Source organism: Aethalodelphis obliquidens, unplaced genomic scaffold (assembly GCF_003676395.1).
Source record: "Aethalodelphis obliquidens isolate GAN/ISIS:26980383/991018 unplaced genomic scaffold, ASM367639v1 scaffold69, whole genome shotgun sequence".
Taxonomy (NCBI): Eukaryota; Metazoa; Chordata; class Mammalia; order Artiodactyla; family Delphinidae; genus Aethalodelphis; species Aethalodelphis obliquidens.
This window is the reverse complement of record NW_020838013.1, coordinates 3,032,757-3,102,863: the sequence shown is the minus strand read 5'-3', so window position 1 is coordinate 3,102,863 and position 70,107 is coordinate 3,032,757. Positions and strand designations below refer to the sequence as shown.

At 53.8% G+C, this 70,107-nt stretch overlaps 2 protein-coding genes and 1 long non-coding RNA gene across 7 annotated transcripts in view; 1 reads left to right on the top strand and 2 right to left on the bottom strand.

The window, feature by feature from the left end:
- Positions 1–23,533: 23,533 nt before the first annotated feature.
- LOC113611579 (uncharacterized) lies at positions 23,534–27,050 on the bottom strand. The gene is made up of 2 exons (XR_003429507.1): positions 26,371–27,050; positions 23,534–26,176 (listed from the first exon to the last, which is right to left on the bottom strand). It is a non-coding gene; the product is annotated as an uncharacterized LOC113611579 (long non-coding RNA).
- Positions 27,051–39,482: 12,432 nt separating this feature from the next.
- On the bottom strand, positions 39,483–61,495 carry FRMD8 (FERM domain containing 8). Of its 5 annotated transcripts, none has more exons than XM_027090880.1 (12): positions 61,360–61,495; positions 60,971–61,055; positions 59,796–59,963; positions 56,998–57,099; positions 56,595–56,653; positions 56,299–56,465; positions 53,611–53,835; positions 51,155–51,278; positions 50,092–50,235; positions 45,549–45,590; positions 43,855–44,059; positions 39,483–41,229 (listed from the first exon to the last, which is right to left on the bottom strand). In XM_027090880.1, the coding sequence occupies exons 2-12, from the start codon at positions 61,053–61,055 to the stop codon at positions 41,111–41,113; spliced, it is 1,440 nt and encodes a 479-aa protein (XP_026946681.1). In that variant the 5' UTR covers positions 61,360–61,495; the 3' UTR covers positions 39,483–41,110. The 5 variants fall into 5 exon arrangements, with proteins under 5 accessions (XP_026946681.1, XP_026946682.1, XP_026946684.1 ...); XM_027090881.1 differs by having other exon boundaries at positions 59,796–59,960; XM_027090883.1 differs by lacking the exon at positions 45,549–45,590.
- Positions 61,496–67,821: 6,326 nt separating this feature from the next.
- The window catches only part of SLC25A45 (solute carrier family 25 member 45), a 5,146-nt gene continuing 2,860 nt past the window's right edge, over positions 67,822–70,107 (top strand). Inside the window, 4 exon segments of the mRNA XM_027090803.1 lie at positions 67,822–67,852; positions 69,236–69,279; positions 69,467–69,538; positions 69,861–70,046. Coding sequence (XP_026946604.1) covers positions 69,512–69,538; positions 69,861–70,046 — 213 coding nt within the window. The 5' untranslated portion in view covers positions 67,822–67,852; positions 69,236–69,279; positions 69,467–69,511.

Below are 70,107 nucleotides of genomic sequence, written 5' to 3'. Positions count from 1 at the left end.
TCATCACCAAACACCTTGGTCAGGTCCAAACCAGAAGAGGCTCTGCCTTCTCTGGGTTAAGGAAGTGGAGGTGTGGTGGTGGTGGGGAAGGCTGGGAACTATTAGAGCAAAGAAGAGGGGCTTAACTCAGAGGGTAGAGCTAGGAGGGCTTCCAGGGGGAAGTGATCCACACACTCAGAAGAATCCTGGAACATTGACCAAAAGGGTTGGTTTTGTCACAGCTAAATCCTCATTATCTAAACCAGTGCCCAGTCTCTGCCACATAGTAAGTGCCTGGTAAACATCTGTTGAATAAATGAATGAGCCAGGGGGTGTTAAGATCGTTCTTAGTAGCGAGCTCCTTATTACTGGGAGGAACCAAGGACCTGCTGGATGGCCACTGGTCTGGGGTCCTGCCTTAAGGCGTGGTGAGGGCCTAGGGGAGCCTTCCATCCCAGGGCGGTGTGAGGCTAGCTCTGAATACCCTGGAGCGGGGAGGTCAAGTCCAAACAAAGCAACTGACACTCCTTGACACTGTCTGCTTAACTGCTTTGAACCCTGGGCCCCTCTGCGCCTCCGCAACCGTCAGCCTTGTCCACGCACTCATGCCTCCTAGAACCCCAGACCTGAGGAGGGCCTCCCCTGCGCCTACCGCTCGCGGGGCTCAGGCCGGAGAAGACAGGCGTCGGGGCTGACGCAGCTGCGAGCGTGCTCTGCCGGCTCCGGTTCCGGGAGGCGAGGCGGGGCCGCGGGGGCCGCAATTGCAGCTAGCGAGTCACTGCAGCCGAGTGAGTTCAGCCCGCGGCCACCGCCCGCGCCCGGGCGGCTGGGGGAGGAGGGGAAGGGAGGGGGCGTGGGCACCAGCATGGTACGCAGTTCCGGACAACCCCTCCCAACCTGGGGCTGGGAGAGCCCTGAAGCACCACACCACTCCTTCCTTCCGAAGCTGTCCCCACTGCACCCCGCCCAGCGTCCCTTGACACCTGATTCCCATAGAGGCCGAGTTACCTGCTCACTACTCTCTCAGCCATGTGCAGTTCCCCAGCCTCAAAGCGCTTTCACTGCAAGTGACAGGCCCCGCGCACACGCTTTGGCCCCTGGTCTGAGGGAGGCCGAAAAGTGGGGCTGAGTGGAGCTGGTGGTCGACGCTCCTAGACAAGGCATTCCAGAAGGGACTACTCTGTAGCTCGATATGGTGGATATGGGGTCTGGCTCCGGAGTTCACCAGTGAGAGAAGAGGGGTTGTGGGACAGGGCAGTCCGGGTGCAGGGAACAGCATGTGCAAAGGCACAGAGGCGTGTAAGAGTGCCCCTGTCGGAACAGGCAAGCGAGCGCGCAGAGCAGAAGGTAGGGCCTGAGAGCGCATTGGCTGGGATGTGAAAGAGCCTGATGCCACGCGGTGGATGGAGCAGGGTGCCAGGGGAGGCTGCTGGCCCTGTAGGTGTATGGGACGGGAGGAGGACCACGTGGGAGAGGCCGAGGCCTGAGTCCCCTGAGGCACAGCAAGAGCTTGAAAGCTGCTCGGAGTGGGTGGGAAGGTAGAGTGTATAGATGCACATTCCCCCTTCTCCACCTCTCCGGCGCATGATCCTGGGTCTTTCCCAGAGTGTTCTTCCCAAGATGCTACCCCCACCCTTTCTCCAAACCTGGGACACTCTTCTCCCTCCACTGACTCCTGACGACCCCCCAAACCTGTCCTGCACCCCGGCTATGAGGGGCGTGGTCTGACAACTCCAGGCTCCTTCTAGATACCCTTTCTGCCCCCAGATTCCCCTCCCCAGCCTGGAACTCCTGGGGTTTCCCAAAAATGTAAGGCCAAGGCAGAGACCCTGGGAAGAGGAGAACCGGACCTGGGCTCCCCCCCACCCCACCCCGCACTGGGGCCGCTGGGCCGGGAGAGACGGTCCTTAGGTTGGCCAGGCTCGGAGGCCGGCGCCCCGCCAGATCCTTCCGGGTGCCTCAGTAAGCCAGGCGCCTCACGTGACTGTCCTAGTAAACAGCCGCTCGGCACCGGAAACCCATTGCCTTCCCTCCCTCTCCCCGCCCCCGTCTCCTCCCCCTGACTTCCGCGCCGGGGCCCGGGGAGGCGGGGGCGGGGTGGGCCGCCTCGGAACTGTGTGGTCTTCTCGGCCCGGGCGGTTCCCTGGTCTGTCACTTGTGGGCGGCCTATGTCCGGAGGCTGGGGTGGTGTCCGAAAAGGAGGGGCTCCTTGGACGGGAACTCCCGGGTTTGTGTCAGCCTTTGAGAACTGCTTTTCCTGCCGGATTGGCCCAGCTCGATTTTTTTTTCTTAATATTTATTTGGTTGTGATGGGTCTTAGTTGCGGGCGGCCTCCTTAGTTGCGGCATGCATGTGGGATCTCGTTCCCTGACCAGGGATCGAACCTGGGCCCCCTGCATTGGGAGTGTAGAGTCTTATCCACTGCCACACCAGGGAAGTCCCCTAGCTTGGTGTTTTCAAAGTGTGGGGCAGGTACTGTGGTCCCTGACCCAAAGGCGCAGAGATGAGATCTGGGCAGGACCGCAGGGGGTGAGGCCGAAGGGGGGTTGAAGGACCCTGTGGCTAGGCCTCGTTCTGGGGGGCCTGGAAAGGCCCCGGGGATGCAGGTGGGTGAAGCAGGGCCGCTGTCCCCACTGTGTCAGCCTGATGTTCTCTTTTCATCCCCTGCTTCCTCACGTGGACCTCAACTCCTGCAGATTCTGACTCCTCCACTTTCCCCTTCCCTGCACCCATGACTGGCCTCCCCCCCAGGCCAGGGCCTCTCGCCGTTCTCTCTCCGTTGTGTCCTGAGCCGCACATCATCTGCCTTCAGGAAACTTGTGATAAACCAGTCTTTGGTCCTGTCCCATCCAAGGCCTCCCTGAGTAAACGCAGGCTTCTCTGGGTTTATCCTCCTTGTGTTCCTGGCTCACCCCAGCCACCGCCGTCCCCAATCCTGGTGAAATCTAGTTTGCCCTTAGGTCTCAGCTCAGCCCTGCAGCAGCCTCCTTGAAGACACGGGAGTAAGAGTCCTGCCACAGAGCTCCCTGACCTTAGGAAGAGAGCAGACTCATTCCTTCTCCCTGGGGCCCAGCTCAGCCCTCAAGACAGGAGCACCAATGGCCCCAGAACCAGGGTAGCTCAGAACACTGCCACCAAGTGTGGACAGTCCACTCTCCACCCAGCTCAGATCAATAGCTCTGAGAAACCTCGGGATCAGCAGAGAAGATTTGGAGAAGGGGTTAAACAACACTCCTCAGTTAAGAAAAAATTATTCGAAATTTGAAAAGGCAAAAGGGTGGCTATCAGCCCCAACTCGGTGATAAGTAGATTGATAAGCTGTAAATAACTGTCAGGTAGAGAGCATGACCCCCAAGGTAATAGTGACCCCTGTAGGTCATTAGCCACTTTGTATGTAACCCAGCAATCTTATTCCAGCACTTTTTTTTGGTGCCTGTAAATACTTCTGTTTCCCTGGTTCTCTTTGAACTAGGTCTTCCACCATACTGGTACTTTCCTTAAGACGTTAAGTAATCTTTGACATATACCCTATACTGAGAGTCATGCTTTTAGCTTTGAAAATTATATGCTGTGACACTTCTGGAGACTGTCTCACCAAGATGTCCGATTGGACTCAGCTGCCAGGGCCAATTAAACTTTGTTGAAGTTTTCATGGGCTTGCCTGAAACACTGCCTCTCCCACCTCAGACTTACTGATTCCACCCTGTGATGTCTTTATTATATTATTATTTATTTAGAAATAACACTTTATTGTTATAAAATTTAAACAGCACTGTTAAAGTCCCTTGGACCATCGCGTCCCATCCTAGGCCTGTCCTAAAGTTGACTACTGTTATCCTGTTAATTGATATATATATCAGTGTGCAGAATATATATATACTCCAGTTTATATATGTTTATACAAAAACATAGATATATTAAATAATGTGCTGTGTGTATATATATATATATATATACACACCACACACATATACACATATATACATACGTATATGTTTACAAATATATATACACACTATTTGGTACGTGTGTCTATATAGTATACACATATATACAAATGTACTATCATTTTAGTGGCTGGGGATTTTTTTCCATAAAAGGTCTTATAGTGGAGGGACTTCCCTGGTGGCACAGTGGTTAAGAATCCGCTTACCAATACAGGGGACACGGGTTCGAGCCCTGGTCCGGGAAGCAGATGCCACAGAGCAACTAAGCCCGTGCGCCACAACTACTGAAGCCCGTGCGCCTAGAGCCCGTGCTCCGCAACAAGAGAAGCCACTGCAGTGAGAAGCCTGCGCACCACAACGAAGAGTAGCGTCTGCTCGCCGCAACTAGAGAAAGCCTGCATGTAGCAACAAAGACCCAATAACAAAGACTTAATACAGCCAAAAATAAATAAATAAATAACTTTATTTTTTAAAAAAGTTATAACAGGTGTTATACTGGAGATATTGTCTCACAGCTTTTTCTCAAAAACGAGCTAGAGATCTATTTTGGCACATAAGACCTACCGTATTCTTTTAAGTGCTAATGTGGCAACACAAACCATAAAATACCTAGGAATAAATTTAAGAAATATGTGAGGGCTTCCCTGGTGGCGCAGTGGTTGAGAGTCCGCCTGCCGATGCAGGGGACACGGGTTTGTGCCCTGGTCCGGGAAGATCCCACATGCCGCGGAGCGGCTGGGCCCGTGAGCCATGGCCGCTGAGCCTGCGCATCCGGAGCCTGTGCTCCGCAACGGGATAGGCCACAACAGTGAGAGGCCCGTGTACCGCAAAAAAAAAAAAAAAAAAGAAATATGTGAGATTTTATGTAGAAAGTTACTGAAGATGTTATTTTATAACATTGTAATGTTATAATGTAATGTTTACAACCTTGTAATACTGATAAATTTTATAAGTGATGAAATGTATGAAGCAAAAAGTAAGTGTCCCCCGCCCCCCGCCCCACGGCAACAGCATTGTTTTTCTCCCAGGCTGCTTCTTTACCTTCCTAAGCGTGTTTCTGCAACTTGCTTTTGGGGGTTGAGTCAGAGCCTCCTTCCAGGGAGTTGAAGACATCTATAAATAGCTGTGACGTGCGTGGGCCTGCGAATGCTGTAGCCGAGGGACCTGGTGCTGGGAAGAACCTGCGTCAGGGAGACAGTCACCATCACGAGCTCAGAGGAGGCTTCTGAGAGTGGGTGGTGCTTTAATTAGGCCAGGAAGGGTGAGCTGGTGGATAGGCTGGGCAGGACATCATTGCAGACAGGGAACTTGGTCTGGAGGGGGGATAATCATTTCTAAATAGCAGAACCACGACAATGGTGAGACAGAGGCCCACGGAGAGTAGCACGGGGTGTGTGTCTGTTGGCCGGGGTCGGGGGAGCCAGACTAGATGCCAGGGGTAGAGCCAGACTGGGGCTCAAGTTCCAGCCCAAGAAACAAGCAGGGTCCAGGCTGTGAACCTCCTGCGCCCCTTAGAGTGGGGGCCACGGAGGAGCCCCTCTTTGCTGCACGGAGGGGAAGTCTGAACCCTGAAGGGCCTTCCCACTGTGCCAGGGCTGGGCACTCATCTGGGGACAGGCAGCTGTAGAGATCAGTGGCAGCTGGTAGGGGAGGTATACCGGCCTCCTCTGTCTCTCCCATCTCGTCAGTTGGCAATGGATATATCTGTTCTGAGTCACAAGTCCTGGTTCTGACCCTGAGAGTGCCGTGGAGGAGTGCACACTGCCCTCGGCAGAGCGGGTGCCCGTGGTACAGCTGGCAGCCTGGGCAGGAGACACCCGCTCCCAGAGTGAGGCGGGACCTTCAACCCCTCAGCCTCTCCCCAGCCACTGGGAAGCAGAGGCCCAGGGACGGCTCAGTGCGGAAGTGAAAGAAGCCAGTCTAGAATTCAGATTTCCTGCCCCTCAGAGTAGGTCGGGTCTAGGACTGGTCTTTTTTCTTCCCTCAAGAGACATGCCCTCATCCCATTATTAGTTGCCTGTCGTTGCACAGCTAAGGCAAGTCAGCACTAGTGCACTAGGACCAGGTCAAGGTCTACCAGACCTTCTTCAGTTTCACCTGAAACTCCCACCCCGCCGCAAGAGGACCTCAGCAAAAAGGATATTTATTGTATTATGTTATTGAAAAACGCAGAGGTGGTCTTCGTCTCCGCCAGAGCTGGCCCCAGCGCTCTCCATGGCTCCCCACCATGAGGCTCTGCTGCCCTCCGCTTGGCTTCCTCTCAGACAAGCCTTCTCACATCACTTAGGTAAAGTGGTTTGTATTGTACATAAGGAACAGGAAATGCTTGTTAAACTGGTTTAACAAGGATTAAAAGGTTGACAGTTTACTGTGATTTACTCATGCTGTGGAATGCTACAACTGGAAGGGACCATTGGGCGGTATTTCAAAGTTGTCCAAATACTAGATTCATTAGACTGGAAGGGAAAAGCTGTTGTCAAGGTCAAAGCAAAACAGAGTCAGACCAGGCCAGAAGAAATGCAAAGGGGGAACAGAGGACAAGGACAGAGACAGGCTCCAGAAATCTAGATGTTGAAGTTCAGTGTGAGTTTAGGAAACAGGAGCTGAAGAGAGAGGGAAGGGCAAGCAAGCAGGTTCTCTGCCCAACTCAGCCCTCACGACAGATGGGGACAGCATGACCTTGACTCATTTCCCACGCTCTGTAACTGGAGGGCTTGCAGTGCGCGGACCCAGTGTGTGGCTAACGGGCTTTTCTGCAGCTTGCTCTGCTCGTGTGTCTGCGTGGTATCTCTGGTTCTAGTGTGTTTCCACTTTCCTGATGAGCCCTGCTGAGCTTTTCCTGTGCTCCTGAACCCTTCTGGCCTCTGTATGTCATTGGGAGACAGAGTTACCTGGGCAGACGTTGCCAGGAGTTGGGCATTTTCAATTAGAGGGACTCTACACATTTCATGGTGTGTTGTGGAGTCGGTGCTGGAGCATGCACTCCTCTACTGGGTCTGATCCAGGTCGTAGGAACCTCTGCAGCCTGTGGATCTCGCTCCCGGACATTCCTGTGTCAAGCAAAATATCAGCTCATAAGGGGTGGGGAGGAGATGAGGCTGCAAGGTTAGCCCTTGCAATTAGCCCTTGCAATTAGCCCTTGGAATTACCAGCCCTTGCAATTAGCCCTTGCAATTAGCCCTTGCAATTAGCCCTTGGAATTACCAGGGCTTCCTCAAGCCGGGCCACTCTGGGGAGCTTCTGGCTTCCAGTGGTGGGAAAGCCCTGGTGTGGGCTGTGGACCACAGGGGATGTGATAAGGAGGCCACCAGGAGGTCTTCAGCAGGACCCTGACCTTTTGTGCTGGATGGCAGTGTCTGCCAGTGGACAGGACAGTGCAGGAGAAGCCCACTCATGCCCACTGAGCCTGCGTGTACCTTGGGCTGTCATTCTATATGACACAGCAGTGAGAGGCCTGCGTACAGCAAAAATAAATAAATTAAATAAATAAATAAATAAAAAATTAGAGGGCAAGTTTTATGTTATACATATACGTGTGTGTGTATCTATTGATATAATAAAATTTTAAAAAACATTAAAAGAAAACCCTGCATGGCCAAGCAAAATGCCTTCTGCTGAAATTCAGCCTCCACTATGAAATCTCACAAGGACTGGAAGCAGGAAAGGCTGGGGGTGAGGGGGGTTCTGGGATTCACAGGATCAAAAGGATGGAAAAGAACCAGCAGAGAATGGAAGAGGGGTCACCGAGGCCGGCATTGGCCTCCAGCTGCCCACGTGGTCTGTACCAGTCAGACACCAAGCCCCACCCCAGCACCTTCCCCTCCTCTCGGTCCCCACTGTCCCCACGCGGAGCCAGCCCTCTTCCTGCAACGGCTTCTTCCTCTTTGATCTTTGGTCCGTCTCCCCACTCGGCCTGGCTGGTGACCCTTCTAAAACCTGGGTCTGACCCCCCGTCTCTCCTGCTTAAACTCTTTCGGCAGCTCCCATGGCCTCAGCTTCAGCCTTGCAAGGAGAACTGTTCTAAGCCGACTCCGACCCAGTTTTCCAGCTTCACGGTCCTGCCTTTCCCGAGCCCCGGGTTCCTTTATGTCTCACAGCATAACCATGTTCGAATACCTTCCATGTGCACGCTAATAAACGTTATCCCTGACTTGCTTAACAACCCTGCAAGGTTGTTAGGTAGGTATCACTGACTGCATTTTAGAGATGGGGAAACTGAGCCTCACAAGGCTAGGTTGGACTCAGAGACCTATGCTGTCTTTGCCATGTGTTGGCTCCTCTCTGTAATGCACTCTGGTGCCTCAGTGCCTTTGCTTATGCGTGAGCATAAGCCTGTCAGCCCCCACCAGCGGGCTGATCATGTCTGAGGACAGCAATTCCCGCAGCTTCTTTCTTGCCTTTGTGGCTGCCGCACTTCAGATAAACAGGCACCTTGGTGGACATCGCGACTTCACCACCCGCCTGGGGACAGTCTGCTCGCGGGACCACGGCCTCCACTGCCTCCTCTCACCACCCTCAAGAAACACCACCTCCAAAGGGTGGTTTTCTGTCACCAAAACTTGCCAAGGGGCTAAGGCACTGCAGATGATGGCAGAGCAGCCACTGCTCTCATTCAGGAGGCCCAAGCCCAGGCCTCTTATTAAGGGGTTCTCTCGACAAGGCTGACCGGCCGCTGCCCTCTTCTGTCTCCTAGCTCCCCTCCCTCAGACTGGCATCCTGCATCTCCCTCAGGGCTTGTCCAGGTGTGGTGTCCCTTCCACCCCATGGGAGCCCAGCTCTCCTGGGAGGACCTGTACCATCCTGTGACTTGAGTTTGGGCTGAGAAGACCTACAGGGCCTGGTGTTCAAACTGGGCTCTGAGAGCCCTGCCTCCTGGCCAACTTTGCACGCCTCCCCTCCTGCTTCCAGCTGTTCCTTATGGGATGTGGATTGTTAAAGGAAAAGACTATTGCAGTGATGGGCAGGGGCTCCTGGGGAATCATGGGGACTGGCTGGAGCCTGAGCAGCCCTGTTCCAAGGTGCGACAGCATCAGCATCAGGACCAGCGAAATGGCTAGTGATCCTCTGACCTCTGGGGAGAGGGGAATGGAGGAGGCCGGCCACAGCTGGGAGAGGGGCAGAGGAACCTCAGAGGCTGAGAGACAAGGCAGCCGCTGTCAGCCTGCCTGGGATCACAGCTGCCCCTGCTGGGTCCTGAGCTGAGGTCTCCTGGGGTCCTTCCTCCAGGTCCCAGGTACCTGCACAGTGCAGGCTCAGCACCCTCAGGGCCACCCAGGCCCCTCTTGCACTTCCTGCACCAGCACCTGCTTGTCGGCCTCTCTCTTTCTGCTCCCCAGGGCCACTCCACGACCTGCCCAGTTCAGCCAGGCCTCCTCCCCTTAGACCTTGTCCACCCAGCCCTTCCTGGTCCTCAGAGGCAGAGAGGAGGGCGGTAGTTGATCCCGGGAGCCCTGGGTGGACGAGGCTGGGTGTGGAGCACACCCTGACAAGGGTGGCCTCTAGGCAGGGCCCCCAGACTTGGGGTTCACAGCCCCTAGGCTGTCCTCCCTTTCCCACATCCTCCCCCCGCCACATGTGGCCCAGGGGTTGGGGGGCGGGGCTGCAGCCCCAAGAGCCCTTGAGCGCCCAGCCCCCCGTCCATGTCTACTCATCTCAGCCAGGCCCCCTTCCAGCGGGTGAGGGCTCCTGGGAGAGAGGCCATGGGCGCCCCACCCGGAAACCTCTCTCCTTGGGGACCATGATGTCCCTGACGGGGTGGGAAGGGCCTGGAGTGGGGAGCTGGAAGGAAGCAGGGACACTGCAGGGACTTGAACCCTGGCCCAGCAGTACCAGGCGTGCCACCACCAGTGCCTTTTGCTTTTTTCCTGCTCATTTTCTCACAGACTCAAAGGTGAAAAGCAAAACCTGGACGCAGCCATCAGCGCGTCCAGGAAAAAAAAACACCTGCGCCGGCTCCGTGCCTCCCGTCCCCCAGGCTTACTCCTCCCTGCCCTGACGCCCCTTTCAAAGGCACAGCCGGGGGACACACGGCCCCTCAGCCCCACAGCCACACGTCTCCTGTCGTGCTGGCTGCATAGCCCAGCCGCAGGAGTGCATGAAATCAGACAGGCAGACTGAACCGCAAGATACGGTCCTGCTGGTTCTAGGACAGTGTCAGCAGTGACAAGATGCGTATGTGTACAGAAACCTCCAAGATCCTGAGACACTGAGAGGTCACCTCTGTGTAGCAGGGCCGGGATGGGGTGGCAGGGGAAGGAATTTTACTTGCATTTTATACTTTTTCCATGGCTTGAATTTATAACTCTAGGCAAATTACTTTTATATTTAAAGGCAAAAATCTTAAATTTTTTGTTAGAACAGGAAATCTAAGAACTAGGGGAAACTTGAGCACTCTGGCCTAGCTTGAATGCCAGCGGTCCTCCAGGTCTGCGTGCCCCGGCCACGTGGGGTCACGCAGACACGCCCACCTGCCACACCTGCTGCCCCCATCTCTCCGTCCTAGTCAGCTGTGGACCCCTCCTGGGAACTGCCGTTACTTGAAAACGAGGCCAGAACGCCCCCGCCACCTTCTCTCCTCTCACCTACTCTCTGCGGGAGTCTGAAGTTCCGGGGAGGGCAGGTCACAGTCCCCAGGGCCCCGAGAGGTTACAGAGGAGCTCACCCCGGACCTGCCCCCAGGCCTCCCTCCCAGCCCACAGCCCGCAGTACCCACTGCTTGCGGGCCGGGCTCTGCCTCCCCTGGGCCCACGACGGGTCCCAGCTCCGTAGTTCTCGTCCAGGAGTCCTGTCCCGGCCTCTCACAGGGGGAGCGCTCCTGCACCCCTCCTGCCAGCCCTGAGGAGTGCAGAAGCCTCTTCCCAGCAAGGTCCAGATGAGAGGCTGAGGCCCAGAGAGGGCTGACACCTGCTCAGGGTCACACAGAACAATTAGGCCAGGCTGAGGAACGTGAGCGGGGCCCCGTTCATACACACACCCCGACCCCAAGGTCTGGGGCCCATCAGGTGGGCTCACAGCCAGGCCCGTGGGCCTGGCCTCCGTCCCCCTCAGCCCATCTCCCTCACGTCCCTGTCCCTCTTTCTAGCCCACCTCCCCTCACAGCCTCCCTTCACCTTCGTCCCCCAAACACACCACAAAGGGCGGGCACTTACTTATTGCAGCAGGAGAGAGGGATGTGCACGACCATCTAAGTCCAACCTGACGATGAAGCAACAGAGCTCTGACCTTAAAAGGCCTCAGAAGTGGGGGGAGTCAAAACACACTCTGTAAGATGAGCAAAGCATTACACTTCAGCAGGTGAGTGACGAGGCCCTCGCAATTTTTACCTTGGGAAACCCAGAGAGTTATCTACACAGGGAAATACGCACTGGCTAAAAGAGGAAAAATTAAATGGCTTCAAGAAACCACCACACACACTCATAGTCAATGAGCAAAGATAAGTGTGTCGCTGGCTTCTTAGAGCCATCTGGAGGGCACAGGGCAGTGAGCAAGGAGGACTAAGCAACTGCCCCTTCCCGTTGGCCAGTGGGGAATGCAAACCAGAAGCAGCCATGAGGTAGGTATACAAGGGGATTTGCCCCAAGACGTTTGTGACTGTGTCATTCATCATCACAAAACGCTTCGGACTGCAAGGCAGCAGTGACAGGCTCACACCCTGGAATGCCCCAGAGGGCCTCACCCGGAACGGGTGGATGATTTCAGCAGGGTAACCGCGCCCAAAACATAACCTGAAGTGGAGAAAGCAAAGCAACTACCGATCACAACCGTGTAAAATAAACACACATAGGTGGGCAGAAAGATGTAAAAGTAGATAGTTTCAAATTTCAGTTGAAAGTAACTCTCGACAGGTACTTCAGTCAAGTGCAAACAAGACACAGCCAGGCTGGTGGTGGGTGGGGCACAGGTGCAGACCCGCCCTGCCTATACCAGACAAAGCGAATTCCAAGCAGAAGGCAGTCCACACAGGCGGAATCTCAATGTTCCAATAATGCTGCTGTGAAACAGAGAACAGAACTGATAAGCCGTCTTGGGGGGAGGGGAGAGAACCAGAAGTGGTGGTGAGAATGTAATCACACTTCTCACCTACAAAAGGATATAGTGGATTTGGACTGGACCAAAAAACACGCGAAGGGACTAATCCAGAATATGGAATGTATCAGAGAATACCTTCTCGACTGCCATGGAACACTTATGAAAATAATCACACTTCAAGCAATGAAGAAAGGGAGACATTGATTCAAAAAAGCAGTAGTTTTTTGCCTTTTTAAGTAGGTTTTTTTTTTTGACATTTTAAAGCATACTCTTAAATAACTATGGTCAAATTATACATCAGAACTGAAACCACAAAGCATATAGGAAATAAGGACAATGAGCTCTTTCCCAAATACAGCCAGGAGGCCTTCAGGTGCCCCGGGGGTCCCATCCTGAATTCCCACGGTGGTCCCGCCAGAAACGTAACATGTTCCTGTCGTAACAGGGGCAGGAACAGTGGAGGCCCACTCACTCCCAGAGCCTGCGCCACCACACTTCAGCTTCACACAGATCGAGAGAGATGTGCTAGCACTGTTTTTGTCTCCATTTTACCACGGAGGAAACTGGCTTCAAGAATTTAAGGAATTTGGCCAAAGGCATGTGCTGATAAGCAGCAGAGCAGGGAATAGGGACCAGCGGTCAGAGCTGCTGCCCTGGACCGTGTCCACCTCTCCTGAGATCCTGACACCTGCCTGCCTGGCAAGGCCCCGAGTCAAAGTGGACCCTCTGGTTCATTTCTCTGTCGACAAAATAGAGCTCCAGTCCCGGAAAGGTTTGTTTCAGAAGTCACAGGAGGGCTTAATATTCCATCAATCCAACTAGTCATTAGACGATGAAAGGAGAAAAACGTGACGTTCATCTCCATAGATTCAGGAAAGACATTTTAATAAATTTAAAAAACAAAACAGAAACTTCCTCACAATCTAATAACAAATGATCCCAGTGTGTCTGGCAGTGATGCCAGCTGACACCACACACAAAGGGACAGCACTCCTCACCCGCTTCTTATTTAAGGTTTGCACTCTTTTCTCTGCCTCCAAACAATTGTGGTTCACAGAAGACACTCTCCCAAACCTTAATTCACACAACATCTTGAGATTTTTTTTTTTTTGCCACTTTTGAGTTCAGCGGTCCTATTTTTTTCCTTAAATCAACTCACTTTTAAAATATAAATTTATTTTATTTCAAAGGACAATATCAGGAAAGTAGAATCATTGGGACTTCCCTGGTGGCGAAGTGGTTAAGAATCCGCCTGCCAATGCAGGTGACACAGGTTCGAGCCCTGGTCCGGGAAGATCCCACATGCCGCGGAGCAACTAAGCCCGTGCGCCACAACTACTGAGCCTGCTCTCTAGAGCCCGCGGGCCACAACTACTGAAGCCCATGTGCCACACTTACTGAAGCCTGTGTGCCTAGAGCCCGTGCTCCATAACAAGAGAAGCCACTGCAGTGAGAGGCTCGCACATGGCAACAGAGTAGCCCCTGCTCACGGCAAGTGGAGAAAGCCCACATGCAGCAACAAAGACTCAATGCAGCCAAAAATAAATAATAATAAATTAAATTTTAAAAAAGTTGATGTTAGTTACTTGGAAACCTCAAGAGAACAGTGCTCACTCCATGTCTGGAGGGCACCAAGTACAAGGCTTACATTGCTTCATTAACCCTTATCCCACCCAATTTTCTTTTCTTCCTTTTTTTTTTTTTGGGCCGCACCACTCAGCTTGCAGGATCTTAATTCCCAGACCAGGGACTGAACCCGGGGCCACAGCAGTGAAAGCACCGAGTCCTAACCACTGGACTGCCAGAGAACTCCTCAACCACTTCTTAGTAGATAATAAGATTATCCCCTCTTATAGATAGGGAAACTGAGGCAGAGAGATGGTCACACAGAAATGAGGCAGGTCCAGCATGAAATCAGGGTCATCTGACTCGAAAGACTACACTCTTAGCCAAGATACTATTACTGCCTCTCAACTGACGCTGGTAATGAAGTACAGCATATTTATTTATAAAATACATATGTAAAACGAGTCTTACCATAGGCTACCATAATCAGAAATTTTAATAGAAAAACTTATTCAACCACAATACAGAACAGAACATTTCTAGGAACAAGCTTTGTAAATGTGCTTTAATTGTTTGAGGTCTAAAATTCCTGAGGGACATGAAAATCATTCTATCCTGAATGAACAGGGAGACCAGTTCCTAAATGGGCAGTCTCAGTAACATATCTATAAATGTAATTCAATGCCAATAAAAATCCAAATACTTTTAAAAAGAATGGCAGGGGCCTGTATCACCATATTATTAAAAGCAGATATTATAAAGCTAAAATACTTAAAGCACTAGGTTGGCACGAGGAAAGACAGTCCAGTGGAACAGACTGAAAAGTTTAGAAACAGACTCAGTTTGAGTATTAAGCCCATAATTAACAAGCAGCATTTCAATTCAGTAAAAGTGTGGGAAAATTTGTTTACCATTTTGAAAGAACTAAATTAGATTCTTACCTCATACTGTAGACCAAAACAACTTCTAGATGGAGTAAAAAGTTAAATGTCAAAAATGAAACCACAAAAGAACCAGACATGACACCAAAGTACATAACCCTAATAATAAAATTAGACAGATTTGGCTACAAAATTTTAAACCATCGGCAAGAAACCATCAGCAAGATCCAAGATGTAAACTTAAAAGGTAAACTACAAACTTGCAAAACATTTCGTAGTATCTGTGGGTAAATGCCCTCCACATAAAAATGAGTTCTCAGGAAGCGATGGAAATAAAAGTGAAGCACAAAGCAGATGCAAGGGTCGGCTAACAAACACGAAGGGCGCACATTCAGCTGTACAGAGTCAAAGTGTGCACGTTAGAACCCCGAGACACTGCTTAACCTTCCGGTCAGCCAAGATGAAAACAAACAGGGCAGGGCCAGGCTGAGCTGTGCTGGCCTTTGAGGAAGGCACTTAGCAACGCAACGTGACTCAAAAGCCTTCACACTGGCCAAGTCCTCTGAGCCAGTAATGTCAGTGTTAAGAAATTCCCTTAAGGAAAAAATCACAGTCTTAGAAAACAGAGAAAAAAGCATCCTAGTAAATCAGAAAAAGTAACAGTAAATCAGAAAATCAGTAAATCAGAAACAATCATAGTTAGAAAACAGAATTGTGTTTGGTTGAAAAACAGGCCCATACGGATCATCTCTGAAGAGACACAGGCCACCACTGACACACAGGTGAAACAGTAAAATAGCCAAAGGGAAGGCTTTGTTGCCTCACCTCCAGGCACCTTCGGTTCGCCTGTAGTACAGACACCGCGAGCCCAGTACAGGAGGGGTGGGCCGACCCCGAGGAAGGGCCGGGCTGGGGAGGACAGTCAGTGAGGGGACAAACAGGCCACCTCAGCAGCCCCTGAAGCAACTGCCGTGTGCCGGACTGGACGACGGTATGTGGATGGCGGCCTTGAGACGCCAAAGAAAAGGCAAATTCTGGTCTGTGTAATCTCTCTGACAAGGCAGGAAAGCAAGCGAGACATTTTGTAAACAGTCCATCAGGTGTGGACAGGAGAAAAAGGCAGTTCGGGGTCAGGTGCCTGTTACTAGAGCAGGATTCCACTTAGACATTCCACGTACACCTTAAAAGAACTGGGCAAAACACGAGGTTTAACAAAAAATAATCTTGAGCTGCATTAGTCTTTCTGAACTACTCATAAAATCCAGAAGCCATGAAAGAAAACATAAGTATAAATATGTTTAAAACTCTTGAACAGCAAAAAATTTTAAAGCATAAAATGTAAAGGTCAATGACAAAGGGTATTTGAAGCACAAATGACAAAGGGTTAACTTTTTTAATATGTTAAGAGCTCTTAAAAATCCCTAAGTACACATCCCAATAGAAATGCAAATCAATGCAAATTACAAATTACAATGAAATACTATGTATTATGTATTACAAAATACAATGAAATACAATGCAAATGCAAATTACAATGAAATACTATTTTCACTTTTCATATACACAAATAATCTAGTTCAAGAACACAAGGTGTAGGAACCGTCAACCTGAACAGCCTCCCTAGAGTGTAAGCTGGTAGCTCCCTCATGTTTGGAAAAGTACATGGGCTGTGGCCCAGAATTCCCCTCAAAGGAAACGTCCCCCACAGACATAGTTGCCATGTACATAAAAACACATGGAGACAGATACTCAGGATAGACATTATATACAGCAAAAATTGCTAGAAACAATCTTAATTGTTCCTCAAAAGGGGAATGGATAATTCAAACACGCACTACCACACAGATACTGAAGACCCAAGGCAGACCACGAATACAGATACACAGTGGGCTCCTCGACGCACGGTTAACTGAACCACCCAAAGTGCAAGACAGGGCATGTGGTATACCAGGACCTCACAGCAAAACAGGTACAAGAATTCTCTGGAAGGAAACTCCAGCAACTAACTGGCCACGATAGCTGCCTCTGTGGGAGGGGAGGCCAGGGGTTAGAGAAAGGCGTCACAGTATCTTCTACAGGGTTTGAACTTTAACACTTGCAGGTATTACTTTGAGCATTTTTTACACCTTTAAGTTAAACAACTTAAAAGAGCCTTTGCCCTTGGGGTCAGCTCAGGGCAGAGGCAGGGCCTATTTGACATACAGACGGCGGGTCACACAGTTGTCTCATCGACAGAAGGGTATGGGGGACAGTGCACGGATCACCCCCGAAGCTGAGGGGAGAGAATAAGGCTGCTGGGATAGATCTTGTGCCCTCAGTTCCCTCGTGATCCTGAGAGGTGAGTGACAGAGCGGGCTCACACCTGTGCTCCTGGCACGTGGTGGCCTCTTAGAGAGGGAGCATGTACTTAGCAGCCAAGCCTGTGCTGAAAGGCAGGAGGGAGCAGCCTGTGCCCCACCTGAACGCACTGCTTTCCCGAGGACCAGAAACGCCTACAGAGATGCCAGGTGAAACGACTTCAAGAGACCAAACAAACAAACAATAACATAATTAAATGCTACTTTTTGCAAATGTCACAACTACTTTCCTAGAAGAGTTTGTTTTTCAACCTGCTTAGGGGAAGAAAACTGGGAAGTGGACTTTGAGGTTTGTTGGGTCTTTTTGTTTTGTGCTAAGTAAGTCAGACACCATCTTAAGCTAAAACCTGGTATGGACAAGCAGTTTCAACTGAATTCCCCGACACATTAGGAGAAGGCCAGCATTATTCTACTTTGGCAGCAGAAACTCGCAACCCACCTCACAAGACTGAGCGCCCCAGACCCCGACAGCACCAGGGTGGGAGAGCTGCAGTGCGGGGCTGTGCGGAGCAGGTGTGCATGTCTGGAGCTCATGTTTCCTGCAGGCATCACGATCTGAGGGCTTGCATAGCATGTGCACGAAGAAGTATTTATAAGAAGCTCACTGCAGCACTGTTTGCTATGGCCAGAAAACCCTAGAGATAACCTTAAAAGCCCATCAACAGGAAAATGGTTAAAGTGACTATACCAACATGTGCAAGATTAAATATTACAGAGTCATGAAACAAAAGTAGTTGCAGAACAGTACATATTGTATGTTTCCATTTTAGAGCACATAATAATAATAGGATAAACTGTTGTATGTCCATGGAGGGAAAACATCTGAAGGAATATAAATGAAGTTGCCATTACTAATTATTCTTGGGAGAAGAACTAGAGAGAAACTTTTATCTTCTACATTGTTTTCCCATGGTGTTTAAAATTTAAATGCAAGGTTAGTAATTTATAAAGGGATTAAAATAAATTCTGCCACAAACATACACTCCACAGTCCCATCCATTACCACAGTACATAGTATAGTAACATGAGCCATGAACTTACCCAAATCTGCAAAGTTCTGGTCCCTTTGAGAGTTGCTGCAATGCAGAGACAAGTGGAGAACAAAGCCATAGTGTGACATGGAACAGACCGTTTGGCTGGGGACGCTCATGACATGAGTAATTTAAAAAATTACCTCAAGAAAATCACAAATGATCACATGCCTTGGACTCTGGTACCCCTATCAGCAACAAGCCCACAGATGTTAAGTCCACAGATGCCAAGAGTCCACTGTACCCATCAAAGACTCAGTGGGTCACTGTGAATACATGACGGATCAAAGGCAACTGGCAGAAATTTAAAAGCTTGCCATACATACATACAGGGTGTCCAAGAGGATATGGACAAACAGATACTTTCATAATCAGGTACGCGTACTCTGGAGGACGACAGGGAGGAATTGAGCAAAATGTCTGACCCAGCAATTCCACTTTTTGATACCTATTCTCACGTGTGGGCACTCATGTGCGGGCACACGGAGCACACATGATGATGATCACACAGCAACCGAAAGGACTGGAAAGAGTGTAAATATCCAGCAGTAGCGGAATGGCTAAATAACTCGTGGAACGTCCAGGTAAAGGAATACGACACAGCAGCTTAATACAATGACGGCAGCTCTACATGTACTCATGTGACTCTCCCTATTGCTAAGTGAAAAAAGCAAGTCGATAATGATATACAGTATAAAACAGTATCTTCCCACTTATAACCTATGTTCTTTGAATACTAGATGTGGATAAAAACGTACAGAAAAAGGTCCGGCAGGAAAAGCGGCAGGCAGGGTGAGGGTAGCGGTGCATATTGGTGGTGCCGCCCCGGTCAGTCAGGCTTTCATTCTGTATAACATGAGAGCATCCACCTACCACTTACCCAATTACACTGACCAGAGTAAGAGAAGCAATGGGAAAAATCGGTTAATTGTGTTACAGTCACATAGAGACTCCAAATGAACTACACACACGGTAAAGGATGAATCTTAAAATCATTAAATGAGAATAATTCCATAAGCTTATATACAACATAATACCTTTTCTATAAAATTAAAAACAACTGAAATGAAAATTATAGTTTAAAAAACACATTTAGGTAAGTTTTTTCTTTTTGCAAAGTTATATCAGAAGAAAGCAAGTAAAAGATAAACCTAGTATTGAGGATGATGATTACTTTGGCCTAGAGGGAGGCAGGGAGGGAGATGGGGGAGAGGACCAGAACCACACAAGCAGAGGAAGTTACTGTCTAAAGTCCTGTTTATACAGCGAACAGAAGATTCAAAAATGCTTGCCACGTTATTAAAAACATCAAGGAACCAAATAAAAGAGAACCATATTATGTCTTGAACCAAAGATTAACCCAGTTCTGTGTGCTCAAGTTCCAACAAGGAGAAGGAATACTCTTGCCTTGAGAGGAGTATCATAGCTTCCACTTACTAGATTTTATAACCTAATGAATAGTAACAGTCATTAAAATTCATTGCATTTGATTAGAAACAACAAAAACTAGAGACAAAAAATTTGAGAAGCAGATTCAAGCAGATAATTACAAGAAGCTGCTATTGACAAGACCTGGAACAAAAGAGCAAGGACAGTATTTACTCAGTAAAAGCCTGATAGTTCAACTTTATCAGGGTGATTAATTTATACACTTTATAGGCTGGATCCATAACCCCTTAAATGGAGAAAAGCACTTATTGTAATGTGGCAGCACATACATGTTTAGCTATGAAAGAAAAAGTCATCAGAAGCAAACCCAACACCCCATTTGTTATTATTAGACTCGTTACAACAACTTTTAAAAAGTTTTTGTATAATAGATACTTTTTGAGCACAAATAGAAAAGGAAAAAATGAGATTAAGTTTGACAACTACTGGCAAAAGCTTCAAGATCTTTATACAAATCAATACAGAAATTTTATATGGTAAATGGTCCAAGAGGAAGAACGCAGATGGTACATCAGGCGGTAAAACAGACAGTAATTACAGTAATCACATTGTGCGCAACCATCACACACGCCCAGTGAGCAGAGCCCCTCCCCACCTCCCAGACTGCAGGCCATTCAGGATGTGCCAGTTGTTTCAGGTTAGCACACTCCACTCCACGCCCTCAATGTGGAGCTACTTTCGTACATCTAGGCCTAAATCTACATCTCACAGGTGAGGAAAACAGGCCCGGCGAGGCTCAGTAATGTACTCCCAGTCATAAAGCTCCCAAGTCAGGAGCAGAACCACATCTGTCTGTCTGCACCTGCTGTTGAGTACCCCGCCTGCACCCAGGGTTGCCTGCTGGGCGCTGTTAACACAGCAGCCACCTGCCCCTCAGGTCTTCGGTGAACCGTCCCGTTGCGACAACTAGCCTCCCAGCGGAGGGCACGCTCTCTGCCACTCCATCTGGCCACAGGGACGTGGGCACTGGGGGGGAGCAAGCCTCCCCTACTACACACACACAACAGGCTGCACAGTAAACTCCGGTTGGATTGTATGTTTAAATGTAAAAAATGAGACCATATAACTGTCACAAAATAACACAGATTAATATGTATACACTTTTGGGGTAGGAGAGATCTAAGCATAACACGAGTACAGAAACCATAAAGAGTGACAACCTCAGAAAAACTGTAACTTTTGTACGTTTGAAACACAATAAACAAATGAAAAGGCAACGTACAAACTGGGAAAAATAGTTGCATCAAACATACGAAGCATTATTAACATGTAAGTGCTTTTACAAAACAATCGATAGAAAAATGAACCATTAGGAAGTGTAAAGTCACACACGCACACGCACATAATAACACTGCAGGTGGCCAATGAACACACAGATATTCAGTGTCACTAACTGCGCACACCCCCTGGTAAAGCAGCCTGGATCCACTCAGGAAGCAAAGGTTTTTAGCATGACACTACCCACTCTGAGAAAAAGGGGAGACAGCTAGGTTTACCTCAAGAGTGAGAATGCTAATTTACAAAATCCCTCCCTGGAGGGCAATTCAGCAATAGGAACCTAAAGTCTTAAGAAATCTGACATAGGCAATTCGCGTGTAGAAATGTATTCATGTATCCCAAAGAAATATCAGATGTGATAAAAGTTTGAGCTACAGGGGTCATCACACCATTACTTCCTAAGAGAAGAAAAACTGGAAAATAACTCACATGTCATCTAAATGAGATTAAATTGATAGAGGCATACAATAGACATTATGTCACTACAAAAGATGCTTCCAGTGCCAGGAAAAGATGTTCATTGTATATTAAGTGAAAAGAGTTGCACAACAGAATTTACAGCATAATTCCACTTCTGTATAAAAAGGCATATATCCTATGCATAGGGGAACAAACCTCTAGAAGCAAAGATGCCAACAACTGTCAACAGATTACTGAGGATTTTGTTTATATCAATTTTATTTGTAAACCTTACAATAATAAACCCTTTTTACAACATGAAAACTCAACTAAGAGTTATTTAAAAGAAAAGAAGAGGGAAGTCGGTGCAGCCCTGAGGGGCCCTAGAGGGTAGAGGCCTCCAGCAGGCAGTGTCCTACGCATAAGACAAGGTGGTAGGGGGGCTTCCTCCTCACCCAGAGAAAGGTCAAGGCCACACTCCCTGGGACACACATCTTCACATCTTTCTTATTTTTGCTACCTTCCTCTTGCCATTTCCAAACTGCATCAGTGTATTTTTGTGTTAAATGTGAACATTTAAAATATACCACAGATACCTGAAGCCTGTTTTGGCATTTCATTTAATGTCAGCACTGCACAATAATAAGTACTGCTCAAGGCCAGAGGTTAACATTTCCTCCAGAAACTAAAGTACAGTCAGAGAGGTTAGCCCTGGCATGCCTAAGAGGTCCTAGGGGTCCCTTCACGGCCATAAGACAAACCAAGGGCAGACAACGGGGTGAGGTGGGGGGGGTGGGGAAGGGCAGTTACCATCCAACCCCTTTGGTAACACAGGCCATTTCTGCAGTTAGTGTGTCCAACCTGGGCCCACAGAGGAGCCTCAACCAATGCTTCCTCTCAGGCTATTCCTTTTTGAAAGAACTTCCGAATTCAACTCTTGATGTTCTTACACCCCATCACTTTTAATTTGCATCAGATCACCATTTTCTACCTAACTTCCACAAGCCCACTCACTGAATTTCATTGTACGATCCACCACCTCTGAGAGTTCAGAGGGAAGGCTGAGGTCAGATCTACATACGAGGATGCAAGCTGATTAGCAAAGATCACCAACACTGCCATCAACACCTGCGCCCTATCCCACCCTACCTGAGGATAGTGAAGGGTAAAGAACAGGCCCAGGGGCCCCAGACAGAGCAGAGGCCAGGAGGGCAAGGGCATAGCCTTCAGCTGCCTGCTGTGCGCCTGTACTTTACAACCCCTTCCAATGACAAACACTTATACCCCTGTGGAGAAATTCTTTATCAGCCCACCACAGTCGCTAAGAAACAGTACCCAGAGGCGCTGGTAGCAATTACCCTCAAGTCTGGAAGCAAGAGTTTAGTAATCACCATATAAAAACAAGAGGAGAAACAAGTTCTGAAAAGAGGGCAAGGCAGGTGGAGGAGGACGAGGTAAAAAGCAAGGGTAAGGTAGCTGCACAGCGGTGCCCACTCTTGGCAGGGCTGTGAGCCCTGGACAGGCAGCTTGCTGGTGGGCCCCTAACTCCAGCGTCTCAGGAAAAAACACATGAGGGCTCACGTGGACAGAGGAGGCAGGCAAACAGGAGGCGCCAGTGAGGACAACAGCTGCTCTCCCTGGCCTTTGTTTTGGTCACAGCCTGTCGCATTCCCCTTTCCACTCCCTTGGAAACAACAGCCTCAGCAGAGGCTGGCAGTGGTTTCTATTCCAAGCCCAAAGTTTGTCTGCTGGGAAGCAAAACCTTATGGCCCCAAAGAATGAACACAGAACAGCGGTACAAGAATGAGCTCCCAGGATGCATTGCTGTTGTGCCTTCCCCACCCAGGACACAGGATCAACTTAGAATCACAACACATACTCTGGATTCCAAACGCTCTACTCACGCCCTGGGCGTAGTCCTGGCCTGCTTAGCACAGCGCTTAGACACAACTTAGCCCAAATTCTTTTATCACTCACCAAAAGGAAAAACTTTAAGGGAACGTCAAATTCTTTAGTAAAATTAGAATTATGTGCGTTAAACCCAAATCCCAGATACATTCCAGCCTCCCAAAGACCACAAATACATACATCAAATACGTATTACATGTCCGTTCTATTTAGCTTGTTTCCTCCAAGCAAACAGGAATAAGGCGGTCCCCTTTTTGACAATACCATTTGGAAATATACCCAGGTAAAATTCCAGGGTGTCACGAAGTACCCCCCACCTCGACACTGACCTTCATTGGCTTGGCGGTTTACATCACATTGTGCGCAACCATCACACACGCCCAGTGAGCAGAGCCCCTCCCCACCCACCAGACTGCAGGCCATTCAGGATGTGCCAGTTGTTTCAGGTTAGCACACTCCACTCCACGCCCTCAATGTGGAGCTACTTTCGTACATCTAGGCCTAAATCTCCAATGTGAAGGTACATTCAACTTCATTATGAAGGCAACTTGATACACAGACAAGATCAGCGGTGCCCACTCTTGGCAGGGCCGTGAGCCCCGCACAGGCAGCTTGCTGGTGGGCACCTGACTCCACAGTCTCTTTATGAAGGCAACTTGATATACAGACAAGATCAGGGTTGAAAAAATATAACATAGCAATACAAACAATTCTAATGAGTTTAGAACTCAAACCTTTATTCATGCTGTAAAGGGGAAGAATGATGATGAGTCACATACATGGTGTAACAAGACTGGTTCTTCCCATACAGAGCAACATAAAAGTACTTTTTCCTCCTACTTTTATTACAGTTTCAATTTCACAACAGCTTACCATTTCCCCATACATGCATGACTAGTATTCTTTAAATTCCAATGACAGTTACTATATCATGCCCAAATCACGGGTTAAGAACTGATCACGTCAACATATTTTTAAACATTAAAAAGAGAACCTAGAAAGATGCCAAGTGTATAAATATTGGGGATTTAAAATTTTCAAAGTGAAATTCAATGGGAAGAAGGACAAGATAAAAAAGCCACTGGTATTACTTTATCACAAAGGACTCGGATCTTTCCCTGAATTTTCACAAACACACCATAATCTAGTAATAAAGCACCTCCCCATCCCGTTTTGCTTATTTCCCAAACTGATTTTGGCTGATAGTTTCCCCTCTAATACGGTTATCACTTAAAAAACACAAACATTCAAACTAAAGAGACAGTGGGTTACTAACTGTAACCTTAGCAAGCCTACATGGAGTGTTTGCTACCAAACATGACAGTAATTTTACAGTGATCACAGAGTCATTAGGTTCTCCTTGTTACAATGACGACGAAAAGTAAAAACTCTTGCTGTTTCTAATTAATACTCATCACAAAGAGATGTGCTTATAAGGCAGGAAGTAACACAAAATTCCTTTAGAAATCATTGCATTTTCACTTTGCTCAAGTTTTCAACTGCAAAACCTCAGTGAAAAAAAATGTTGCAAACCCAGAAGAGTACATCTCACCATCTTAAGTGCACTCCAAAACCTCAAGCTTACTTTAAAAGCCCACAATATGGGTATTTAAAGTCTCTTCCAAGACCTCTCCCAAATACCACACATCTCCAGATAAACCACGTAAGAAGCTTGAAAGCAGTGAAGGATGTTAACCTGCTGATGCAAGTTTCTGACACCAATCTTTCAAGCCACCAATAACCAGGTCTTCAGTTACCTTTTCCGTCTTCCCCATCTTGCAGCAAAGCAGTTTTGCTTTTTCCCCTGCACTTAGCAGAGTTTTAAGCATTTTAGAAAGTTTCCAAGCAACTGTTTTCTGTGCTTCCAAGCGATAATTTAACTAGCATTAACAATTTACTATTAACTAGTAATTTCTTTGCCCATGAGCTCTATATAATTCCCCAGAGCTCTGTCTACTGATCTTTTCTCCAGAGAATTCCCTTCAACCCACATTCCCTACCACTCCCACCCTCTACAACCCACACCTAACCACAACCCTCCCCCCTTCTCCCTTTCTTCACGCCCACCCCTCCCACCCCTCCCAGCACCTGCGGCAGGCTTTTCCCTCCCCACCACCCCTCACCTCAGGGTCCTCCCATTTGAGATTACTCTCAAATCTGATCAAGTAAAACTGAAGTTAAAAAACACAAAGAGCAAGATGAATCAAAGATCACTACCGGTATCCTGACCACTCCCTTCTTAGTAGGAATGCCCAAACTAGACCTGCCATTTCTATCACAATTGGGGCATGACCAACCCGCACCTCCAGCACAGTACAATGACCCCCTCAATTTGCCAGTTGGCTCATTTAAGTATTTGCCTAAGGCATTCAATCTTGGACACTTTCCCAACACACAGATTATATCATCACACTAAGAATTCCTCCGGCCAACGCGCAGGAAGGCGGGCGGGTAGATGAGAGGGTCACTGGGACGCATCTGCAAGCTCCGTCTACAAGGCAGCGCTCTGTGTTGTGGCATCGCGTTAAAATGTTCTACAGCTTAAGAGTTCTCTGGGAGCAAGGTTCGTAGCACAGAACTAGTACAACAGGAGGCTGAATTGAGAAGATGCAGCATCTGAAAACCTCCACCCCGGAACAGGAAAGGTGCCTGCTGGCATTCACGTGCCCAGAGATCGCTGCTCCCGGATTACACACTCAAAGCAACACATCTGCTGAAGGCCCCGGATGCATCTGCTTTGGACTTTTAAAGATTGCCCCCTCATAAGCTCATCTGAAAACCTTAAAGGGTGGGCTCCTGAATGAATACAGGGCTTCCTGAGCAAGGCCTGGAAACAGGACATTGGAGAACTCCTCCTCCTAAGCCTCTGGAAATTCAATCTGCAGACATCAATTTAGGCGGGCTCTCTCCTCCTCCAGGGTCTCCCCTCCTGCACGGCTACGACTCACACTGGCCAGGGCCTCCATTTCTCCTGGTGCCACCAGCTTGCCATGATGAACGCTATAGTAACAAACCACGGTCTATGAAGCATTTCTGTAGCTTTCAGCTGGTACCATCGCTGTGGGCCCACCCAAGGGTGCACCTTCCATCCCCACCCTCTCCACCGGCAAGCAAGACCAACCCGCCCACCCAGAGTCTCCGCTGGGGACGCCTCTCCTCCTTCGGGATTACCGACAATACCGACTCCGGCAGGGACTCCAGCAACTTTCCCGGCTTACCAGATTACCAGAAGCAACGTTTTAAGTGAAGGGGTAACCTCGAGAGAGTTAAGAGGGAGGAGGAAGGGTAGAGTGAGGTCACAGAAGAGGTAAGCATGGAACCTAGAGGAAAAGTCCAAAGGGGTGCACTGCCACCTGGAAAATAAAGTGGGCGTCAATTTTGTCTGCCTACAGCTCCCGCCTGTCAGATACACGAGGCGCCATACCAGTAACCGCTCAGGGTGGCACGTGACCTCCATCACTCCCTAGACCACCCTCACACCGAGACCTGGGTTCCACCCAGCTGGGCCTGGCTGGACCCTGTCCCAGACCGAGCCAGAATTACATACCGCCCTGGGCCAGAACTGTCAGCCCCGCGAAGCTAAGTTCAGTTTCCACAACACCAGGCCTCATCCCCAGGCGGGTTCACAACCCTCTGTCTGGAAAAAAAGGGGGCTGCTGGTATTGACAAGTTCAGGTTCTGCCCTCCCTGCCTATCTGCGTCCCTGTACCCCACTGCCTGCTTTCCTGCAAATTTTCAGGGCGTCGACTGCCCAAGTGTGTCTCCAGCAAGGGCCGCGGTACCGTCAGCCTCCTCCTCCCGTCTCTCTGCCTTCCTCCTTCCATACAAAACAGGGCACTGGGGGCCGCTCAGCCTACACAGCAGCGGCGCCCTCCTAGAGGTCAGGCCCCCCTTCTCCAGCAGGCAGCTGCGACAGCCAGGCCTGGGGTGTTCTCCTCCCCCACGGGTTACTGTGGGCACTTCCAACGCAGCTCTTCCCAGCACAGTTCCCCCAACATCTAGTCTCCCCTTCAACCTTCCTTCTCCTGGCACCCCCCACCCCCCCAGTCCCATCTAACTCTGCCATCTCCCCCACCTGTCCCCTGAGACCCTAAACTGGCCACCTCCTCCCCCAAAACTAAGCCCAGGGCCCCCGCCCTCCCTGTCGCTAACTCCTGCCAGACGGGCCACAACTTTTGCCTTTATAGGCCTGGGCCGCGTTACCCAGGGCATTGCTCAACAGGACGACTCCTCCCCTGCCACCGGAAAAAAGTCCCTCCCCGACCCTGGCCAAGGACACGATTCGGGACGGCTGCCGCTCTTCCGGCGTGTCCACCTTCTCAGATTCCCCAATTATCCCCCACTCTCCTTAGCAAGTACTTCCTGAGATCGACGACAGATCTCAAGGTCACTTAGGGAGGCGGATTCCAACGGGGAGGGAGGGTAAGCCCTCTTTTCGGCCGGTGATGGTGCCAGGGTTGGGGAGGCACCCCGGTCCTGGAGGTGGGGGGGGGAGGAGGGCTGGGGCTGCTCTTTCGAGTCTAAGGGAACTTTTGGGGTCGCCTCAGGTCACCCCGCCCAGAAGAAGCCCGAAAGAAGGGCCGGCAGAGCGTCTGGAAAATTCCAGGCGGCGGCGGAGGGATCTCTGCAGAGGGCGCATCACTCCCCGCGGCGTTGTGGGGGTGGGGCGGAAGCGCGTGACTCCTCGGGCGTCGGCTGGGCCTCGTGAGCGCCTGTGATGTCAGTGCTGAGGCGCGCCGGTTGCGGTGTGGGAGTGTGGGGGTGGGGCGGCCCGAGCTCCGCGAGGCTGGATCCAGGGACACGCCTACGGGGAGCCACACCCGTAGCTGTGCTTAGTGTTTCTGGTTAAGAAACCCTGCTGTGATTTTTAATTTTAAAAGTTCATTAAAAAGTTAAGCCCCAGGCTTCCCTGGTGGCGCAGTGGTTAAGAATCCGCCTGCCAATGCAGGGGACACGGGTTTGATCCGTGGTCTGGGAAGATCCCACATGCCGCGGAGCAACTAAGCCCGTGTGCCACAACTACTGAGCCCGCTCTCTAGAGCCCATGAGTCTTAACTGCTGAGCCCACGTGCCACAACTACTGAAGCCCGCGCGCCTAGAGACTGTGCTCCGCCACAAGAGAAGCCACCTCAATGAGAAGCCTGCGCACCGCAGCGAAGAGAAGCCCCTGCTCGCCGCAACTAGAGAAAGCCCGTGCGCAGCAACCAAGACCCAACGCAGCCAAAAATAAATTAAAAAAAAAAGTTAAGCCACCGCGTTGCTGCTAGGTAGCTTGAGGGGCGTGTGTCGTGGCTTTGTTATTCTCTGTTACCAGGGGCTTGGAGGCTTGAAGTATTTCCTCAGAAAAGTTGTCCCTGCTGGGTAAGAATACTTGATGATTATTCATTATGTATTAAATGGGAAAAGGCAGATGCAAGGTAGTGAAAAGCAAGATCTTGTTTGTGCAGAAAACAATACGTGTAATCGCGTGGCAACAAGACCAAAAGAGTATAGGTATTCAACCCGCTTTCCTTTTGGGTTGGGAGGTGGGGAAAAAGGAGATTTGGGGAAAAAAACTAGTTTATCCAGGTCAGTTTACAGCCCGTGATGGTCCTCAGGGAGCCTGTCTGGTGGCTGCTGGGGGCACTTTTCGCTGGCTGCCCACGTGGAGCAGTCCCCCAACCTGCGTCTCTCAAAGCGGAGGCAAAAGCAAACCGGTGAACTCTTGTCCCCTCCACCAAGGCGACCCATTTTGAAATGGGTCGCTGGCGTCTCCCTTGCTAGTGTGGGACCAGCGGGAGGAGGAGCCACAGCCCCAGACCCCGCACTCCCCCCCCCCGGGGGCCTCCTCTCAGCCCTGAAGCCCCTGCGCACAGCGGGAAAGACAGTGGTGCGGAACAACTGAGAAGGGCTTGTCTCCTCCCGGGGTAACCACCCACACCCCAAACAAACCCACCTGTGACAACAGGCTCCCTTGGCAGCAAGGGGGAAACTGGGGCAGGTTTTTTCCCCTGCCTCTATGAGATGGCATCTGCAGGCGGGGCCGGGCCCAGCAGGGGCACCCTCCCTGAGTCCTTGGGAAACTGGTGACTCTCCTGTGACCCTTGTCACAGAACGTCGAGTACGTGGCAAGCCCAGGGTTGTTCACAGGGCTGCTCAGCTGCCCTCTCCTGCCAGGGAAAGCTTCTGGCAGCTCACTTTTCCCCAAGATCTGCCTCATCCGTCTCGAACTGGCAACATTGCTAGGGGTGGGTTGGGAAGACTTGGCCTGAAAGAACAGTGTGGAAAGAGGGAATTGCCTGTCAGAGTGTTCTAGAAAGGCCGGGAGGTGTGTGTAATAGCAAGCAAGTGCCTTCTATGCTGTGTCACTGGGCCAGACTGGGCTCAGCCCTTTATTTAAGTACACGGCGGCGCCTGAGAGGCGGTGGGAATTGCTGTGTGTCAGCTTCCCAGGCCCAACTTCATGTCTTAGCTTGCTGTTCTCTACCTGGTCTCATAACCTTCCTCATTCACACATATTATTCCCAAATTCCAGAAACAAACTGTCTTAGATTTAGAGCAGGAGTCAGTGGAATTAGCAACACACAAAGCATTAGGATACTACAAAGCGTAGGAGTCCCAACACAAAAGGAACTAAGGCCTTGCTTTGTGCCCTTGTGTCTGGAGGGGCCCAACTCCATTTTCAAGGACAAAATGGCACAGTTTCAGTGGGTCCTGGTTTCAGTTTCTACTGGCCTCGGGGTTCTTTGGAGATGGAATGTGTCTGAGGAGGGATGAGGGTAGAAAACCACACAGGGACCTCTCTGTCCTGCCTGAAGGGGCCAAGGCAGTACTCACAGTAAGGTGGATAAATGTGGGGCTTGGGTTCTGCCTCTTTCTCTGCAAATGAGGCTAAAAATACTTCCACCCTGACAGAGGGGGAGGGCAGGGCGGCCAGTGCGTCAGCAGATTTTTCTAGATCAAAACAAGCTGTTCCAGTAAACAGCAGTAAACAGAGGACCTTGGTTCCCTGGGTGGGGCTGGGTGGTGGTAGGTCTGCCCCGCCCAGGTGGGTGGCGGAGGCCTGCTCGTTCCTGGGCAGCCCACTTAGGGGCTCAGGGTTGCAGGGGTAAGGAGGAGAGGAAGGACCCCTTGGGCAACATACAGATTTCAGGGCCAGGACCCGGGCTCCAAGCCTTTTCTCACAGCTGTGGTCACCTCGCATTCTTGTTCTGAAGCTAGCTCAGCTCTGTTGTTTGCGAACACACATCAGCCCGAGAAAGGACCCAGGAGACAGAAGAAGAGGGGTGAGGGACTTCCCTGGCGGTCTAGTGGTTAGGACTCTGTACTTCCACAGAACGGGGCACTGGTTCAGTCCATGGTCAGGAAACCAAGATCCCATAAGATGCACAGCACAACCAAAAAAAAAAAAAAAAAAAAAGGAGCGTGAGAAAGAGGTGATACTTGAGGTTCAATATGGGTAGAAGGATGACAGTATTGCTGCTGCCACTAGAGAATGTGCCAGAGCCCTGCCACCATCCCCACAGGTCCAGTTCCAGAACCGTGGCCTCCTGGATCACCCTGGGCTCTCCACTCACAGGAGACTCTTGTCTGGGGCCTTTTCCTTCTGAGCCCTGAGGCCCGTGGTTTCAGGACCTGGGTGAGCCTGGGTGAGGAACTGCATAGTCACCGCGTGCTGGCTGAGAGCCCTTCCTGCCCTGACTCACCTCACAGCAGCCCAGCAGGAACAACAAACAGGAACTCCCCGCCCAGCACCCACTGGCCTCTCCAGCCTTGGCAGGAAGCAGGGCCTCAGCCTGGGCTCTGGCCCGGTCCCCCCACCCCACCTTGCAGCATGACCCTGGCAGGCCCTTAACCTCCCCCAGCGTGCTTTCCTTGTTGTTCTCACTTCATAATTCTGATGAATACTGTTCTGCCTGAAAGTGCTTCCCCCAGTGGCCTCCTGGCCCAGCCCTCCCTCAGCTCCTTCTGGCCTCTGCTCAGAGGTCACCTTCTCATTGAGCCCCTCAAGTGAGGGGTTTCTGTCTGTTTTGTACTCCCCCGGTTCTCTGTGCCCAGCAGGTCCATGAAATGGCCCTGGCATGGAGCAGACCTCCATCAATGTGTTGACCAAACAATCATCAATATTACAGTAAAGGTCACTGTCCACTGTGAGGCTCTCAGTAAATACTTGTGATGTTTCTGGACTGATTGAAGGAAGGAAATGAGTTCTCAGGTCAGCAGCAGGCCCACAAACTCCATGACAGGCCCAGATCTGGGGGCCTGTCCAGCCCTGGACTCCCAGGTCTGGAGAGGAGGAGAAAGGGGAGGCGCTGCTCCCTGTGGCCTGGGCCCAGCAGCTCACACGAAGGGTCTGGCGCAGCTAAAGAGCCAGGGGAGCGTCTCTCGGCCAACGTTGGCAGGAGGCACTCGAGGGAGAGGGCGTGGGGGTGGATACTCCCCAGGCCCTGGTTTATAAAGCAGAGGAGGAAGTGGGCCAGCCCACCTGCATTTCATGCTCTCATTTTTGGGGCCCATGTGTGTCAAAAGGAGAGGGGAGAAGCAGCGAGGGTATCCTAAGTTAGGAGAGGGCTTCTCACACATGTGACCCATGCCTCCACTGGGGGTCGCAGGGCCTGTGGGCTCTGGGTTCCTGAAGCCCTTACCTAGCGACTGCTGCAGCTCCAACTGTGAGCCCTCTGTGCTTAGGGCCAGGCCTGTCCTCGGGCCTCGCCTCCAGGAAGTCACTTTGATGGTGTCAGTCTCCTACATCTGACCTTTGGGACTCCCTGCTCCGTTCAAGGGCATCAGGCCCTTGGTGCCTCAGCCCTCCTACCCCACCCCCCTTGTCCCTGAGCCTTGCCCCAGCTGGCCTCCTGCCTGGAGCTCACACTGCCCTTCTCTTGCCAGCACCTTCACTGTCTCATGGTCGCCTCCCTGTGTCCTGAAGCCCCTGCCCCTGAGTGCGCACCGGACCCACTTGTCCCCCTCCCCCACCCGATGCCGAGCGCTTGTGTCCTCACTCCCCAGCCCCCCGCCCCCAGCCCCCAGCCCCGGGAAGGCCTGTGGAATGAGGGAGCTGGTCCCACAAGCATTGCCCCACCAGTGGCCCCCAGACCTCCTCGGCCAGCCTCCCTGTTGCAGACTAAGCAAGTCCCAGCTTCTGTAGGCCCCACCCTTTGGCCTGTGTCCATCTTGCCAGCCTCGCCCCAAGCCCTACCCATCAGGATTCCTGGCAACAGCTCCTCTGGCTCAGGAGCCAGGTGGTGCTGACACGCACCACCTCCCACGCCTAGGGCTGCACAGCCCCCCCAGGAAACACTCTGTCTCCTGGGCCCGCCTGCCTCCCCCACTGCGGGGGCCCGCTTCAGCTCCATCCCTGTGGATGGAAACGTCTTCATGCCCGAGCCTGTTTCTCCCCCACGTGACCGCACTGGAGCGCTGGTTGTTCAGACTGTCCTCGAACCTCTGAAGGAGACTTTTCTGTTCTGACTCCCCTTGGCCTGCCTGAGTGGCATCCGCGAGAGTCGTGTGTGTGGTGCCGTGGCTTCTGTGGGCAGAGCAAACCCCTCCGAGCGGTCCATCTGCCCCTGGAGGCTGCTGACCTTAATGATCTGAGGGAGGCCTGTGCTCTTACTGACCCAGAGAGTCAGCAGTCATGGCCCACCCCCCAAATGCAACGGTCAAATGGGCAGGGGACACAGAAGTCCTGGGGAGAGCTGGGACTATTATTATTCTCCCACTTGCAAATTATACCTTTGACAAGTAGTTTAAAATAGCTCAAGAGGACTTCCCTGGTGAAGCAGTGGTTGAGAATCCGCCTGCCAATGCAGGGGACACGGGTTTGAGTCCTGGTGCGGGAAGATCCCACATGTCACGGAGCAACTAAGCCCGTGCGCCATGACTACTGAGCCTGTGCTCTAGAGCCCGCGAGCCACAACTACTGAGCCCACGTGCCACAACTACTAAAGCCTGCGTGCCTAGAGCCCGTGCTCTGCAAGCAAGAGAGGCCACCGCAACAAGAAGCCCGTGCACCGCAATGAAGAGTAGCCCCTGCTTGCACAACTAGAGAAAGCCCATGCGCATGCAGCAATGAAGACCCAACGCAGCCGCAGCCAAAAATAAATAAATAAATAATTAAAAATAAAATGAAACAGCTGAAGAACTCAGTATGGGTGGGGGAGGGGAGGAGGTGCTGAGAGAGGGGCGGGACTGCTGGGAAGGGGGGCGCCTGGCGGGCAGGGGCTTGGGACAGTCAGCTCCTGTGGGCAGGCGGTGGAGCCGGAGGGAGATGACTAGCCCCAGGGTGTGCCCACCCCACTTCCCAGATTCCCCCATATAGCCCTTGTTTTAAATATTTTGACTCGATTTTCATTTCACAAAAAACCAAAAAAAAATTCCAAAGCAGAATCTGTTTTTGGGACATGCATCCTGATCTTTGGAAAATGTGGGTCCCTTCACCAACTGGGGACCACAGGGGGAAAACCCTCTTTCTGGTGCTCTTGGAGGTCCAGGACCCCCGATCATGGACCAGAGGAAGGTGGTAGCGGTCAGGAGCCAGGGGTCCCACTCTGAGAGGGGGTGGGCATGCAGCGCCAGACCCAAGGACCCCACATTCTGCCCTGGGTTCCAGGCTGTGTAGATCCGGACAGGAAGTGCCGGCTCCACCTCTGCAGCCGAGCTGGAGGAGGAAAGGGCGGGCTCAACTGCCCCCTGCCGGCCACAGCCGGACCAGCACCCTACAGACAGTGACCGCGGCCAACTCCCCTCCAAACACCACCCACCCACCCTCCGCCAGGAATTGTCAACTGGTGGGGGCCAGAAAAGCAGGGGACCACGGGGCACCAGACTTACTGCCTAAAACTGAACTTCTGACCCAGGCCCGGCCCCAACACCCCAGTTCTGGGTGATGTTGGGTAGCCTGCCTGCCTTCTCTGAAATGGGCTGATTTGGGCAGGGAGAAAGGGCCAGGTGGCTCTAAGGCATCCTTCTGGCCTGGAAGAAGGAGGAGCAGTGAGAATCTGTCCTTCCTTGGCTCAGAGCTTTCAGTGTCCATCAGCATCAAGGTCACAGCCAGGCTTTGCTTGGCTCCACTGCCCTGCCCCCTTACCCTCTCACTTTGCTCCACTTGTCTCTATCCTACTGAACCTTTCAGGCCCCCTCCTCCAGGAAGCCTTCCCGGATCACTGACTGCCACCCCATCTGTTGTCTGTTCCCCCTTTGTCCTGTGTTGGGTGTGGCCGGCTTATCTATCAGGGCTATCATGTATGTGCAAAGTGGCTTGATTTCCTGGTCCTTTGTGTTCCCATCCCCAGTGTCCCCTGAAAAGCTGACTGAACTCTGAGCTGACATCCTCTTGGGCGACTTGGTCATTCATTCTGCAACTCCCCGTGCAGGGGCATGTAGAATCCTTGTCACTCACTAACACGTGTCAGACTTTCCTGGCACGGTCACTCCAGCCCACTCCTTCCCAGCTTTATATGGTCTTGTCTCTCGAGCCTTTATCTTTTCAGACTGAGCATGTAAGCTTCCCTGGTTGCCCAGCTGCAGCCTCCTGTGGATCTCTCCATGTGTCAGCACGCTGCTGGGCCACTGCAGCTCAAAGCAGGAAGCCCTCCTCCTGTGGGTGGATCTGAGCTGGCCTCCTGGTGAGCTGCAGTGTGGCCAGGGCTGCCTGTACCCAGCTAGCCCAGAGAGGCCAGAAATGGGAAGACCTACAGGAGTGTCCCAGAGGCTGTAAGTGGTGGAGGATGACCCAGAAATGCCCCAGCCTCAGAAGGGACAATGGGATTACCTGTGTTGATTGTCCTTGCCATCTCTGCTACCTGAAAAGTTAGGGGGTGCCTGGGGGCCTGGAAGACCCTGTCCCACTGCCCCGACCTCCATGGGTGGCCTTGGCTGGGCCTCTTCTGGTCTGGGGGGCCACTGCAGCCAGGTGCTGGCTGAGCCAGGCTGTATGTGCCAGGCTGGCTGGAGTAGGCCACCACTGCTTCTCAAAAGCCCCAAAGAAGACCACGACAATAAACCATTAGGGTGGTATTTCAGATTGAATTGCATCCTCCCCACCAAAAAAAGTTGAAGTCCTAACTCTCAGGACCTCAAACTATGACCTGAGTTGGAAATAGGGTTCTTGCAGATGTAATTAGTTAAGACAAAGTGGAGTAAGGTGGGCCCCTGATCCAACATGACTGGCATCCTTATAAGAAGGGGAGATTACGACACAGACACACACAGAGGGAAGACCATGTGATGACACAGGGAGAAGACGGCCATCTGCAAGCCAAGGAGAGACGCCTCAGAAGGAATCAACCCTGCCGACACCTTGATCTCGGACTTCTAGCCCCAGAGACGCGGTCTGTGGTGCTTTATTACAGCAGCCCAGCAAACTAATATGATACCCCCCAACCCCCAAAAGACAGACATACCCCGCATGAAGACGGACACACAGGGAGCAGCCATGTGATGGTGAGGCAGAGATTGGATTTATGCAGCTGCAAAGCCAAGGGAGGCCAAAGAGTGCCAGCAAAGCGCCAGGAGCTTGGAAGGAACGAGGAAGCAGGATTCCCCTACAGCTTCCAGAGGGAGCGTGGCCCTGCCAACCAACACCTTTGGTTTGCACTTGGAGCCTCCAGAACCTGAGACAATAAATGTCTTGTTTTCAGCCCCCAGTTTGAGGTGATTTGTCATGGCAGCTCCAGGAAACTCATGCAGGAGGGAACGAAGGGTGCGTGAAAATGAGCCCTGGCGCGAGGTGGGTCTTAAGAGATCAGTGACTGAATGAACTTGACATGATCACACACAGAGGCAGCCATGCAGGCCGCAGATGCTTTCACATCTGTCACCCAATGTCGCCCACAACCTTGGAAAGCGGGTGATTGTCTCCATTTCACAGATGAAGAAACTGAGGTCAGAGAGCTGACCTGTGGCCCCACACGGTGGGAGGGGCTGCTGACCCTGCGGACCACTTCCCCTGCCTCTGGAAACCACGTGCCTGCCTCTCATTTGCAGATGTGCGAGAGCACCGCACTCTGCCCTTGGTGGGGTGGGAGAAGAAACCATTAGATAGGCATCATACCTCCGCCACCAGCCTGAAGAAGTAGGTAGTGCCACTCCGGTGTAGAGATGAGGGAATGGAGGCCCAGAAATGTGATGTAACTCGCTGAAGGCTGCACAGCAGGGATGGAGGAGACAACAATAAATAGGGTGACTGAGTGACCAGTCTGTTCCCAGGGGAGGACAGCCGTCCAGTCTCACAAGCCAGGGTGAAGGGAATGGGCTGTGTGTGCTGAGAAGCCAAGATGGAGAGGCAGTTGGAGAGCAAAGGCCCAGAGCAGGGAGATTGCAGGGCGTGTTCTAGAACCAAGTGGAGCCAGTGTGTCTGGTGCGTAGGGACCAATCCAGGACTTGTATGGCCTGAAGCTTAAATAATTTTAGGGGCCCCCTTTAAAAAAAATTATTATTTAGGGAATTCCCTGGCAGTCCAGTGGTTAGGGCTCAGCACTTTCACTGCCAGGCACCCGGGTTCAATCCCTGGTCAGGGAACTAAGATCCCACAAGCCACGTGGCGTGGCCAAAAAAATAAATTATTTAATTCCTATTTTTTCATAAATTTTACAAAACCATAGAACACACTGCTAGGCCCTCCCAGGGACTCGGAAGAGACTCCTGCCAAAGAAAGGCCCTGAAGCTTGAACTTCGTTCAGTCCAGGTGACTCAGCCCCAGGCAGGCCCGTGTCTGGGTGCAGAGGGTGGGGGAGGGAGGCCCAGAGTTGATGCTGCTGCCCTCACTGTTCTGTCCACATTGCTGAGCATCGACGGAGCCTGGATTTGGGCCAGTGCTGCCTCGTGGGGATGGCTAAACCAGGGCCCGACCTTGGGGTGTCCATGGGGAGGCAGTGGGAAAACACCCCACCTGTATGGAAGGGAGGGGGTCAGAGCGCGTCACAGACCAGGAAGCTGACTCCCAGGGGACCTTGCAGGACCCGCCCTACCGGCCACGCAGAGCCAGTTTGCCCACCAGGATCTGGTTCCCAGCGGCGCTCCCTCCCCTGTCCCCTTTGGCCATCTCACGGGTGCATGGAATTGAGATCATGGGCCCCTGGCCCTCAGAGAACCAAGAGGCCTCTCCAACTTGGCGTGTGCATATCCCCCCTCCAGGACACAAGGCAGGGTTTCCAGGGGTTGGCCGGTCTCTCTCCAGCTGCACCTGGAGCAGTGGCCGTGGCCGGCACGCCACGAGCAGTGAAGGCTGAACTGAGCCTAGGAGAAGGGGGCAGGGCAGGGGAACGACAAGCACAGTGAGGTGATCTGGGTGGGCAGTGCCCCCCTTCTCTCCTTCTGCCGGTCTGGTGGGCACAGGAGAGCACAAAGGCCCTTCTGTGGAGGAGAGCCCTCTGGTGACTGAAATGGTGTGCACCTGTGGGGTGGGAGAGACACGTTCTGAATTTATGCCCATGGAACACCTGTAGAACTAGGGGGAGACTGGGCGGTGGCCCTGGAGAGGAGGCCTGGGCGGAGCTAGCCACAGAGAGGCCAGCCTGGAGCAGAAGTTCCTCCATGGCCCTGGGAGGGGTCCCTGAGTCTGCTGAGCCTTCGCACAGACCGGCAGCCACTCCTGCTCCCCTGACAACCAGGCCACAGCGCAGGGAGGCCTTGTCAGAGCTGGGCAGAGAAGAGGCAAGCATCGCTGCCTGGAGCACAAAGCAGGTGGGCCTAGCTGGCAGGAGAAACCCCCAGACCTCCTGGGTTCTCTGGCCTGTCCCCTGAGGCACTGGCATCCAGACTGGGCCCTGGGTCCCTGGGGCAGAGAAGGTGGCGTGGTGGACAGAAAAAGGCCCCTCAAGATATCTGCGTCCTAACCCCGGAGCCTATGAATGTTAGGTTACATGACTGGCTTTGAAGATGGAGGAAGGGGCCATGAGCAAAGGAAATGGATTCTCCCCTCAGCCTCCAGAAGGAATGCAGCCCTGCCGACACCTTGATCTCAGCCCAGGGAGACTCATTTCAGACTATGACGTCCAGAACTGTGAGATCCTGAATGTGGGTTGTTTCATTTTTATTTATTTATTTACTTTTTTGGCCATAGTGCACGGCTTGTGGGATCTTACTTCCCTGACCAGGGACAGAACCCCAGCCCTCGGCAGTGAAAGCATGGAGTCCTAATCACTGGACCACCAGGGAATTCCCTGTGTGTTGTTTGACTAATTTTTTCAAGATTTATTCATTTATTTTTGATGTGGACCATTTTAAAAGTCTTTATTGAATTTACTACAACATTGCCTCTGTTTTATGTTTTGGCTTCCCAGCCGCGAGGCATGTGGAATCCCAGCTCCCCAACCAGGGATCAAACCCACACCCCCTGCATTGGAAGGGGAAGTCTCAACCACTAGACTGCCAGGGAAGTCCCCACTGTGTGTTGTTTTAAAAGACCATGGTTGGGAATTCCCTGGTGGTCCAGTGGTTAGGACTCAGAGCTTTCACTGCTATGGACCCAGGTTCAATCCCTGGTCAGGGAACTAAGATCCCGCAAGCGGCCAAAAAAATAAAATAAAGGGTCGTGGCCATCTGCGACACCAGCCCTAGGAAACTAGCACAGGTGGCGAGGGCAGAGGGGCCTGGGTGAGAGGAAGGGCTCCAGGCCTGCCAGGCCCCAGGCTGTCAGCGCTCCCTTCCCCACCACAGCGCGGGGTGGGGGGTGGGGCGGTGTGCCAGCGGCAGGGCCCGGCCTCTCAGGTGGATCCCGTTCTCCCACCCAGCTTTCCAGATACAGGACTTTTAGAGATGATGAAAATAGTTAATGCCTATCGAGTGCCTGTCAACACCAGACCCTGAAGCACCCTAATAACCCTATGAGGTGGGTACTATTATCATTCCCATCAAGAAGAGGCTCAAGATGCCTCATGTAAGTGCCCACGACCATGGTGTCCTGCTGCCCATGCCACACAGAGGACCCCATTCACTGTCACAGACGCCCAAGGGGAGGAGCTCTAGTCCTGGAACCGCACTATTACCGGGACACATGGCTTCCTCCTTCCAGCTTCTGAAATGTTCAGTGTGAACCCCAAGCCCCCAAACAGTGCCTACCCTCCAGGGCCAAAGCCCACAGTTACCACTGCTGCCTCCTGCGGCGCTTCCAGTGCTCTGGTGTGTGGGTCTCGTGCTGTCCCGTGCCCACCCGCCAACAGCACCTGTGGGAAACAGACTGCCTCCTGGCCAAGCCTGGGGCACGAGGAGATCTCAGGGCTGGCAGGAGAAACCCCCAGACCTCCTGGGTTCTCCGGCCTCTCCCCTGAGGCACTGGCATCCAGACTGGGCCCTGGGCCCCAAGCCCAGAGCGTGAGGTGTGAGCTGACGGCACAGCGTCCAGCAGGCCGGGCCAGTTAGGCTCACTGGACAGGGACAAAGCGTCTGCCTGCCACTGCCAGCTAGCTGCTTGTTCCCCTGCTCCCTGCGGAGCTGTCACCTTGGTTCCCACCATGAACCCCAAAAGCCCCCTTGGACCTTCCCACCCTGGGAGTCCCTCACCAACCGCCGAGACTAAAAAGCTTTACTCTGGGTTCTCCACCTGTGTCTAGCTTGGCAAGCCCAGCGGGCTGCATCCCTTCATGCATATCTGATGAAAAGCAAATACACAGCCTATAATTAACTCCCAGGCTGTAATTAACACACTCTCATTATTTCACACCATAAACCACCCCAAAATTTGCTGGAAATTGATTTTATTATTGGTAAGTCACATGATACGAAAGGATAAGAATATTCGAAGGACACTTAGTAAGATACTGCTTTGCCCGAAAGGGCAGGCAGAAAAAGTTAAGGTACAGTGGATGCTAAGGAAATAGGAAAAAGAGGCTGAAGAGTCAAAACAAGTAGTTTGTGTGTACACCCCACCCCCGCCAGGCCCCTCAACCCATCAGGTAAGAATGCACCTGGCATCAGAACAGAGAGCTGGGAGCCGGGGAGGGGCTCCAGGAGGAGAGATGAGGTGTCCTACGGCTAGGACGTTCCAAAGGACTGGAGACGCCTATGTACTGACAGATAACAGTCCCTACTGCTGAAAGGCAAGCCACCTCGAAACATCTGGAGTCCTCAAGAGTCACCAGAGAGAGAAGGAGGTGACCAGAAATCCGGAGACAAGAGGTTCACATTTCCTCTCCCACATTCTCCCCGGGGAAGGGAAGACAAAGCAAAGCCTGTGCAGAGCTGGGACTGCCTCAAGTCCCAGGAAGCGCTCATGAAAGCCAGGGACCTACCACGGAGGAGCCCGAGGGCTGGGAGGCCCTCCCCGAGGCCAGCTCATCTGGGGGAAGGCAGGCGGGTGTGGGAAGAGCCATGCCCAGGCCACATCCAGCCTACCTACAAGGTCCTCAGGAAGCAGGAGACCACTCCCGTCCTGGGGTTTCCCGTGCATGGGCCGGCCCCCTGGCTCAGGCTGGGTGAAACCACAGCGCCATCCTGGAAGGAGCGCCAGTGGCTCTGAGGCTGGTGGCAGCAACCTTGTGAGTTGCCCAAGTTCACAGGCTTCATGGAACCAAAGCAGACAAAGAAAGATCAAAACTAAAACCTGAAGCCCAAGGGGGTTTGGGAGCTCCTCCGGGTGTGGACCGTGGGTCCAGTGGACTTGCTGGTCCACAGGACAGCCAGCTCCCAGCACAGTGGCATCACCAAAGATGAGCAAGCACACTTTCCTTCTGGTCAGAGTGTCTCCTGCCCGCAAAAGAGGCCTGAGTGAGGGGCGCAGGGGCCATCCAGTTTCATCCAGCCAGGGAGGGCTTGGTGGGGGCCTCACCTTCTCTGTTCCTGCTGTGTTTCAGTCCAGGGAGGCCCCCTGCCCTCTCCCCGCAGGGCCACGTCCCAGCCTGGCGGTGTGGGCTGGAATGCAGCAGAAGGAATGCAGGGATGTGGTCACCAAAGTCCAGGGGAAAGACCAAAGACACATAGTACGCCCAAGTGTCCTGAGCCCTATTCCTCCTCCAGTGGGGACACCTGCCTCCAGCGGGGACTTCAGGGCAGGGGATACTGTCCGTTTTGAGAGGGGCACAAAGGCGAGTCCCTGGGTGGGAGGGGGCGGCCGGGGCCTGGTCAGATTGGTCCTGAGACTGCAGCGGGGCCCAGCGTCCGGAGGGAGGGCGGGCAGGCAGGCTGCAGGAGGGATCCTGCGGCTGCCCCCAGCTGGCTCTGCACAGCGCAGCCCGGGCAGCGTCCCGGGTACAGAAGTGACTTGTCCACACGCTGAGGCTGCCCTCCTCCCAGCGCTCCCCCTCAGGTAGCATGATGCTGGGCCACGCCCGGGGGCTGCCCCCGCGCCCTCCCACCAGGCACTGCGGCCCTCAGCCCTGCTCCAGGCTCTCGGTGGGCTGCACCACGGCGTAGCTCCCCTGGCCCAGGGAGAGTTGCCGGCTGAAGAAGGATGTGCTGCGCTTCGGTTTCACCCGCTTGATCTGCTCACCTGTCGGGGAGCAAGAGGGACACGCTGAGGGGAGGGGGCCCAGCCCCAGGGGAGCCCCTTCTGGAGCCTGTTCAGGATGAGCTCTCCTCTTCACTCCTGCCGGCTTTGAGCCTCAGCCCCACCCCAGCTCTCCCACCAGCGACAGGACATGTGGGGTGGGTGGCCAGCCTCCACATCAGAGGCCACCAGAGTTTGCATTTGATGCTGGGCCTGCTGTGCTGTCTAAACCTGTTCAAGAAGAGACCAGAGAGGTGTACAAACTTCCAGCTGTAAGTCACAGGCATGTAATATACAGCATATGAAATATGGTCAATAATACTGTAATAACTCTGTATGGTGACAGATGGTAACTAGACTTATGATCATTTTGTAACATATAAAAATACTGAATCACTATGTTTGTCAAAATCACTATATATATCACAAGATATAATATATTGTATGTCAACTATAATTCAATTACAAAAAAAAAAGAAGAAGAAGAAGAAAAAAAGAACAGGCCAAAACCACAAAATACCTATAACATATACTACGGGCTGAAGGTAACCCTCAATGAGATAAAAAGACCTCTTTTTCTTTGGCCTCACTGCGAGGCTTGTGGGATCTTAGTTCCCTGACCAGGGCCCCGGCAGTGGAAGCCTGGAGTCCTAACCACTGGGCCGCCAGGGGAGTCCCTAAAAAGACTTCTTAAAAGTTAAAAACTTCAAGCCAGGTGATCAAGGTTAATATCAACAGTCGTAAATCATGTTGATAAGGTACCTTTGATATGATGTAGTAAAAATGGCATGTTACCTCTGTGATCTTCCTCCCCCAAACCCATAACCCCATCTAATAATGAGAAAATCGTAAGAGAAATTCCAATAAAGGGGCATCCTACGATATCCCTGACAAGTACGCCTCGAGACTGTCAAGGTCATCAAAAAACAAGGAAAGTCTGAGTAACCTGTCACAGCCAAGAGGAGCCTAAGAAGACATGACAACCAAATGTAGAGTGGTGTCCTGGATGGGACCCTGGGACTGAAAAAGGACGTTAGGTTAAAACTAAGGACTTTAGTTAATAATACTGCATCATATCGGTTCATTAATTCTGACAAATACACCATATTAACATAAGACGTTAATTTAAAAACTCAAGCCACAAAAGAAAAACAGGCAACAGAAATGAACAGCAACGCAGGAAGAAACTGTACGTGATCAGGCGTGTAGAAACGATGCCACTTCACCAGCATCCAAACCCTAACTCCAGTGAGTTCTCCGCCCCTCAGGACGATAACACCCATCGTGGGTGAGGGTGGGGAAGGCAGGTGCCTCCTTTCCTCCTGGGACGGGCACAGTGGGCACACACTTTGACCCAGCAACCCCATTTCTAGGAATTTATCCTGAGGAAACAGTTCAGATTCCAGGTAAGGATTTGGCTACAGGTACGTTGTTTGTAGTAGCTGAGAACTACAGTCAGCCCTAGGACAATGCCAACCCTCTGCGCAGTCGAAAATCTGGGTATAACTTACAGTTGGCCCTTCATATACCCGTGGTTCCTCCTTATCCACCGATTCAACCAACCAGTATTTACTACTGAAAAAGACCCGCGTGTAAGTGGATCCGCGCAGCACAAACCGGTGTTGTTCAAGGGTCAACTGTAACTATGATGTCCACCAACAGGGGATGGCGGGGGAAGGGGCTGAGCTCACTAGGAGAGGAAGACAGCAACTGTGGTAACAAGTGTGTCAGAGAAAAATTATAAATTATTTTGCTTTTTCCGATGATAAAAATGACATGCTTGTAAAAATTTAAATGCCAGAACGAAGCACGAAGAAAAAAGGAAAGTTACAGCAGCTGATGGCTGCAAAGGGGTCCCTCCCTCCTTGTGCACGTGGACGCTGTCTCGCATGCTAATGAGCACCTAGTACCTAGTACTCGTGCCTGATTTTCTCCTAGTACCTGATTTTTTCTACTCAGTGCTATTTTGTGAACCTCTTGCCATTTGAAAACCAAAAAAAAAAAACCCTTTTTATTTTGGAATAATTCTAGACTTACAGAAAAGTTGCAAAGATAATACATAGAGTGCTTGCATATCCTCATAAGCCTCTCCTGTGTCAGCACGGTCCGGCTGTTACCACGGTCTGTGTCATAGATAAGAACACTGGTACAGCTTTATCAACTAAGCGGCAAACCTGTGGATTTCACCTGTTCTTCCACAATGTCCGCTGTCTGTTCTGGGACTCGATCCAAGACACCACAGTGTGCTAGGGTACGTATGGCATCTTTACCAGCTGGACTGATCCCACAGGGTGTGGGCCCATCGTTCCTGTACCCACACCTTTAATAACAGACACTGGTAGTTTCTACTTTTTCACATCTGGACACGTCTGCGGACGCAGCAGTGAGAAGGGACGGAGAAGGGCTCTTACTGCCAGAGCCCCAGAGGCCTCAGATTCCCTGTCGCAGAGCTCAGACGATGGGACACCTGTGCCCAGCCTGCCCCCCACGCCCCAAGCCAGGTCCTGCCGCTGGAGGCTAACTCACCGGGTCTGGAATTGCTCCCCACCTCCCTACCCTCCAGAGCTCCCCATGGCGTGCGTGTGCACGCGCGTAGGTACACGTGTACACCGCGAGGGGGTCACTCACCCTCCTCCACGTAGTCGATGGTGGAGAGATGCTGGATCCGGCTGCACACCACGCTGCCCTGCCTCCGCAGCTGGGGGTGTTGAGTCGGGGGTGGTGAGGAGCCAGGGGCCGAGGCCGGGCCGGCCGCGCTCTCCTGAGGGGTGGCGGGCTCCGCGGCCTGGCTCAGCTCGATGCAGTACTCGATGAGGCTGCTCATCAGCTCGGCCTGGGGAGGAGAGGGGGCCGGCGTGAGGCCTGGCGGGGGGAGCCCTGGCCCAGGCCCACCTCTCCCTACCTGCTGCAGAGCCAGATGAACCAAACCCACAGCCCCCTGCCCTCTGGTGGGGGAGGCAATGAGGAAACCAACACCCTTTACGCAAGGAGAAGGAAGGGGGGTGTGCTCTGTGGGCCAGAGGCAGGGGAGGCCTCCCATGTGGGGGGACTTCAGGGGTCAGAGATGGGCTGGGAAAGAAGGAACACTCTAGCTAGAAGGCGCAGGTCGGGAGGGAGGAGGGGGCAGGGCTCTCTGGGCCTGTGCGTTCGCTGAGAGAAGAACCCGCAGTCAAGGAGAAGGCGGTGGTGAGGTCACCGGGCGGGGAAAGCGGCTCCCTCTGGGCACGTTCTTCTAAAGTGACGTCTTCTCAACAGACTGGAAACGTTATGCATGTTGACATAAAAGGTGATGTGACCAGATGTCAGCGGGCACGGTCTGGGCACCATATGGCGGGGATGGCAGGGGATTGCAGACCCACAGACAGAAAGCTGCCAGCAGGTGGTGTCGCTTAGGCAGCATGTGTTTATGAAGTGTCACCCCGCTGCAGGCGGCAGGACACAGCAGGGACTGAGGTGAACAGATGCCTGCCGCGTGTCCTAAGAGAACCCGCTGGGGAGCAGGGTCAGAGGCCAAGGGGGCAGCTGGTGCCCAGCTGCCCGATGGGGTGGCCCGAGGCCTCCCCAGAGCCACACAAGCTGCCCTGCGCAGGGAGAGCAGGGCAGGGAACCGTGCACAGGCGGGTCCGGGCTCCACACCGGCCTCCTCGCCTCCCCGAGGGAACTGCGCTGAGCTGAGAGGGGCGCTGGGCAGCGGGCAGCCGGTGGGGACAGGCCCTGAGCCCTCTGAGTTTCTCTAACACCGCTTGATGCTCCTGAGGTTCGGGGACGCTGCCGTTATACCTCAGCCACATCCGACAGAATGAAATATCCACTCGGGATACAACTCAGCAAACTAGAAATGGACGGGAACTTCCTTAACCTGACGACAGGCGTCTATGAAAAACACACAGCTAACACCACACCTACTCAGAGCAAGACGGAATGCTTGGGCTTCCCTGTTGGCGCAGTGGTTAAGAATCCGCCTGCTGATGCAGGGGATGCGGGTTCGAGCCCTGGTCTGGGAAGGTCCCACATGCCGCAGGCCCGTGCGCCAGAACTGCTGAGCCTGTGCTCTAGAGCTCGCGCGTCACAGCTGCTGAACCCGCGTGCCACAACTACTGAAGCCCGCACGCTTGGAGCCCACGCTCCGCAACAAGAGAAGCCACCGCAATGAGAAGCACGCACACCACAACTAAGAGTAACCCCCGCTCGCCACAACTAGAGAAAGCCCGCAAGCAGCAACAAAGACCCAACACAGCCAAAAAGAAATAAATAAATTTATATAAAAAAAAAGACTGAATGCTTTCCCCTCAAGTCAAGGATGTCTGCTCACACCTACTCACCACTGTAACGGGGGTCCGAGGCAGTGCTATCAGCCAAGACAACTGAGAGGCAAACAGACTGGAAAGTTAGAATACAACTGTCCCTGTTCATAGACAATGTAACTGTCCACACAGAAAATCACAAAGAATCTGCAAAAAAGATACTAGAAATAGTGAGTGAGTTCAACAGGGTTACAGGATAAAAGGATATATGCTAACAGAATCAGGTGCATTTCTATACACCACAATGAATAACTGGAAATTGAAATTAAAAATAGTACCATCTCTGGTAGCACCAAAAAAGGGGGAGGGGGAGATAAATCTAATAAAAGATGCACAAGACTTGTATGCTGAAACCATAAAACGTTAGTGAAAGAAATCAAAGACAAATAAATGGAGTATAAAATAAATGGACTGGAAGATCTAAGAACATCTTTTTAAAAGACATTTTTTAGGAAAAAACATCAAGTTATAGACTGAAAGAAAACATCTGCAAAATATATATCAGATAAGGGACCGGTAGGCAGAATATATAATGAACTCTTACAGCTTGGTAAGAAAACAACCCAATTTAAAAAATGGATAAAGGAAAAAAAAATGGACAAAGGGAACCCTCTTGCACTGTTGGTGGGAATGTAAATTGATACAGCCACTTCGGAGAACGGTTTGGAAGTTCCTTAAAAAACTACAAATAGAACTACCGTACGACCCAGCAATCCCACGACTGGGCATATACCCTGAGAAAACCATAATGCAAAAAGAGTCATGTACCACAATGTTCATTGCAGCTCTATTTACAATAGCCAGGACATGGAGACAACCTAAGTGTCCATCGACAGATGAATGGATAAAGAAGATGTGGCACATATATACAATGGAATATTACCCAGCCATAAAAACAAACGAAATTGAGCTATTTGTAGTGAGGTGGATGGACCTAGAGTCTGTCATACAGAGGGAAGTAAGTCAGAAAGAGAAAAACAATTACCGTATGCTAACACATATATATGGAATCTAAAAACAACAACAACAAAAAATTGGTTATGAAGAACCTAGGGGCAGGACAGGAATAAAGATGCAGACGTAGAGAATGGACTTGAGGACACGGGGAGGGGGAAGGGTAAGCTGGGACGAAGTGAGGGAGTGGCATGGACATACATACACCACCAAACGTAAAACAGATAGCTAGTAGGAAGCAGCCACATAGCACAGGGAGATCAGCTCGGTGCTTGGTGACCACCTAGAGGGGTGGGATAGGGAGGGTGGGAGCGAGACGCAAGAGGGAGGAGATATGGGGATATATGTGTATGTATAGCTGATTCACTTTGTTGTAGAGCAGAAACTGGCACACCATTGTGAAGCAATTATACTCCAACAAAGATGTTAGAAAAAAAAAAGTAAAAAAAAAAAAAAGGACAAATGATTTGATCAGACATTCCATCAAAGAAGACCTATGGATAGCAAATGAACACACGGATGGATAATCAACATCATTAGTCATTATGAAAATGCAAATTAAAACCACAATGACTTATCACTACCATACAGTTATTAGAATGGCAAACAAACAAAAACTGACCACACCAAGTGCTGGGCAAGGATGCGGGGCTACTGGAACTCTCAGACATTGCTGGTGGGATAACAAAATGGTGCAGTCACTTTGGAAAACCATTTGGTAGTTTGTAGTAAAGCTGATGATATGTTTATCATACAGTCCAGTAATCCCATTCCTAGGTATTTATGCAAGAGAAATGAAGGCACACGCCCACACAGCAGCCTGTACTCAAATGTCCAGAGCAGCTTTATTCACAAAAGCCCCAAACAGGAAACAACCCAAACAAGTGGGTGAAGAGCTGACCTGCAGTGTATCCATACAACGGAATACTATTCAACAATCAGCAGGAACGAACCGCTACACCCCGAAATGTGGACGAATCTCAGGAGCATGAAGCTTAGTGACAGAGGCCAGGCTCAAAAGGCTGCATACAGTATAGATACTGCAGGGCTGGACCACTATTTGTTTATCTATCTACCAGTTGACAGACGTTTATGTTGTTTCCAATTCTTTGGTTATGACAAACGAAGCTGCTATGAATATCTTAGTATAAGTCTTGTGTGGACATATATCTCCATTTCTCCTGGGTAACTATGATGCATGTGTTTATGACATTCTGGAGAAAGCTGAACTCTAGGGATAGCTAAGGGGAGCTGTCAAGTAGCGGGTGAAGAGGTGAGTCTTAAATCAGAAGCAAAATGTACAAAACAATTTAAAAAAAAAAAAGCACAACCCCAAAGAAAAATTGGCAAAAGACCTCAATGAACAGGGTATCCAGATGGTGGATACACACATAAAAGATGCTCAACCTCATTAGTGTGCGTGTGCGTGTGCGTGTGCGTGTGTGTGTGTGTGTTGTCAATTAAAACCACATGGAGATTTGGGGGTGATGGAAATAATGCCAATTAAAAAATGGGCAAAAGAAAAAAAAAATGGGCAAAAGACGTGAATAGACGTTTCCCCTCTAGAAAGATACATGGATGTATCTAAGCACCTCCATAGCTTGCCTGTGGTGGCAGTGGTTACAAGGGTGTGTGAACGTGTTAAAACTCACTTTTATTGTAAATTATACCTCAATAAAGTGACTAAATAATAAAGGAAGAAAACACAAGGAGATACTCCTCCTCACCCACCAGACTGGCTGAACGTTCACGATGACAGTACTAACTACTGCCGCAGCCAGCATCCAGCCACCGTGGGTGAACGCCGAGCACAGCACCTGCCTGTGACCCGGCCTGTCGGCTCCTGGGCGCGTACCTGGACGCGCACACAGAGGACATGTGCAACACTGACAACGCAGCACTGTCTGCAACAGTCCCAAACTGGAGACCCAAGTGCCCGTCCGCTATGGTATGGAAAAGTCAACAGCAGCAAATTCACATGTGGGAACACCCGAGAGCCGCATGAAAGACCAAAGCACTGCCACCTGCAGTGGGGACGAGGATGGAGCTCACAGACACAGGGCTGAGCGCAAGACACTGGGCAGAACAGAACACACTGTGGGAACCCACTGCCCTAAGGCTCAAAACCAGGCAGAATGACTCTGGGGTGACACAAGTCAGGATGCGGAGGTCCCTTGGTGGGGGCAAGGCTGGGAGGGGGCTCAAGGGGTCTTTCTTAATCTGAAAGGTGTTACATGGGTTTCTTTGGGGAAATTTGTTGAGATTAAGAGCTGGGGGGCTTCCCTTGTGGTGCAGTGGTTAAGAATCCACCTGCCAATGCAGGGGACACAGGTTCGAGCCCTGGTCCGGGAAGATCCCACATGCCGAGGAGCAACTAAGCCTGTGTGCTACAACTACTAAGCCTGTGCTCTAAAGCCCGTAAGCCACAACTACTGAGCCCACGTGCCACAACTACTGAAGCCCACGCGCCTAGAGCCCGTGCTCAACAAGAGAAGCCACCGCAATGAGAAGCCCGCGCACGGCAACGAAGAGTAGCCCCCTCTTGCCACATCTAAAGAAAGCCCGTGCACAGCAACCAGGACCCAACGCAGCCAAAAATAAATAAATAGATTTATATATTGGAAAAAAAAGAGCTGGGCACTTTTCTACATGTATATTATAATTCAATAAAATGTTTACTTAAAAAAGAACTCTACGGAATTCCTTGGCGGTCCAGTGGTTAGGACTCCGCGCTTCCACTGCAGGGGGCATGGGTTTGATCCCTGATCGGGGAACTAAGAGTGATGTAGAAAATGTGATGTCATCAGCATAAAGGTTGGGACGGCCGAGTGTTCAAAGACGAGAGAGGGAAGAGCTAGGACAGGGAGAGAACTCCCTTGCGAGGCCCTGGAAAGGAGGCCCAGCAGGGGAGACAGGGGGAGAAGGGCAGGAGGTGGGAGGGGCCCGTAGGGCCCAGGAGGGGAGCCTGCAGGAGCAAGAGCAGGCACCGGGTATCGGGTGTAGCAGGGCAGAGGCTGCTGGGGTTGGAGCAGTGGGTGCAGCGGTGGGAAGGAAGGCGTAGAGGGAGCAACGGGAGAAGCCTGGCTGTGGCGGGCCCCCAGGAGGGGGCACGTGCTTTCACAGGAGTCCCTGGAGCCCGTCTCTGTGCTTGGGGCGGAGAGCAAGGAGGCCCTGAGTCCTGGAAGGGCTCTCCTGGAGAAACCAGGGTGGGAGGGGAAGGGGCGGGGATGAAGGTTTGGCTGGGAAGACCAGGTGCCCAATGGATGAAAGTGAAACAAAGGCAAAGAGGGGTCTTAGCCATTCCATGCCTGCTCGTCACCTGAGAGCCCCGCTCACGGGGGGCTCAAGGACCGAGGGAGCCAGTGCGGGCTGGTCACACAGTACCGGGCAGCCCTCCACCAACCACTGCCCCACCACCTGGCCAGGCCTTCCGAACCCGCAAGGGTGGCTCCCAGTCAGCAGGAGCTGGCCCCCTGGTCCCCAGGCCCTCAGCAGCCCTCTCACCTCCTTGCCACCCAGCCTGGAGCCTCCAATAGTCTGGGACCCCCTGAGCACACCCTCCCCGACCCCCATCCCCACCCCCGGTGCAGGCAACACCCACCACTACCTGCTTGGAGTAGATCTTGAGGAGCTTGTTGACCGGTGTGCCCTCATTGTCCCCGTCGAACTCCAGCCACAGGACAGACTCCTCCTCCTCGGGAGAGGTATGGTCCCACGACAGCTCCTGGAAGCGCAGGCCCAGCAGGACGTGCTGGCCAGCGGGAGACACAGAGCTTGGACTCCTTTGGGCAGAGGCCTGCTCCCCTGCCCCATCCCACGTGGGCATCGCCAGGAGGATACACCTGGCCAGGCTATTTACCTCCAAGGCTGAGCCTAAATTCAGGTGTCAGTTTCTCTCAGGAGAAGAAGCCCCGCTTCCATCAGACCCTCAAAGGAGGCTGTGGTCCAGGGAGGATGAGACCCCCTAAACCACGCACTTCTCATCAGTGGGTCAAGCTCCTGACAGCTGGGGTAGTGACTCGGGGAAAGGAAGGTGGGGAGGGGAGGCCTTTCCCCTGCGATCAGCTGGTTAGCATCTCAGCAGGAGGCCGGATGTGGGCCCGGCATGTTGGGGCACAGATGCCCAGGAAGGGCTGGGATCCCTCCCTGGGGACAACCAGAAGTCTCCCCCAAACTTCTCTGCTGGCTTAGCAGGGACCCCTGTCCAGGCGCAGAGAGGCCCACAGGGCAGGCTGCCGACACCACCTCCTACACAGGCAGCCGAGACAACCAGCACCAAATGCAGGAAGGAGGGCCCCCAGTCCCGCAGGAGAAGCTCCCAGGGCTTCTTTGGAAAACCACCAGCTAGTCTCCAGCCACTGGCCAGGCAGAGCAGCCAGGCCCTACCAGACTCTCCACCTGTCTCCAGCTGCAGCCTCCCCCTGTCCACGCCACCGCCCTGCCTAGCAGGCTGGGCAGGAAAGCTGACCCACAGCAGACCCAGGGAAGCCCCCGGGATGACAGTGGAAGCCCCAGGGACATCTAAGGGAAGGAGGCCAGACAGGTCGCCCACCTGCTCCCAGGCCAACCAGAAGCCCAAGGGAACCAGGAAGGCCTGGGTAATGACCCCACTCCCTTCCTCTCCAGTGAGGCCCCCACTCCAGGTCCCACCCTGAAGGAGCAGCAGGTACCTTCTCCCTGCTGTCAATGACGTGCACGCCCTCCAGACTGATGGCCACAGACACTGGCTTTTGCCCTCCCCGGTGCAAAAAGCCCTGGGCTGGTTTGTCAATCTCGCCGTGGAAGAAGGCAGACCTGGGGAGGGAAAGTGGGGTTAGGCCGTCCCCTCCAGCAGCGAGAACAGATGGCCCAGGGTCTGCGTTCACCCACCAGGGAATGCTCTGGCCAGCCCCTGTCCCAGGCACCTGAGAAGCTTAAGCTGTTTGGGTGACGGAAGTTAAATGGAAACCCACCCCAGGGGAGGGAGAAACTGAGGGGGCGGCGAGAAGGAGGCTTCGCGGAGGTGGTGGCATCTGAGCTGATCAGGCAGGAGGAGGAACTGGGTGGCACAGCGAAGGGTGGGCACTGCAGGCAGAGGGTAGAGCATGAACCCGGGTGTGGGACAGAGCAAGTTACGTTCAGGGAACAGCCAGGAGCCCAAGGGCTCAGGGTCTGCAGGCTGTGGTTGCTGGAGGTTGGGAGAGCCCCGCTGCCCACCGTCCCCCAGGGGCTGCCCAGGCAGAGAAGCAGCTTCAGGACTCGACACCAAGAAAGGGAAAGGGTGCATCAACCTTAGGACACCCACCCGCTGAGCTGTCCCTCTTCCATCCTGCCCTGCCACGGCCTCTTCCTCTCCTCTGGTTGCCCTGGGCCTTCGCCCACACGCCCCCTCAGCCCTGGCTAAGCCTGAGCCCTAGTTAAATCCTGCAGCCCCGGGCTTCTCTGGTGGCACAGTGGTTAAGAATCCGCCTGCCAATGCAGGGGACACGGGTTCGAGCCCTGGTCCAGGAAGATCCCACATGCCGCCGAGCAACTAAGCCTACGTGCCGCAACTACTGAGCCTGTGCTCTAGAGCCCGCGAGCCACAACTACTGAGTCTGCGTGCTGCAACTATTGAAGCCCACGTGCCTAGAGCCCGTGCTCCGCAACAAGAGAAACCACTGCAATGAGAAGCCCGTGCACCTCAACGAAGAGCAGCCCACGCTCGCTGCAACTAGAGAAAGCCCGTGCGCAGCAACGGAGACCCAACCCAGCCAAAAATAATAAAAAAACAAAATAAATTTATATATATATATAAAAATCCTGCAGCCCCGAGGACAGGACTGGAGACAAGCACGCTCTACCTTCAGTTCCAAGAGCACGGCCCGGTGCTCCCACTCCAGGAAGACTCCCACAGGCTCGCTTCAGGGCTGGGACTCCTAATCCGCTGAGGAAACTGAAGCAACCCAAACAGCGGCCACATGCATCTCGCTCACCATAAAAGCTAAAGACCTTTTACCGCCCCACACCCACACTGCTGCTCCGCCTCTGGGCTCCAGCTCACAGCGCAGCTCCTGAGGAGCTGGTTACACTCACTGATTCTTTTTCTCATTGTCCTCCACCCACTGCTACCCCCAAGATGCTGGAGCCAAGGTCAACTATCAGCCACTCGGGACCTGTTGAACTTGACCTTGAAGCAGCAGAACCTGAGGCTTGGTCACTCCCTCCTCCTCAACACCTCCTTTTGCCGGGCTGGTGTGGACCCTCCCGCCTTGCTGGCCGGGCTCCTTCTCTGTCTGGTCCACACTCACTTGCTGGGGCTCCTGGTTTCAAACAGCACCTGCATGCTGATGACTCACCCACTACCCAAGTCTAGACTCAGAAACCCAAATGCCCGCTAGGATCGCCACCTGGGTCGCTGGAGAGCATCTCAAAATCAACACATTCAAGGACAAGCCCCCGAACTTCCCTGACCTGCCCCCCGCCACACACCATCCTGTCTCAGCTGATGACAAGGCCACCCTGCAGCTGTTCAGGCAGAAACCTGGAGTCCTCTCTGCCTGCTCTCCTTCACCTCCTGTACTGCACATTTTGCAAATTCCTTCAACTCCACCCTCAACATCTCTGGAATCTGGCCGCGTCTCCCCTCCACGGTACCACCGTGCGGCCTGAGCCACAGTACCCTGTGGAGTACGGCCACTGTCCTCACGGGCCGTCCAGCTGCTCCCTTGCCCCCCTGTAGTCTGTTCTCGGCTTCTACTGCTTGCTGTCTCTCTCGCCACTAGAACGGCCTCTTCACGGGCAGGGACGGCGGTCTCTTTTGTTTACTGAGGTCTCCAGCACCTAGAGGGTGCGGGCACACAGTAGGCACACAAGAGCTATTGGCTAGACGTGCCTGCATGAATGAGATCTGGCTGAGGGGGAGGTGGGCAGGTCCATGGACCACGTGGCTGCGGCAGGAGGAAGGAGAGGACCTGTCCGGTGTCCTAGCCCGTGATGGGGAAGGTGGAGGACGAGTGTCCAGCCTGGGACCCGCGGGGCCCCAGGTGCTGGCATCCGGACACACCTCGCGTGAGGACAGAGCTCAGCGGGAACGGAGATGGGCTCACGGGCCGTGAGGGAGGGACAGTGGGCCTGGGGCTGTGGCCGCGGCCAGGGAGCCGCTCACCCGTAGAAGGGCAGCTCGTGGCACTTGAGGAGGTAGGCGCGGTAGTGGGGGCTGAGGGAGGCCTCATGCTCGCTCTCGCTGCCGGCTACCTCCTTCACCCTGCGGTAGGCGTTCAGCAGGCCCTGCTCGCCAGTTCCGGCCTTGGTCCCACGGCCCCGGAGGGCAGCAAAGAGCCCGTGGCCCCGCTTACAGAGGTGGGCAGGGAGGAAGGAGTCCAGCTTCTCCCTGTGAAGGAAGGAAAACAGGGCCCAGCATGAGGGCGGCTCCATGCCTGCGGGCTGGGGAGGCGCCGAGGTTCCCAGGGCGTGGGGAGGGCAGGGGGCACCCTGCACACGGACCCCCGGAGAGCCCACTGCCGAGAACCCTGCAGCATGAGAGGCCTGAAGGAGAAGTCAGGAGACCGGGATGAGAGCTGAAACCAGGCCCACCCCAGAAGCAGACTGTGGCCAGAGGAAGGTTTCAGTTTCTAAACTGGTGATTTCGCAACCAAGAAGTGGTCCTAGAGCGATCAACGTTCTGTTCTGCCAAATAGGGAGATAAAAACCCACCAACCTACAACTCATCAGCACAGGTTCACGAAGGAAAGGGCATTTTCAATCACACACACAGAGTCGGGAAGCATCCTGGCGTGACGGCACCGTTCTTCCCCCTCAGGCAGCCCCCTGACTCTGGCCAGGCACTGGCCCTTCCAGGTGGACTGCAGCCAGGGCCCAGCCTACGAGCAGTGAGCGCCCTCTCCAAGTCTACGTCTCCACGTTTAAATAAGGACACAGACCCCTACTCACATGGATGGGTGCTGGCAGGCGCCTGGCATGTGGTGGGTGCCAAACAAATATGGCTGAGGTTGTCACTGTCACCGAAGAGGGGAGGGGTCCCCGCAGGGGCTTCTGGAGGACCAACACCCCGGACCATGGGAAGGGATGGCTGGCCCTGCAGCAGGGCTGACGCAAGGAAGGACCCTGATGCCCAGAGAGGCCCAACTGCAGGGCAGCATGAGGAGGGGTATCCAGGGGGCTGCCCCCACTTCTCAGGGCTGCCGTAGGCATCTTCATCATCTGTCCCCCAACATCCCTGCTTCCAGCCACAGCGCCCACTCGTCATTGGAAATCCCGCCTTCCCACTGTCAGTCCACAGCATCTGTGCAGGCTCATGGCAGGTCCTAAGGGAGGATCTGGGCCTCAGCCAATCAGCACTCTGGCCACTCTGTCTCCTTTGGGTGGACGTGGGCCCAGTCACCAGATGAGTCTTAGAACTCTGGTCACGTGAGGGATGAGGTCTCTCCTTGCCAACGTGCAACTATTGTGGCCACCTGGCCACCACAAGACAAGAGCCTGTCTGACTGAGAGCTGGCCCAGAGGACACAGGGCTGGGCGAGGAGAGTGAGGACAGGATCTGTGGGTTGGGGGTACCCAACTGGAGCCCCTGCACCTCAATCACCCCAGACCCGTCCATTTCTTGACAAAGTCCCTCAAGTCCAAATAGTCTGAGCTGGATTCGCTGTCACTTGCAATAGGACCAGACATGCCCATGACGAGAGCCAGGATTTCTACGGCTGCCAGCCTCCAGCCAGCTCAGCTGGGATCACTCAGGCTCCACTGAGCCCAGGGTAGCCCCTGCTGGGCCCCGACACAGGGCCCTGTCTCTGTGCATCCTCCCCCCGCAACACAACTGCACCCTGAAGGGCTGGTGTGGGTTAGAGCCCTGGGTCTAGGACAGGCTGTGTTCAAAGTTCATCTTCAGGGCTTCACTGGTGGCGCAGTGGTTAAGAATCCGCCTGCCAATGCAAGGGACACGGGTTCGAGCCCTGGTCCGGGAAGATCCCACATGCCGCGGAGCAGCGGAGCCTGTGTGCCACAACTACTGACCCTGTGCTCTAGAGCCCATGAGCCACAACTACTGAGCCCATGCGCCACAACTACTGAAGCCCGCACGCCTTATAGCCAGCACTCCGCAATGAGAAGCCCGCACACCACAAGGAAGAGTAGCCCCCGCTTGCCTCAAGTAGAGAAAGCCTGTGCGCAGCAACGAAGACCCAATGTAGCCAAAAATAAATAAAATAAGTAAGTTTTTTTTAAAAATTAAAAAAAAAGACTACATAACTGTTACCAGTTTAAAAAAAAAAAAGTTCATCTTCTTTGGAAATATCTCTAAACCTTAAGATCACTGTCCATGGAGCTCAGAGACAGCCTGGTCTGCTTCCAGGGTAGCTCAATCGTCACGATCCCAGGCCCTGCCAATTCACACAGCAAAGAGCACGGCTTCTAGAGAGACGGGTAGGAAGCACAGAGCCGGCATACTGGAACGTCCGGGAAATGGGGCCTCGTCCCTGGAGCTCGAGACTAAGTGAGACTGTCACTGACAACTGGGACTCAGTATTTGGCCACACCCTGGCTGTGACCCCCCAAAAAGAACAAGCCCAACTCCCCCTGACCTCACACGGAGGCCGGGCTCCACCCTCACACACCTCTGGGGGTCCTCTCACGGACGTCACTTCCCCCGTCTCCCACTGCCCAGGCCCCTCAGCCCAGAGCAGACGAGGAAAAGGTTCAGAGAGGTGGAGTGACTCACCCAAGGTCACACAGCGTCAGGGCCTCCTGACTCCAGGACCTGGCAAGACCACTGGTAACCAGGATTCCTAGGTCACCCTCCCCACCTCGGGCCCCTGCCTCAGGTCACGCTGGCCCTCACCTCAGGGCACAGGCAGTGGGCTGGCCAGGCTGGTAGGGCCCAAGCTGCACACGGCACACCAGGGCGCCCAGGGCCTCGCAGTCCTCCACGTCGCATGGGTACCGAGCGGCCAGCACGTTGCCCTTGGCCTCCTCGTAGAGCAGCCGCAGGACCTCCTTGTCATGGATCTGCAGGCCGGTGTGGCAGGGAGGGGTGGCTCAGCTGGGAGGGGCACCAGTGTCCAGGGGTCAGGACAAGGGGAGGCTGGACACAGGGCGCCAGACCTGGGTGGTACCGCCTGGGAATCCCTGCCTCACCTGGAGCTCCCGCCGTTTGGGGAAGAACACGTTCCTCCGGAACTGCAGGGAAGGCTCATCTGGGGAGAGAGGAGGGGGTCACCGGCCGGCCGCCCCACGCAGCCAGCTCTGCCCTCTCCCCGACTGGCCCAGTCTCCATTCCCCAAGCCTCCTCCACCCCCACTCAGAAAACCCCCGGGCTGTCCAGCGATAGGGGGCGTGGCTTATCGCAAGCTGCTCACTGTGCCCCCAGCCCACCCCTCCGGGGCTCCTCTAAGGGACCCCTCCCTCCTCTGGGGGAGATGCCGGCCCTGCCTCTCAGCCAGGGCAGCTCCACCTGCCAGGGGAGGCCTGGCTGGGCCCGGGGTCCGTGCTCCAGACCCCGGTGGGCCTGAGACAGGGACGCACAGGCAGCAGCACTGACCCATGGCCACGTCATCGTCTGGAGCGTCGGTGAATCGCAGCAGCAGTTCCTGCCACTGGCGGCCCAGCTTGTAGGGCTGGTGCTTGGGCTTCAGCTGCACCTCTGCAGGACGAGAGGGGAAGCGGCCATGAAGCCCTGACCAGTGCGACTGCCACCCACTAACAACAACAATGCAACGATGACGCAGTCATGACCAATATTAACTGAAGTAGGCACGAAGTGTCCAGAACCATTTCAAGTGGTTAAAGGCAACTGCCCTGCAATAACCCTACCCTCATTTCATCCAATGAAAATGAGGCTCAGAGAAGAAAAATGAGGCTCAGAGAAGTTAAGGTGTGTCCAAAGTCACACAACAGGGACTTCCCTGGCAGTCCAGCGGTTAAGACTCCGCACTTCCACTGCAGGGGGCGCGGGCTCCATCCCTGGTCTGGGAATTAAGATCCCGCATGCAGTGTGGCTCAGCCAAAGAAACAAAAAGAAACCCAAACAAACAAAAAAAACAAAGCCACCCAGCAATGAGAGGGGGTCAGGTTCCAGGCAGAGTCAGCCTCTGACTGTTCCCTACTGCGCCCAGGATGGGCTGGAGCTGAGAGGCTGTGGCAGACGAAGGTGCTGGGGCCGGTGGTACAGATGGCTCCAGCACCGCCGTTAGGAAGCAGAGCCCAAAGCTGGTAACTGAGGCCCAAAGGGCCAAGGGGCTGTTCTCCCCTGCTCCTGGCCCTGCCTGGGCCTCTGCCCCGCCAGCCTCCACCCCAGCAACTCCCTCGGGGGCTCTGGGCTCCAGCTGATCTTCCATCCTGCAAGCTCCCTGCCTCAACGCCATGCCACCCAGCTGCCGCCAGAATCAGCGGCTCCACCAGGAAGCACTCCTGGCAACTTGCTCCTGGCAAGCCTTCCCGGCACACTTCAGACCGTGAGTCCCCTGAGGGCAGGGACACTTTCACTCCTGTTCCTCACCGGACCCCTAGCATCTAGCTCTCTGCCCAGTACGAGATTGTGGGCGGGCTGCTCTGCACATACTTGTGAGACGAATGAGGTGAGTGGCTAGCTGGGACCCCGGGACACTGTCCACGGTCCCCAGCCAGCCTCACCCCGAGCCCCAGCAGCTCAGAGGACTCCCGTTATCAGAAGAGGACTGCGCTGACCCTGCCGTCCCACGCTTCCAGATGGGGCCTTCCTGCCTGGGGGCTGTCACCCCAACGAGACTGACAGTCCCTGGAGCCCTGTTCCATGCACAGTGACAATGGCATGCAGAAGGTCAAACCCTCTCAAACATCCACCTTGAAGGGCGGCTCCAGCAGACAGCACCCCGTCCCTGGGGCATATGTCACCCACTCCGGGCGTGGTGCGGGACCAACAGCTCTGAGGGCCCGAGTCAAAGCTGAAGTGGCCTTTCAGCCTTCCTGAACCCAGCCTGGGAACAAAGTGGGCGCTGACTCTGTGCTGGGGCCTCTGGGATGGGGCGGTGCCCCAGGGTGACCCACGGGCCACACAGGCAGCCCATTCATGTTCCGGTGAAGGGGGAGCAGGAATGCGATGACGAGGGAGTGGGGGAGGAAGTGAGCTGCCCCACTGCAGGGACAGGGAGCCTGAGGTAGGGCAGGGGCCCCATGAAACCACCCCCAGCTTTGCAGAGACACGAGCCAAGGGGCCCACGGTCCTGACCAACAGCCAGAAGGGTGAAGGAGGGGCAGCTGAGCTGGGTGGGGAGCAGCGGAAAGAGACGGATCAGCAGGAAGAGGGTGGGCGAGAGCAGTAGCTGGGCAGGAAGCTCCCACTAGAGGGTGGGGGTGGGGAGACAGGCACTCCCTCTCCAACCATGTGGGCATACCCTCCCTCCAGGGCACAGGCACAAACTCCTACGGGCCCAGGGACCAGGCACACCCTTCTTGCCCCTGTTCCTCTACAAGGAAGGGGAATGAGTGCGGAAAACATGCCTGGTCCCGGCACCAGCTGGGGCATCCTCTCCCGGCCCCTCTCCTGACCAAGCCAGCAGGCTAGAAGCCCTATTCTGAGGCCCCAGGGAGCTCCCCATTCCCCCCCACCTCATGTCCCCCAGGCCTGCGGGCTGGAGGGCTCCCACTGCCCTCACTCCCACTCCACCCGCCCGCCTTGGGATCTCAGCCTGAAAGGGCAGGACAGGGTGATCACGGGCCAGAAACCAGGCAAGGCTGGAGGCCCCCTGCAGAGAAGCTGGGTTCCCACTCATCCTCCCCACCCTCAGGAAAAGTCCCATCCTCAGGGGTGGCTGCTTCCTGGGCCGGGTCCCACCTTCCTCCCTGCCTCCACGGAGCAGGATGCAGCTCAAGGAGGCTGGCTGGGGGCCACCCAGGCTTCCATTCTGATCTTGGTCCCACCACTCACTGGTCCCATGGCTCCAAACCTCAATTCTTCATCTGCGTGACCAGGCTGGGCCATGAGGATAAGGTGAAACTCTGCTTGCAAAATGCCAGCTCAGGCTGTGGCACAGACCACGTGCTCGGTGAACACGCGCCCCCTCCCTCCCTGTCCGCCGCCCCCACTCCTCCTGATGTGCAGGCTCCAGCAGCACTGAGGCTGAGGGGTAGGCTTGGCCCCTCCTCTGCCTCCAGCACAAAGAAAAGAGAGGCGGGGGCAGAGGAGCCAGGCCACCTCTCAGGGCTCTGGGTCCTGAAAGCCACAGCCAGCTCCAGGACACAAACACGTCCCACCTTCCCCCGATGTATAGCGGCCAGAGGTTCCAGAAGCTGCCCCTTCCTTCCCCACTGGTCAGCGCCCTTCCAGCCCTTCCCCCTGGGCTTCTCACTGCCAAGTCTTACCCAGCAGAGGGGAGACAAGCCAGAGCGCAAAGGCATCCAGGGCAACATCCGGGAGCTGCAGGACCTCATGGACGGCCTGATGCAGCTCATGGGCAGTGAGCGAGGGCAGGTTCTCCACGGCCAGGGGCACCATTGTGTCATCCGCCAGGTACACCAGCACGTCGGCTGCTGCGATGGAGGCCAGGCAGGGTCAGCTGGGCCCACTGCCCAGGCATGCCAACCAGGCACCCTCCACTCCCCGCTCTGGGGCTGCAGCCCCCACCCTGCAACCCTTGGGGTGACCAAGGCTACATTGCAGAGGCAGAGCCCCGGCATCCCCTAAGGACCCCGTGAAGAGTGCTGTCTGTTAGGACTTACTGAAGACCCTCAAACCACCCAGAAACCCAGCAATTCCAGCCCAGGGACCAGCCTAGACCCACCCTAACCCCCAGAAGTTCAAAATTAGGGCTGCTGCACCCACACACACTCCCCTGGCAGCCCCAAGGACTCTGGTGTGCTTCTCCCCCGAAGGAGAACATTCTACAGGTGGGACTGAGGCAGAGATAGATGGAACCCATCCTGAGGTTACCGTAGTTGGTAAATCAAGCGGGGAGGGAGAGAGCTAGCATCCTCCAGCAAATCGCTGTCTCCCTCTGGCCCAAGCTAACATGGGGACAGAGGATTCTCAAGGCCACCCCAGGGTAAAGCCAGTTCCAGCGCTCAGCTTCCTTGGGACTCTTTAAGACTCAGGACTCAACACGACGGCCTTTCAGTGTTAAACAGAAGTACAATCCAAAAAGTTGAGTGTTCCCTTGTGACAGCCTGTGGGATGCCTATTTGGAGCCTGGAGCCAAAAGGAGACCCTTGAAAGAGCAGCCAGATTCAATTCTCCATCACTGGAACCACAGGTACCATGAAGAAGCACTCAGCTTCGAGGCCAATATACTCAGGGTTCCAATCCTGCCTGGCCTCTGGCTAGTTGACCGATTTCAGAAAGTCAGTGTGTCAAATGCCTCAGGTGCAAAGTATAGCTAATACCTGACTGACTTGTCACTTTTCCACACCTCAACAGACCTTATTTGTTAATTAATAAATAAGATTCTCTTCACTGAAAGAGATGACAAGCCAGGACCACTTCCTCAGGGCTGGAGCCCTAGGAGGGTACAGCGGGGAGAAGACTGGGGACAGGGACCCACCTCGGGCTCCCACGGAGGACACGCTGCTTCGATGGGACCGATCAGCGGGGCCGGGTTGCCCCCCATTGCCTTCTGTTCCGTCCATCTGCAGAGGGAAAGAGAAAAAGCAGCTAGTGGAGAGTCCGGAGCCCTTCAAGCTCTCACTGAGTAAGGAAGGGGTCCCGAACTGATCTACGAAGGTGAACAACCAGGGCTGGAGGCACTGGCGTGCTGACTAGCGCGGTCAGGGGTGGGAGTCCTCAGCCAACTGGAGGTCGGGGCAGGTGGAAGGGGTCGGGGCCGTGGTGGTCAGAAGACGGGTCAAGTTCGGTTCGCCGGGGTGCCCAGGCACGGCACGGCGCACCCCCGTCCGGGGCGGGGGCCCGTGCAGGGCGTCGCCGCTCTCTCACCTTGCAGGGACGCAGCGCCCGCCGCCTCAGTCCAGGTTCCTGCCCTGACCCCGGCCGCCAGCTGCTGCCCCGGCCTCACCGCCGGCCGGCACTCTGAATCCCACTTCGGCTCCAGCTCCCGGGGCTGCTACGCGGAAGCAGAGGCGGAGGAAGCGCCGCACACGGCCCCGCCTCTCCGGCCCGCAGGAGCCAATCGGAGCTCGGGGCCGCCGCGCACGCGCCCTGCCTGCCGCCCACGCGCTCACGCCCCTCGCCCGCTCGCGCCTATTCCGGCGTCACGCCTCCAGCTTCTTGTGCCTGCGTTGCGAAAGTTCCTCGCCACCTACTCGAGTGACTGGAGGGCCAGTGGCCCACACAAACAAGGGTCCCGTCTCTTGGCCGCTAACAGGGTGTGGCGAAGGTTCAAGGAAATCGGGAATGGGGGCGCGAGCTCTGGCGCTCAAACGCGTGTGACTTTGGGCCGGTCCCCTCACCTGTAAAAGGGAGATGTTTCGTGGCTGCGTATCATGGAGCCACACTGTGCTGGGCGTTGGGTAAAGGTGACGCAAGCCGCCGCCTGTACTGCAGCGCCTCGAGGCCGTGAGGGGTGGTAGGCTCTCCGCGGTGGTCAGGGGACAGGGTCCCTGTCCCCGCTCATCCTGGACAAGCCCCTTCACCTCCGGGCCTCAGTTCCCTCTGTAAAATGAAGAGGTTGTACTCGATGACCTCCAGAGATCCTCAAATTACATGTCAGAGATCCAGGCTGGGCACACCTGTTATTCCAGGGAGCAGTCACATGAGCCTTCACTATCTTGGACACACAGCCTGGGACACCTTGCGTCGTTCGCAGGCTGGGAGAGGCATTGGGGCCCCGAAGAAGCAGGTGTGAAACCACTTATCCCCAGGCTCATGTCACTAACATGTATGTCCTGGCAAGGCCAGCATGTGTGTGCCTGAGGTGTAGAGGTGCCTCAGAGAGAAAAACAAGTCCATACGGCGCTTTCCTAAGCCAGAGTAGCCAGAGGTTGTTCTAAGTGACAACAATGGGCTAGGGGATGGGGGGTGGTGGGAGGTAGAGGGCTCCCCCTGCCCTGATTCCAGCGCATTGGAAGGCAGCTCCAGCTCCTAACCCAGTCCAACTTTCCTCAGTATTTGAAACAGCTCTTTACCTGACCTGCGGGACCCACACTGCCCCCACAGTTGGTCTATTACATCATGTCTTCCATCCCAGCATGACCTGAGGACTCAAGGAAGTTCAGATGTGAGCAGTGGGAATCGGCATCTCCCTCCAGGTTCTCAGCTCTGGGACAGGCCGCAGTGGCTTGGTGGCCTCCCTAAACCAGCTGGACTGAAGTGTGAACACAGTTCGGTGTGTGGAGTGCTTACTGGGTGTGTGGCCTGGGCTGGGGCAGGGGATGGAGACCTGGGTGAGATGTGGCCCCTGCCCTCAGGGGTTTCATTGGGGAGTGGAGGGAGAGAGGAGAGGGAAAGAAGCCCAGGAGAGATGCATGTTTATTTATTTAATTAAATATTTATTTTTTTGGCTGCACCGTGAGGCATGCGGGATCTAGTTCCTTGACCAGGGATGGCACAAGGGCCCCCTGCATTGGGAGTGCGGAGTCTTAACCACTGGACCACCAGGGAAGTCCCGAGAGATGCATGTTTAAAGCTACATAAGATGACAGAATTGCTTTAAGAGCTATAAAATGTCACAAGCAGGAAGAGCAGCGTCCTCAATTCCTGAGCACCTACTGTATGCTGGGCCCTTTCCCGTGTGTTTCCTCATGTCATCCTCATGGACCTTCAGAGTGGAGATGAGAACAATAGTAGCTCCCATTTGCGGAGCATATATGATGTGCTGAACCCTTTTCTAAGTGCTTTAATCTTTGTAACACACTAAGAGGTGAGTATCATATTTCCATTTTATGAGAAAACGGGATCAGAAAGGTTCAGTAACAAAGCTGACGTCTGGCAGTACGTGTGGTGGTGGTGAGGAGACTGGAACCCAGATCCAGCGAGGAGCGGCGCTGGAAGAGATTCCTGAAGGCATTCCAGGTAGCGGGAGGTGTGGGAGCATGGTTAGGACACCAGGGAAGCCCTGGGCCATCAGAGCACAGCAGGTGGGAAGGTGGGGGTGCACCTGGTGCGGGGGGGTGGCTGGAGGGGCAGGCATGAACAGCAGGGGTAGGGCTGTGGTGTGTTTAGCAGACAGTGAGGCCATTTTGGAGGTCGTGAGCTACAGAATGTCAAGATCGGAGCTTTGCTCCGGCAGACAGAGGGTCAAGCTGGTGGATCTTGCTGGAGGATTGGAGAAGAGCTAGTCAGGGGTGGGGCTGCCCTTCTGCCAGCCTCTGGGGAGTGGCAATGGGTCTCCCTTGAACTGGGGAGGTGTGGTGGGATTAGAGAAGAGAGTGGGACCCATTCTGAAGTGACAGGGCAGCCTGAAGACCTTTAGAGCCAAGAGGCCTTAGACTCAGCAATCTGCTGGGCTGGTCCTTTACTTTTGCAAACAGTGAAGGCCCACAGAGGGATTGCCCAGCATCACTCAGGAGAGAACGAGCTGCAGAGCTAGGATAACAGCCCAGCCCTCCACGAGAGACCAGTACTCGGGAAGGTCTTTGGGGGCAGCCCTAAGGGCCCTGGGCAGCTCTAGGGGGAGGGGGTCAGAGATGGAACCCTGCTTCCTAGAACTTGTCTACCCGTGAGAATGTGGTGGGGGTGGATGTGTTCTGCTTTGGCAGCAGCGGGAGAGGAGAAGCATCAGCAGGGCTGGTCCTTGGGCATTTGATGGGAAACTAAGAGCTGTAAGAGACCTGGAGGGGCAGGTTGCGGGTATTTGGAGGACTTTACATTCTTTGGGGCCCACTGGAGATGGGGACAGAGAATTGGAGACCCAGGGCTGGCTGCAGGGCAGCTCACTAATGCTGTTCCCTCACTTGTCCACACATTCATTTCTCCTTCATTGCCTACACTGTGCCACACATAGTTCTAAGCCTTTAAGGTAACATTAGTGGACAAAACAGCCAGAGATCCCTGCTCAGACAGACAACAAGTTAATTGCATAGTGTGTCAGAAGGTGATGAGTGAAAGAAAAGGTTGGGCCAGGGAAGGGGCACCTGGAATGCTGGGCAGGTGGGGCAGATGGCAGTATTCAGCGAGCCAGTTAGGGCGGGCTCACTGCGCAGGCGATGTCTGAGCCCAGGCAAGAGGAGGCCGACTGGAGGAGGGAGCAGCCAGGGTGAAGGCCTGGGGGCGGGAGCCTGTTGGAAGAAGAGAAGGAAGCCAGGGTGGCACCTCGAGGGCACCTGGAGCCTAGGAAGGGTTTGGCTTTTTGTTTTTTTAGGTTTTTTTTGATGGCGACGTGTGGGTTGCGGGATCTTAGTTCCTCGAGCGGGGATGGAACCCGTGCCCCCTGCAGTGGAAGCGTGGAGTCTTAACCACTGGACCTCCAGGGAAGTCCCTGGAAGGCTTTGGTTTTGAGTCTGAGCAGGATGGGGCCATTGCAGGGTGTGGAGCAGGGCAGAGACATGGTCTACTTCAGTTTCAACTGTGTCATCTGACTGCTGTGGAGGACAGACTGGAAGGGGAAGTGGGTGGGTGGGAGGGACAGGGTGGGGGCAGGGAGACTGTGGACAGGAATCCAAGTGGAGGTGATGATGGCTGTGGGCCAGGGCAGTAGCAGTGGAGGAGGTGAGGAGGGGTTGGATTCGGGATCCGTTTGGAAGGTAATATGAACGCAGTTTCCTCACGGAATGGTGGTGAGGTTGAGAGAAAGGGAGGGGTCAAGGCAACTCCAGGGGTTGGTGACACGTTTGGGGACTTCACAGCTTTCTCTGGGCAGTGGTGCCTGAGCCCTGGATCTCCATGCCCTTGAGAGAAGACCCCCTCCTCCTCAACCCCACCCCAGGCCCCAACTTCCCAGCATTCCTGAGAATAGAAATCTGACGGAATATTTTATGGCTGTTGATGTGAAGAACGTGGTACATCTGTACGCCGCCATTCTCTCTGCATTTGCAGCCAAACCTGCAGTCAGCACCTTGCCTGCATCCACGGGTCTGCCCCCTTGTCCTGCCCTGTGTTCCGGTAGCACGTGTGCATCCCACCCTGCCACCACATCCCCACCACTGCTGTCTCCCGGGCCTTACGTCATAGGAATCGATGTGAGGTTGCCAGAGAATGTCAGAAACGTGGCCTGGATGATGTGGTCCTGAACGTGGACACTAACAAAGGAAACGCTCATACCTGAGTTATGGCTTATACGGCTCATACCTGAGTTATGGCTCATACCTGAGTTATGGCTCATACCTGAGTTATGGCTTATACCTGAGTTAACTTGAACGTGATGCTAACTGGAACAGCCTGTTTGTGGCCTACCAAGGATACACTGTACGTCTGCTTTAATCATTAGAGAAAAGGGCGCATTGACCAGAAGCAAAGAATGTCCACATTAAAAATAAAGATTAGGGACTTCCCTGGTGGTCCAGTGGCTAAGACTCCACACTCCCCATGCAGGGGGCCCGGGTTCGATCCCTGGTCAGGGAACTAAATCTCGCATGCCGCAGTTAAGAGTTCACATGCCGCAACTAAAAATCCTGCAGGCTGCAACTAAGACCTAGCACAGCCAAATAAATAAATAGAAGATTAAGTGCCTCTCTTCCTGGGACGCCAATGCTGGTGCTCCTTCGATGATAAGTCTCACTTCCCAGGCGCCAAGGCCATACTGACGCTCTATGTACGTGCTGATCTGTTTTTTTGAAACCATGAAAGAATGTCTCCCTGACTTGTTTGACGTTCTTTGTTCTGACAAGGCATAAAACTGTGCCGAAAACCATGCTTCTCCGGAGCAGTCCCTCAGGGTTACCTGAGAGGCTGTCTTCTGGGCTCTAGTCCTCAGTTTGGCTCAAATAAAACTCTTTTCAATTCCTATTATACATTGTGTATCGATTATTTTCCTCGACAACACCAACACCTGGAAACCCCCTTTAATGACCTCCCAAGCCTCCCAAATGACATGGGAGCAGAGAACCTCAAAGTGTGTGCCTGGTCACGGATCACCAGGCTGCCCGGGGCTGCTGAGACTGGAACCTGGTTTAGAAGGTGCCAAAGCCTGTGCTGCTTCCACTCCATGTACACTGCCCCCCTTCTGGGGCAGAGAAAGATGACAGAGTAGGAAAAATAAAAGTACCAGACACTTAACGGAAGACACAACAGGTGAGCAATCATCTGATTTATAAAAAGAGGCAATGAATTTTTTCTTAATTGAAGTATAGTTGATTTACAATGTTGTGTTAGTTTCTGGTGTACAGCAAAGTGGCAACAAATGTTTAAATGATACAAAATAGCATTTTCAAAACAAAGAGTAACTGTATTTAACCATACTCAGCTCGTAACAGAGCAAGAGGGTGAGTGGAATAATCATTCATGCTGGGACTTCCCTGGTGGCCCAGTGGTTAAGAATCCACCTGCCAATGCAGGGAACACGGGTTCGAGCGCACTGGTCCAGGAAGATCCCACATGCCGCAGAGCAACTGAGCCCGTGTGCCACAACAACTGAGCCTGTGCTCTAGAGCCCCCAAGCCACAACTACTGAGCCCACGCGCCTAGAGTCCATGCTCTGCAACAAGAGAAGACACCGCAATGAGAAGCCCGTGCACCGCGACGAAGAGTAGCCTCCGCTCGCCACAACCAGAGAAAGCCCGTGCACAGCAACGAAGATCCTATGCAGCCAAAAATAAATAAATTTATTTTTAAAAAAAATCATTCATGCTATAGCACTTATTTAATGAACTGGCGACAGAGGAAGTTGGTCTAAGGAAGCAGAGAGGAAGGGAGGGATTCAGGTCCCTGTCCTGTCAGTTTGGGTTGTTGTCTGAAGAGAAGTGGGAAGTCATAGCCTGGTCACCCCCAGGCAGACAGACACACCACCCTTTGTACACCGAGTCTCCAGCCTTACCCCGGAAAGAGGCATGGGGAGGGGAAGGCGAGGGAGGCTGTTTCTGACACACGCGGAGTCAGTCGTAAACAACCCCTGGAGAAGGCGGCTTTGGGCCCCGGTGAGTCACTCCTCTCTGCTGGGCCTGCCTCCCCGTGGCCAGGCCCCACTGCCGCGGGCCTTGCTTGGGCCGGCCGGGCTGGCTCCTTAAACCCTGGCTGACTGAGGCAGCCCTGGAGGGGTCCCACCAGGGCCTGAGCCCAGCTGCCAGGCCTAGTCACACTGCGAGGCCATTGCTGGCTGGCAAGGGGGGTCAGGCCACCATGGGCCATCCTCCCTGCCCTGTGAGATTTCACGCTCTGCACAGCTCCAGGCCACCAGGCCGCCTGCGTTGGCTCCCTTCCTGTCCTGGTCTTGGCACTGGGCCCTCACCCAGGGTTAAACATTAGTAGCAGATTATCAGTCCAGGGTCAGGGGGAGGGTGGAATTACACTTTCACCAGCATCCCCTCTGCTGGAGCTACCAGTGCCCGCCCCTGCCAGACAGTGCCCGTGGAGGAGTTTGTGACCGGCTGGATCTCTGGTGAGACACTTTTCTTCCTTCCGTCATAGTAACCCCAATTACGGGTCATTTCCTGGGGAAGGTGGGTGACGTAGGAGGAGCTGAAGCCAAAGTCCTGGCGGCCTTGGAGCACCCAGAGCCAGCCGTCCTGGAGCCTCCTGGGAGTTGCTGGAGAGGAGAGGAGAGGCGGGTGCTTCTGCCCAGTCCCCAGGCTGCCCCCCAACAACCTGGATACCTGCCAAGTGCCCAGGTGCCATGCTGAGTGCTCTCCCAGACTCACCTGCACCGCCGGAGCCACTCTCCGGGGCTCAGAAAGGAAGTTCACCTTTGACCTCACCTGCTGTCCTGCATTCCCCTTTGGGCCTCTGCCCTACCTGGCAACGTGCCCTGAGGCCAGCTGTGCTGTGGACCCAGTCCAGCGTCCAGGTGACACTTCTCTCTGAAGAAAGAGACATCCGAACCTGCCTCCCGGGGCTGTGACCTCACCGAAAGTTCGGGGACCAGCATCCGCTATGTAGGGCAGGACCAGGAGGTGGGGAGACACTGGGGGCTGGGACCTCCTCCCCTGGTGCCAGTAAGACTCCTCTAAGGGGGCCTCCCTGGTGGCTCAGTGGTTGAGAATCCGCCTGTCAATGCAGGGGACACAGGTTCAAGCCCTGGTCTGGGAATATCCCACATGCCGCGGAGCAACTAAGCCTGTGTGCCGCAACTACTGAGACTGAGCTCTAGAGCCCGCGAGCCACAACTACTGAGCCTGTGCACCACAACTACTGAGGCCCACACGCGTAGAGCCCGTGCTCTGCAACAAGAGAAGCCACCACAGTGAGAAGCCTGCGCACCGCAAGGAAGAGTAGTACCCGCTCGCCGCAACTGGAAAAGCCCACGCACAGCAACAAAGACCCAACACAGCCAAAAAAAAAAATTAATTAATTAAAAAAAAAAAAAAGACTTCTCTAAGGGCCCCCAGCTCTGCACTGCCGGCTACAGGGCAGAGCGCTGGGAGGGCCGGTCCTGCATCAAGGCCCTGCCCTGGACAGCAGAAGGAGGGAACAGAGCTGGCAGCGAGGCAGGAGCCCCGGAGCCCCCCAGTTAGATAAGTCAGCAAGATGCTCGGGTGTCAGGTCTGGGCGAGGACACTGGGCATCTGGGGTTGGCTCCTCCCTTCTGCCTGTGCGCCCTCCAGGCAGGGCCAGGGTTGTCTCCGCTGTCCCCTGTCCCCACACCTTCCCAGCCCAGTGCCTGGAGTGGAGGAGGGTGCAAGGGGCAGCTGGCGTTTCTCTGGACTCTGGCAGGCAAGCCCTGCCCCGCTTTCTCCTGCCTGAATCCCGCTCCCCTATGGATACAAACTTGCTTCCTCGGCCTGGCCCGAGGGTCCTCACTCATAGCACCTTCTTGTCACCACAGGAGCTCTGGGCTTGGTCCTGGGACACCCCTTTGACACTGTAAAGGTGGGTCTAGGGGGCACCCGAGGAATGAAAGACGTCGCCTGAACCAGACATCAGGGAGAAAGCAGGGCCTGGCTGACGGAGGCTCTCTCCCGCTTCTCCTGCCCTGCGGGCAGCCCACTCAGAGGGGCCGAGGGATGAGCTGGGCAGGATGCCCAGCCTGCCCACCTGCTCTGTCCTCCCTGTCCAGGTGCGGCTGCAGACCCAGACCACATATCGGGGCATCATTGATTGTATGGTCAAGACTTACCGCCACGAGTCGGTGGGTGACTGGCTTTTTGCGGGGCTTAGGGGCGGGAGACCTCTGGGCAGTCGGTGCTAGCTTCCTTCTCCCCTCCCCGCCCACAGAGCTCTGCCGTGGAAGAGAGAAAGAAGACCCAAATCTGGGGCCACTGGGGGGCTGAGCAGTAGCTAAATGCCCCCAAAATGGAGCTGAGGCCACCCCCAGCCTTAGGCTGCTTCCTCCTCCCTGTGGCCAGGCCCAGGAGCAGTTTCCAGCCAGAGGAGGCCCTGCCAGGCCCAGAAAGGGCAAGGGTGAGGCTCGCACAGCACCCGCCCAGCTAGCATCCGGTGTCTCTCTGCAGCCCCTGGGCTTCGTCAAGGGAATGAGCTTCCCCATCGCCAGCATAGCTGTGGTCAACTCCGTCCTGTTCGGGGTCTACAGCAGCGCCCTGCTGGTACTGACAGCCACCTCCCACCAGGAGCAGCGGGCCCAGCCGCCCAGCTATACGCACGTCTTCATAGGCAGCTGCACAGGGGGGTTCCTGCAGGTGAGGGGGCAGCATGGGGGCACGTGCACACACTGGGGCAAGCGCACGTGCTCGTGGTCAC

Excerpts from the sequence above, each read along its gene's own strand:
- FRMD8 (XM_027090880.1), bottom strand. The coding sequence starts at position 61,055 with ATGGACGGAACAGAAGGCAATGGGGGGCAACCCGGCCCCGCTGATCGG. Across the intron at positions 53,836-56,298 it reads CCCACTGCCTGTGCCCTGAG|GGAGAAGCTGGACTCCTTCC; the intron begins GTGAGGGCCAGC and ends CTTCCTTCACAG. Across the intron at positions 45,591-50,091 it reads TCAAGATCTACTCCAAGCAG|TTGTCTTGGCTGATAGCACT; the intron begins GTAGTGGTGGGT and ends TTTGCCTCTCAG.